At 39.2% G+C, this 72,089-nt stretch overlaps 1 protein-coding gene across 7 annotated transcripts; it reads left to right on the top strand.

Moving 5' to 3' along the window:
* The first annotated feature begins 26,669 nt into the window (after positions 1-26,669).
* SS18 (SS18 subunit of BAF chromatin remodeling complex) lies at positions 26,670-67,537 on the top strand. Of its 7 annotated transcripts, XM_032222418.1 has the most exons (12): positions 26,671-26,897; positions 32,196-32,272; positions 34,504-34,588; positions 38,003-38,156; positions 41,836-42,051; positions 42,557-42,724; positions 43,214-43,318; positions 46,164-46,256; positions 46,937-47,053; positions 51,089-51,222; positions 53,753-53,878; positions 55,069-56,573. In XM_032222418.1, the coding sequence occupies exons 1-11, from the start codon at positions 26,829-26,831 to the stop codon at positions 53,864-53,866; spliced, it is 1,332 nt and encodes a 443-aa protein (XP_032078309.1). In that variant the 5' UTR covers positions 26,671-26,828; the 3' UTR covers positions 53,867-53,878; positions 55,069-56,573. The 7 variants fall into 7 exon arrangements, with proteins under 7 accessions (XP_032078314.1, XP_032078309.1, XP_032078310.1 ...); XM_032222423.1 differs by lacking the exon at positions 43,214-43,318 and having other exon boundaries at positions 26,670-26,897; XM_032222419.1 differs by lacking the exons at positions 53,753-53,878; positions 55,069-56,573 and adding an exon at positions 67,332-67,537 and having other exon boundaries at positions 26,672-26,897.
* Positions 67,538-72,089: the final 4,552 nt, after the last annotated feature.

Here is a 72,089-nt window from a genome sequence, read left to right as displayed (position 1 = left end):
AAAGACTGAAGATTTATGATATCCATTCAACTCTGAAGATGTAGAGGTTTCATCTGGTCCATCAGCTGTTAGCCAAACCTCACTTTGGACCCAAATGTTTTTGCTCTGGCTTTCTGTCTTTGGCATAAAGCAGCCAGGGAATTTGCTGCCTATGAATCTCAAAATCAGAGAAGGGATAACTGGGTGACTGGGTAACAAAACACAATTAGCTGGGTTCAGGCAACCCAATAAGAATGCTTTGCTCATTCATGTGGGGTACATTCGTTGGATGAAGGTGAGTGCCTTGCCCAGAATTAAGATTAATTTATTTGTAAGTTATAATATAACTATGATCTTACATAGTTTAGGGGCTGGTTACTTGAGGGGCCACCTATCTCCTGTAGAATCTGCCTGGCTGATCTGATCTAGCAAGGTAGGCAAACTTCAAGGTCCATCAATTAAAAAACAACACCTATCAGGACTCTTGAAGTACACCTTATAGCGAACCTACATTCTGGAATAAGGTTTCCCCAAGATTCAAATAACCCACTGGTGTTTTGAAGGGTCTTGAAGATGTAGATGTTCACCTTTGGGAAGGATGATTTCTTTGTCCCCATCCAGTTTTGTTATTTCTGCCATTTTTATTCATTTGGCGGGGTGTGTGTGTGTCTTGCTTTGAAATGGTTTTAACAATATGTAAATTGCCCCAAATCTCTAGGAATCAGGCAACAAGTACATGTAATACATCATCATCATCATTATATCATTTGTAAGTTATGATAGCAATGCAGTACTCGTGTTGTCAATCCTCATATCTTAAGGTCAGATGCCACATTAACACATTGTGACCAAACCTAATGATGTTTTTTTCGTTTTAGCCAAAAATATGAATCAGAATAGCCTATACGTACGGTATATATCATATGCCATACTAAACCAAGGGTTGTTAAAGATTATTGAATCATCATCAGCAGGCATGACTGCATATAATGGTAAATTATAAGTTATGATTTACAAACCAATGATTAGTTCTATCAAGAATGTAAACCAAAACAACATTATGATTTTAGTACAGTGTATTAAGCCAGCAAGCAAGTAGCTGTAATTATCAATAATAAACTGACAGGGTCTGTCTGAAAAGAGTCTCTTGTATATTTCCAACAACTTGATGACAAAAAAAAATTGTTTCAAGAAGACAAAGTATAGGAAAAACGTGACCTTAAATTCTCAGTGGCATGTATTTATTAGAAATTCACAAGATACTCCTAAAAAAAGGGGTAACCTAGACATAGAACTTTTACAGTTTGCTACCAGACTGTGAGAGAAATAATATAGCACAATAAAGAGCTGAAGGCACAATGTATTATTGTGATGTGAAGGTTTGCCAATTTGTCTGTGATGCTTTATCTTTACAAATTCAATATACTTCAATATACTAGTTTAACATTATATTGTATGAAAATTACATAAAGCTGATTCTGAAGCATCAATACTTTTCAATATATTACTTTGGGTCTGTCCTGGATTTTTCATAGGATAATATAGTGGGTTGATGGAAAAATAGTGGGTTGGATTTTCTTCTTTTTTTCCATGTACATATGTATCCCTTTTAAAAATACATAGATCCAAAATAAGAAAAAAAAGACAATTTGTGGAAAACCCAACCAATGAAACAAAACATTTAGAGGTGATATATCTGGTTTATGAAAAATTGCCAAAAGGTTTCCCTCTTATTTTTACTCCTTGGTACAATATTAAAATAATGGGAAACAAATGCTTTCTAAAATTCACTAAATGGAAATATGAGCCAAATCTTGTGATACTGAAAATTTCTGTTACTGATATTATACATCATATGGCTTGCTTCATTTCCATTTGGCAAAACATTGTGAGATCATATTTCAGATGTCAATTCTGGTTTTTTGTTTGTTTGTTGGTTGGTTGGTTTGATGGGAATGCATATACTCCATATTTCTATCCTACCAGGCATGACTCTTTAAATAAATTGATATTTTTGCAAAGTTTTAATATGTTGTCTCATACCAGAGCAGTTCTAAATTCCAGTTAAAACCAATAGAAATTTAAATTCTGGTTTCATTTCCATTACCGATATCTGAAAAGATTGTTCTTCCAGACTATGTCATACATACAAGTATATAAAAAAAGAATGTAATAGAGAAGCTAAGCAGAACAACCACTTATGAGCCAGAATATTTTCATATTGCTTGTTTATGACATAGTTACATCAATAGACCATGGTTAAATATTAAAACTCTGGCTTCATTAATTGGGCAGAGGACTATTGGTTATTGGCTGATTTGAATGTGCAGTGGAAAAATATTTTAAGTTACCTTTGGAATTATTGATTCAGAAGAATGACATAAATGTTTTAAATATCTTAAATAATAGCAATAGGAAACCAGCCATCAAAAGTAAATCATTAAATAGGAATAGAAATAAACAAACATCACCTGTATGGAATTGATATAAATTATTCTAACTAGCAACAGTGATTTTCAACTGAAAATTCATGAAGTGCACAAGGTGTCCCCTAACATCTGGTGGTACAACATTATGTGACTTCTGTTATCATTGTCTCTAGACTGACAATGCTGTGAGCTGTAGTAATTGATGCTAATTTATAATATACTGTAAGAAGCCCCATATTGAGAACATTACGGGTATGAAAGAGTTCTGGGAAAGCATATGAAAACATAATTTTGTGCATTATTTAGGGAGAAATTATCATTATAATTTCCACAGTGTGACAATCAGTTTTGTTAACATACAATTCTGCAGAATAAATTTTACAATTAATATTTTAGGGAAAACATACCACAGCTATCATGATTGCTTCTGTGCATCTGCCACAGTGGGAAAGATGTATTCATGGCATTAAAAAAAGTAGAAAAATATGATCCATACATGCATTTTTAGAGAGGGGGGGGGCATTCCTTCACTTGAAGCATGTTAAGAATGCTGGATGCCATCAGGTTCTATGCAAATATACTTTCTTTTTAACACTGCATTTTTTCTTCTTTATAACTTGAAACCAAGTCAGTTATTGATATAAGAAACTATAGCTTCTGCTCTATATGTTGTTCTGAAATCATTTTGGTAACAAAGATGGCATGCTTTAGACTTATTTATTAAATAATATAATCTTGTGAGGCATTCCTGTACCTTCTTTCTGAAATAGTAATCCACCTCTGTCTCATCTCTGTGATCCATATCCCCTCAACCTGTTTGCTCCGAAGACCTGACTCTTTCCAAAATAACAAGACTAAAAGGACATATATACCTGTTGCTATCCTATTACTCTGAGAATGCCTTTCCTTTCATGCCTTCACTGTATCTTGCTGTTAGCAGGCCTTTGCTAGGCCGCATCTGGCAGCAAAACTTCTAGAGGATATGGCAGGTAGCTAGGTAGGACTTGCAAAGTCTGCACATCTAGCCACACAGGACGGATATAGCCGACCACAAAATGTTCTTGATACCTGTAGAATTTGCTTGTTTTGTACTTGCTTGGAAAACAGCTAAAGTAGGGCACACACGTGAAACTTAGGAAGCACGCAGTTATTAATTCTGTTATTGGTCTAGATGCATAATTTGTAACCAATGACATTTGCAAGGTTTGCAAACCTCATTTGCGTATGAAAGTTTATATATTCAGCTTTGCTACATAATAAAGTTGTCATTTCACCCAGAGAGATCTCGTGTCCTCAAGTTCTTTCTAGGATTGGCTTCGTGGGTGACCCCCCTTGATTGTTGTGCCCAGGTGCTGCCCTGGAGAAGCCGTTTCCTCCAGGGACGGACTGGTGAACAACAAGTGGTGACCCCGACGTGATTTTTTCTGCCGGACCGACGCAGCCTCGCCGCCGCGTGCCTGAGACCCCATCGCTTACCCGCGCACTCGTCGTCGTTCGTGGAAACGACTGATCTTTCGTAAGTATGGGGGCGGGTCTGTCTAAGGAGCAGATTGCTCATGTAAAAGAACTTGGCCAGATTCTCAGAGCTTCTAAAAGTCAATTAACAAAGAAATTTGTCTTTCCTACCAAATCTGAATTACGCCAACTGTTAATACACATTTGGCAAAACTGCCCCTCCTATCCTCACCATGGCTCCCTTAAACCTGGACCATGGGTGAAAATAGGCACATATCTCCATCAGGAACCTCGTGCTCCTACTCCGATGCTCCTGACTTGGAAGGTCATACTTGCTGCTCTTAGACTCCATTATTCTGATCCTTCTCCTGTTTTTCCCATAGAACCCCCTGATCTTGCTCCCCCGCCTCCTTATTTAGATCGCCCTTCAAATTTTGCCCCGTCTGTCTCCTCTCCCTCTGCTTCCCCCCCTCCCTCTCCTTCTGTTTCTGACATTTCGCTCACATCATCCCCCCCTCCTTCTTCTGGTCCTGCCAGCGTTTATTTTGCATCCTCTCTCGTTCTCCCTACTATGGCTGGCAGTGCTGTGGCCCGTGGTTTGGCTTCTGCCCGAGCCGATCCTTCTCTTACCCCAGATGATCTGGAACTTCTTTCTGCTTTTCCCGTTGACATAACGGGCGCTGCTCCCGTCTATGAAGCCCTCCCTTTTAGAGTGCTGAAAAATCTCAGATGTGCCGTGTCTCAAAGTGGCATTACGTCCTCTTATTTCCAATCTGTCCTTGAGAACCTTAGTCAGACTTATCACCTTCTCCCCTGTGATTGGGTTACCATCGCCAAATGTATCTTAACATCCACTCAATTTGTTGTTTGGCGCTCCTTGTACGACCAACAATGCGTACTAAAAAGTGCACAATTTCCTCAATATACAGCCGCCCAATTAAAAGGGGTAGACGCCTTTGCCACACAGGCACGGCAACTTACCACTCCTGTGGCTGGTCTTGACCTGATTAGTGAATGTGCTCTTTATGCCTTTTCTAAGCTTGATGAGCCATCCTCCAAATCAGCCTCCTCTTTTACTACCATTCGCCAAGGCCCCACTGAGCCCTACGATGCCTTCATCGAACGTCTCCAGAAGGCCCTCAAACGTGACATTAATAACTCTGAGGCGCTTCAGGAGATTTTGATGCGCTTGGCGTTTGAGAATGCCAATGAGGACTGTCGCAAGATTCTTGAACCCCTCCATGGCGACTCCTCTAAGACCTTGGCTGATTTCCTCCAAAAGGCTGCCCGCGTAGGGTCTCTCACCTATCAAGCCGAACTCATGGCCACCGCCCTCTCCACCTTACATGCGGGGGGTGCCAAGCCCCGTTCTGGCAATTGTTTCAATTGCGGCAAGTCTGGCCACTTTCGCAACCAGTGCCGCGCCCCCGGCGGGGGTGCTGCCACACAGACCGCGGGCGCTCGCCCCAAAACACCCTGTCCAAGGTGCGGTCATATGGGTCATTGGGCTCGGGAGTGCCGCTCCGGCCGCAACCCCAACCCCAACCCGGCCCCTGCCATGCCCTATTCTCACTCCCAGTCGGGAAACTAGAACTGGGGCGGGTGGCTAGCCCCGCTTTCAAGGCCACCTCCCATTTTGCCCTTTCCTTACCTCCTGAGAATGACCCTATTCACCCGGGTGTGGATCGTCCAGGGGACGGCCAGCCTATTGGCATTTTTACATCTCCGATAGGGGTGATTGACCCTTGTGCCGCGAAGTCCACCACCATTTTGCAATCCCTCATTGTGCAGGCTTCTGAAACTGTTCCCATGTTAACACCCGGTCTTGTTTATTTTCTCCCTCTCAATGTTACAAGTCTTAAGCTGCCTCCTTTGGCACCCTTAATGTTGTACCCCCACCGAGATCTTATCTCGCAAGGGGTGCTTGCCTCACCTTTTCTTTTATCTGCCCATGAAATGGACTCCTTGGCTCTTGTTTGCATCCCCGACAATCCTTTCACCATACAACAGGGATGTGATGCTGCTATTGTAATTCCCGTTCCATTGGAAATAGATATCCCTAAGTATGATGAACTTTCCCCCCATGCGGAGATTCCGTGGAAAGATGTGCTCTACTCTTCTCCTGTCTCTTCTGCGAAGCCCTTTTTGGTTTTCCATTTAAATGGTGTTCCCTTTTCTGGTATTTTAGATACCGGGGCTGACATCACTGTCATTCAACTTTCTCATTGGCCCGCCAAGTGGCCACTGCAATCTTCACCTGCTGTTAAAGGGGTTGGAGGTGTTCAGACCGCTCAGACCAGTACTGCTTGGATTGAGGTCACTACCCCTTCCTCAAAGATCAAGGCACGTATTCGCCCTGCTGTGTTGCCCTTGCATGTTAATCTTTGGGGACGTGACCTCCTCTCCCAGTTTAACGCCTTCCTCTCCTTTGACTAGCTATGCCGGACCCTCTTCTCTCTTTGCAATTGCTTGACCCCACCCCTGTTTGGGCTGATCAATGGCCGCTTCCAACGGAGAAATTAGCCGCCCTTAGGGAATTAATCAAGGAACAACTTACCTTGGGGCGGTTGGAACCCTCTAATAGTCCCTATAACACCCCTGTATTTGTAATTAAAAAGAAAAGTGGCCGCTGGCGATTCCTACAAGATCTTAGAATCGTGAACAAGGTCATTCGGCCCATGGGCTCCTTACAGTGTGGGCTACCAAATCCTAACCTTGTACCGAGGAATTTTAAATTGGCTGTCATTGATCTCAAGGATGCTTTCTTTTCCATTCCCCTCTCTCAAACTGATCGCTTGCTTTTTGCATTTACGCTCCCTGTGGCTAACCACTCTCACCCCACGTCACGCTATCAATGGAAGGTTTTACCTCAAGGTATGCTTAATAGCCCCACCATGTGTCAATATGTTGTGCATTCCTTGCTGGAACCCTTTCGCCTTGATCATCCCCGTGTCTTGCTATACCACTATATGGATGATATTTTGCTTGCAGCTGACATGCCCCTTCCAACCTTTCAACACATCCTGCATTTACTTATTGAGCATCTAACACTCCATGGCATGGTTATCGCCCCAGAAAAGGTTCAGCAAACAGAACCTTTTCTGTATTTGGGCCACAAAATTTTCCGATCCCATTCTTTACCAGTTACTCCTTCTCTAGCCTTGCCTTCTTCTGCCACTCTTGTTCAGCTCCAACAATATTTAGGCTCTCTCAATTGGGCCCGTCCTTATCTGGGCTTTACTACATCTCAACTAACCCCTCTCTTCTCTGCCTTGTCTGGCGTTTCTTCACCTTCGGATGTTATTCATCTCTCCCCTGAGCAGCTGGACATTGTAACTCAGGTAAACGATGCCCTACGCACTAAATGGGTGGATAGATGCCATGAGAATATCCCGTTATCCCTCTTGTTGTTAAATACCCCTTTTATCCCCACCGCTTGCCTCGTTCAAGTCCTTCCCTCTTCCTTGTTGATCATTGAATGGATCCACCTTCCGCATACTCCCAGGAAGACTATTTCTTCTCGCTTTTCGTTACTTTCCTTGCTAATTATTCGCGGCCGTCGCCACTGTTTGACTGTTGTGGGTCTTGAACCCATTTCCATATATGTTCCCTTCCCTCTTCCTACCTGGGAAAACTTATACTCTCAATCTTTGGAATTTCAGATGGCCTTGATCGACTGGCCTGGCCAGATTTTGTATCATTTTCCCCAGGATGTTCGCATTCAGCTCCTGCACCTCATTCCGGTGCAGTTTAATACATGCCTGCGATCTCAGCCCATTCCCCAAGCTCTCACGGTTTTTGCTGATGGCACCAAGACCCGTGGAGCATGTGCTTTCCAAATTAATGGCCAATGGGTGATTCACCATACGCCAACCCAATCCTCTGCTCAACGATCTGAATTGGCCGCTTCCATTTTGGCCTTTCAAAAATTGCCCACTAAGCCTTTCAATCTTATTGTGGACTCATTGTATGTCTCCCAAATTATTACGAATATTTTTGATGCTTATTTATCCCCGGCCATTGATGCCCCGCTCATGGCCTTGTTTTTAACCCTCCAACAGCTTGTCATGTCTCGGGACGTTCCATTTTTTGTTGCTCATATTCGCAGTCACCAGCCTTTCCCAGGCATGCTAACTGAAGGCAATGACATCGCCGATCAAGCTGCCAGGCTCCCTGCGGTTTTAACCCTGACTTCTCCCTCCCCATGGGAGAGTCACTCTTATTTTCATCAAAATGCTAAGGCTCTTGTTAAACAATTTGGCATTTCCAAAACCGAAGCCTCGGCCATTATTCAGCAGTGTCCTACTTGCAGTCAGCAGGCTAACTCCATTCCCATGGGGGTTAACCCGCGCGGTCTTGAGGCTTCACAAATTTGGCAAATGGATGTTACTCAGCATTCTCCTTTTGCGCCCTGGAAATATCTACATGTTTCCGTTGACACTTATTCGGGCTTCATTATGGCCTCCCCACAGAGGGGAGAGGCCACTAAACATGTCATTAACCATTGTATTCGTACCTTTGCAGTGATGGGACGCCCCAAAGAATTAAAAACTGATAATGGACCTGCTTATACTAGCTCTGCCTTTGTGCAATTCTGCAATACCTGGGGTATTGTCCATAAATTCGGAATTCCTTGGAACTCCCAAGGTCAGGCGATTGTGGAACGAGCTAACTTAACCGTCAAACGGGCGCTTGAAAAAATCCAAAAGGAGAAATTCCCTCCTGGACTCCCATCCTTGCAAAACCAACTCAATCGGGTGCTTTTCACCCTTAATTTTTTGAATATCACCGGATCTTCTCCACCTACTACTGCTGCACAGCGCCACTTCGCTGCGCGTGATTCTTTGCCTCCCCGCCCCCCCCCCCCCGTTTATTACAGGTTGCTTCCGGATCTGACCTGGTGAGGCCCTGCCGATTTGGTCACCTGGGGCCGAGGTTACGCCGCTATTCAGCTCGAGGATCGTGTCCTGTGGGTACCTGGCCGCCACGTCCGTCCGTACCTTCCTCGCACATCCAAGTCTCAGGATGTTGCCAACCCCCCCCCGATACCTCCGCTGCCAACGCTGCGAACCCTTGCAATGGATGATTCTGACGAACTCGATGACCTAGACGACGTCCATTCCCTTTCTCCTTCTCTCCCTCCCAGCACGTCTCCTCCCCCTTCCTATAGACCCCCTGCCCTTTGCCCTATCATGCGCACCTTGCTTCCTGGAATTCATTCCCCTCCTTTTGATGGTACTCTGTATCCCGCGTCCTGTATGCACTTTACCCTCTTTTTTCTCCTTTGCCTCTCTCTATTCTTCATTGCTTGGATTGGATTCTGTGAATCCAAACCACCAGCCCCTGCAGCCTTTGCTCCAATTTCTGTTAGTCCCTTGATTACCCATCTGCCTCGCTCTTCTCCAACTTACACGTTGCCTTCACTCCGTCCTCGAATCCGGCGCTCTTCTCTGCCACCTACTTGTGCACAGTGTGTCACTAAGGTACGAGAAGGCACAAAGGAAAGGGAAACCCTTGTGTATCAATCCTATCATTCTTGTACTGTCAAACCTATTACCTGTGCTTTTTATAACCTCACCTACTCTTACTGCCCCTCTTCTAAAAAATGTTTTAATCCAAAGCCCAGCCCCGTTCAGACTTGGATCCGTCTGCGCTCAGGAGGCATCTCAGGAAAAACCGTGATCCAGGAGGTTCGTTACTGGCCCGGTCGACCAGTTACGCTGACCGCTGATTTTTGCCAACACTCTTCATGGGGGCTGGGATGTGGTGACACGGCCCAGCAACACCGCGCCTACGCTAGGGACGACCTGTACGCCTGCCCAGAGCGCCAGCAGACCTCGTCTATAGGCACCACCTGCCGGGCCGGAGATGCCTACTGTACTCAATGGAATTGTGTCCAATGGGCCTCCAACTCAAACTGGGGCTATTCTAACACCGACCTTCGACTTTGCAGACTTCCAGTCCCCACCAACTGCCCCCTGAACAAATGTGCTCTCTTCAATATCACTATCAGTGACTGGCCTCAATTCCGCAAAAAATGGGCAGAGACCAAGAGAACCATGCATGTAACCATCGGGGTTCGCGCCTACGCCGGAGGCACCGACCCTGGAATTGTCCTCACCTTGCAAGAATATCAGTTCCGAGAAGCAGCACACACATATCATATGTCCTATTATCAAGGGTTCTGGCAAGAAATGTCCAAGCCCTTTGAGATCCCGCAGTTAGCCCGCAACCTGTTTATTCAGCTTGCTGAGGTTATTGCTGGATCTTTGGATGTTACTAATTGTTTTGTCTGTGGGGGAACTGACATGGGTGATCAATGGCCCTGGCAAGCCTCTGCTTGGAACATGTCTACCTTTTATAATGCCACCGACAAACCACAACACGTTAACAACAGTGTATGGGAACTCAGGGACTTGCCAATATTTGAATTTTGCATTTTTCGCTGGCAGCTGAATTCCCCTTCTGTGGGCAATAGTCTATGTCAACGACAGTTAATCCTCAATATCTCTTTCCCTCCTACCACCCCGCACACTTTCTCCCATGGAACCACACTCCCTGGTGGGTGGCCTGACAAAGCCTTGGGAGCCCAACTGGGGTGGCCTAAGGGAATTCCATCCGCCGTGAACATCAGTAGCAGATACGCAGGCACTTGGCCCGCCCCCCCCCCAGTCTTTATTGGATATGTGGCAGACGAGCATACTCTGCCTTGCCAGCTAAGTGGACTGGTTCTTGTGCCCTGGGTGATGTCAGGCCATCCTTCTTCTTGATCCCCCTGACTGATGGCCAGAGACTGTCCTACCCCTTGTATGCAAAAAGAACTCGTCGACAGGCCCCCTCCCTTCCAGACAGTGGGACCTTCAAGATTGGGGATTGGGGCGGGCAGTATGGGGGTGAGGACTGGCCCCCAGAACGTATCATTCAATATTATGGTCCTGCGGTTTGGGCAAATGATGGGATGTGGGGGTACCAGACCCCTATTTACATGCTTAATCGCATCATCCGTTTGCAGGCAGTGGTTGAGCTGCTAACCAGGGAGAATCGAGCCGCCTTGCTTGTTCTCTCTGCCACGCAGACAAAGCTCCGGAATGCTGTCTATCAAAACCGTCTGGCTCTTGACTATCTGTTGGCAGCAGAGGGCGGGGTCTGTGGGAAATTTAACCTGTCTGATTGTTGTCTGCAGATCGATGACAATGGAAAGGTCATAGAAAGCATAACCGACCGGATGATGAAATTGGCCCATGTCCCGGTTCAAAAGTGGACAGGAATAATGGATGAAGGAGGGTTTCTGGGTGGACTCTTCAGAAATTGGAAACAAGCTTTGCTTATGCTTGGTGTTGTATTGCTAGGTCTCATGATGTTACCATGTATTATACCTCTATTACGCTCTATGATTCAAAATGTTGTGGAAGCTTCTATGAGAAAACAAGCATTAAACTTGCAGGTGTTTGATCAAACGGACATTGAGGAGGGGGTCTCGAGCTCCTTAGATATCCCAGAGTTTCCCATGAAACTTCCACCGCAGTTTCTGGACAGTGACCCCGCCTAATAAAAAGGAAAGGAGGAGATGTTGCTATCCTATTACTCTGAGAATGCCTTTCCTTTCATGCCTTCACTGTATCTTGCTGTTAGCAGGCCTTTGCTAGGCCGCATCTGGCAGCAAAACTTCTAGAGGATATGGCAGGTAGCTAGGTAGGACTTGCAAAGTCTGCACATCTAGCCACACAGGACGGATATAGCCGACCACAAAATGTTCTTGATACCTGTAGAATTTGCTTGTTTTGTACTTGCTTGGAAAACAGCTAAAGTAGGGCACACACGTGAAACTTAGGAAGCACGCAGTTATTAATTCTGTTATTGGTCTAGATGCATAATTTGTAACCAATGACATTTGCAAGGTTTGCAAACCTCATTTGCGTATGAAAGTTTATATATTCAGCTTTGCTACATAATAAAGTTGTCATTTCACCCAGAGAGATCTCGTGTCCTCAAGTTCTTTCTAGGATTGGCTTCGTGGGTGACCCCCCTTGATTGTTGTGCCCAGGTGCCGCCCTGGAGAAGCCGTTTCCTCCAGGGACGGACTGGTGAACAACATATACCTATCAGTAAGACCGAGCTGGGTTGTAGATTGTGATGATTTTCTTCCTTGATATGGCCACCCTATTCCAACTTACAAAATTTCTAATATTGCTTTTAACCTTTATTAACTACCCAGAGTTGCACAAGAGCAGGCAGCCACAAAAAATTGATACCATTGGCATTTATTGCTGGGATATTGTGACTTTGTTTGTATTGTTGTATGTATCCAGAGTTGGAAAAGGGACGTGGTGGATCAGTCGCTAAGATGCTGAACTTGTCGATCAGAAAGGTTGGCAGTTCGGAGATTTGGCGGTTCGAATCCCTAGTGGCGAATAATGGGGTGAGTTCCCGTTACTTGTTCCAACTTCTGCCAACCTAACAGTTGAAAAGCATGTAAAAATGCAAATAGAAAAATAGGGACTACCTTGGTGGGAAGGTAACTGCATTCTGTGCGCCTTCGACGTTTAGTCATCCCAGCCACATGCCACAGAGACATCTTTGGACAGCGCTAGTTCTTCCACTTTGAAATGGAGATTAGCATTGCCCCTAGAGTCAGGAACGACTACCACATATATGCGAGGGGAACCTTCACCTTTACCTTTATCCAGAGTTGAATTTCAGTGTGGTGGGCACCAATAGAAATAGTTACGATAAATAAATAAATAAATAAATAAATAAATAAATAAATAAATAAATAAATAAATGAAGTGGTCACTCAATCCTGTTGTATTTTGATCGTTCCTGTTTATTCTGTAAATTTGAACTGTTGAAGTCTTATCCTGACAGTATACTGATAGCAAAAATGTAAAAAAGAACAATGTATATCTGTATGATGCTCACAGAAGAATGCAAATGTGATTAATAAATAAGACTGTTTAGAAAAAGGCAACCTAGTCTTAGTAGCCTTTCAGTCTTGAGGGGTTAGGAAAGAAAGATAATTTTATTTATCAGTACATTTGTTCATATGAGATTCCTTTCAAAAAATAAAATCAGATTCTTGACTAGGGCTGTGCCACTTGCTCCCATTAGTGTGGGCTGCTTAACATGACATGTATTTTTTATTCCAAAAATATCTATTTGTAAACTAACATGACACAGAGCAGAATCAAAATTTAATATTGCTGTGACTGCCTTTTGCTTCATCATTACCTTCTCAGAAAATCTCTGAGGCATGAATATCTTTGCAAATGGGCACTGTTGCTTGGTAGTTTATTTTTTATATTAGGATATTGAGGCTCATATTTCAAGAGCTGCTCTTTAAATATTCCACCCAATATCCAGTGCAAATCATAAATATCAAATCTGAGAAATCCAGCCATGACAAAACAAACCCATAAATGGAATAAAGTCATGGCAACTTTCCTTGTTGATATCCCTTATATGCAATAAAATATAGTAAAAAGGAAAGCTGTAGTGCATGCCCCCTCAACTGTTTCCATGAATAAGAAGACATTCATAACCTCTTATGCCAGCGACAATACAATCTAAGCAAAGTTGGGCAGGTTTGATCACATTAAAAACCTTTGTATTGTACATAAACTCCAAATCTTATACTTCCTTAGAAATAAAGGAAAATTGCAATGATTAGGGCAGTGATGGCTAACCTTTTCCGGACTGAGTGCCCAAAGCGTGCATGTGCGCAAATGCAAACACGCGGTCCCGAACCCCCGAGATGCAATACACGTGCAGTTTCCATGCATGCACGTGTGACCCATGCATGCGTCCCCGTGCATGTGCAACATGCCCCTCCCCTGCGCATGTGTGGCAGAGACCCAAAGACCAGCTGGCCAGTGGGAGGCGCGCACACATGTGCAGCACACCTAAACTGGGGCGATGGCTCATGTGCCCACAGAGAGGGTGCTGCGTGCCAGCTTTGGCACGCATGCCATAGGTTTCCCATCACAGGATTAGGGCGTGTACCCTTCAAGGATTTTAACGGATTTTAAGATTTCTTTCTTTCTTTGGAAGACTCCCAATTTGTGTAATTATTTTAAAAAGTTCAGGTTTTTTTTTAGAGATGGTATGGGGGGTGGTGTGTGTGTATGTGGGGGGGGGGATTGTATTCATTTCAAATTGAAAGTATAGTCAGCACTTAATTTAACATTTAATATATGTGTTGGAGGTGTTCGTTAAAGTCAAATGCCTATTAATGACAGATAGAATTTGCTGAGTCCAAAAATAGGGCTAAAGCTGCAGCTGAGGGCTGGAGGCAGCACAGATTGAGGTATTTGTATATCATGACAGCAATCAAAGGCAACTCAGTGGCAGGGCCATGAGGCTACTCTGCACACACATGGCAAAACTGCCTGCTAAAGGCAACTCTCACAGCTGAGACTCACAGCTTAGGCTCAGACTCTAGAAACACCGGAGCCTTTAAAACTGGCATTTTCTCACTTGAAACTTATAAACAAAATCCAGTTTTTAACAGAGGCTATCCACATAGTATATTCACTCCACCTTCATTCTTAGACAGAGGTGACACATCATTTCCCCACAAACAAAGTATTAAATGATTTCCACCCCCCTTTCATGGAGAGGGAGGGAAATTGAAGGAGGGATAATATCTGATTCTATATATGGCCGTCCTAATATTTCAATATTGAATTGCATCTTCCTGTCCATTTTTGTAATAGATTGGTTTTAATCCATTTTTTATATCGTTCAGTGGTTTGTGCTTGGCCTATATCCACAAAACGATCCAATCTCTTATTTTGCACCTTCTCAGATCCAGGCCTTGCGATTTGCATAGCATTTATGACTTCTATTTCATTCGGTTCCCCTCCACCTTTTGTGTACTAACATTTGTAGTATTTGCATCATTTCTACTCTTCAACATATCACATTCTCTAAAATATTCCTTCTAGGAATATTTTGCTTCAGGTTCCATCCATATCATTTCTCAGTTTTAATTCCACTCACTGGGAGTTTCTTCTTTAGTCTTTGTCACCCTTCTAAAAATATTTATTTCTATTAAAATGACTCTGAATTTTTTTCAGTGTTTTTCCCCCAGTGTGTTTTAATGTTAACTGTTACTTGTTTTCATTGATTCCATTCTTTACATCTATATTTTTCTCTTTATACATATAACAAATCTTCCCATTTTCCTTCTATTTGCAATGTAATTTCTTTTCTATTCATAGATTTTCTTCCACAGTCTTTCCACTCTACCATACCACCAATCATCCTTTTTCATACCCCCAGTTAGCATAACTGCTGCAGTCTGTATTCCTTTCACACTTGTTTGAAGGAGTTTCTATATTCTCTTTTTCATGCCTAACTTCCATTAACCCGATTGGGAGATTATTTCCAAAATACTTTTTATACAGGACTTGTACTCTCTCTTCCTGAAATTCCTTTAACTTTTTTCCTTTCCTTCCATTACCATTTTCCCCCAAGACCCACTTAATTTCCATTTTTTTCTAAGACTCATGACTTAATCATAGATGTGGGTAAAATCCTTCCCCATGTTGTCAGTTTAGGATGGCAGTTCCACCTCAAACCAAGATTCCACCGCCATTACAAGGGTTGTGTGCACATGATAATATCTCTATGCAAACATGGATTGGTGGCAACTTCAGGCTCAGAACAAAGAAATAAATTATACCATTAATTATAGTTAGAGATATGGAGAGAGAGAGAGAGAAATGAAACCTGAAATAAACCATTGCATTCTAGAGGTTTTGCCAAACTGTTTCCAGTTAGGCATGGCTAATTAAAGCACAGAACACTCTGGTTTTCTGAAATAACATAGTTAATAGCAGTGGGCAATTAGGGCAACGCTGGTGCAGATCACCTTCTCTCTTCTTGTTAAAATTCCAAAGATGCATTAACACTAAGGTGACCAGATTTTCAGATTGGTAAAGAGGGACACCAATGACTAGGGGGTGGGGGGGTGGGGGGGCAGGATTGATTAAAAATTTTATATTTTGTCAAAAGGTCACAAAAGGTGATTACATGACCCCAGGACACTGAAACCATCATAAATACGAATCTGTTGCCAAACATCAAAATTTTGATCACGTGGCCATGAGGATGCTGCAATGGTTGCTAAGTGTGAAAAATGGTCGCAATGGTCGCTAAGTGTGAAAATGGTCATCAGTCACTTTTTTCAATGCCATTGTAACTTTGGTCACTAAACGTTTTCCCCCTCCTTGAGACACCTCACTTGAAGGAACGAGGCGACAGGATTGAACCTTCTGGCCAGCAAGAAAGAACTTTTTGGCTTACCTGCAGAGATGCAATGCGGGAAGGTAGAGGAAGCACGCCGCATCCCGGGAGGGCAATAGTTGTTCTGGGGTCTGGGATGAGGGGGATGTCGTTCAGCGCCTATCCACTCTTCCTCGCCAGCGGAGGTGCTGCAGGAGAGTTGCCAGTTGTACTGACACGTGCGTTACAAGGGAAATGAATATAACAAAAAGGCCAAGGAGTTTGCTTGCATTGGCAGCAAAAGCGAAAGTTGTTCGTAGTGGGAGGAGCTCGCAGCCTGGGGGCTGCTGATATCTTGCGCAGAAGGGGTGGGGGAGACAGGGGAACCCGATCTCTGTCTTTCTGCTCTTTCCATCTCTCTCTTCCCCTTCGCTTCTGTTCCTTCCTCCTTCCATCCTTTCACCTTCCCTCCTTCCTATTTCTTCCTTCTTCCTTCCTTCTGCCTATCTACGTTCAGCTTCTCTGTCTTTCTGCTCTTTCCCTGTCTTCCCCTTTCCTCCCTCCCTCCCTCCCTCCCTTCTTTCCTTTCTAGTTCCATCTTTTCTGGGTTTCCAGACGGTGCTTGCCGTTATGCCTGATACTCTCGCCCGCAGTTCGGCAGAGACCTTAGTTGCTACTTGGAACTCGGTAGCATCTGAGGCTCTCCACCGAATTGCACCTTTACGGCCGATCCGCGGCAGTGGATCCAGGAGGGCCCCTTGGTTTACCGAGGACCTCCGGGAGATGAAGCGCCAAAAGAGACGCCTAGAGCGCCGCTGGAGGGCCAGTAAATCCGAGTCAGACCGAGCACTCCTAAAAGCCTGCATCGGAGCATATCTATCGGCAATACGGACAGCTAAGAATAACGACATTGCCGCTCTGATAGCGTCCGCTGAGTCACGCCCTGCCGCCTTGTTTAGGGTGACCCGCTCCCTCTTAAATACGAGGGTTGCGGAGAACCCCTTACAAGGTAGAGCAGAGGAATATGTCCAGTTCCTCGCGGACAAAGTTGCTCGGCTTCGGATGGACCTGGACTCTAATTGCGCAGAGCCAGCCGAGGTACCGGGGGAAGGTCTTGAATGACATCTCTGGACTGATTTTCAACCTGTTGCTCCTGATGAAGTGGACAAGGCCATGGGAGCGGTGAGTGCTGCCACATGTGTACTGGACCCGTGCCCCTCCTGGCTGGTCGCGAACAGCAGGGAGGTGACGCGGGGCTGGATCCAGGCGATGGTGAATGCTTCTCTTCGGGAGGCCTTCTTCCCACCGGCATTGAAGGTAGCGGTGCTGAGACCCCTCCTGAAGAAGCCATCACTGGACCCAGCCAGTTTGAACAACTACCGTCCAGTCTCCAACCTCCCCTTCATTGGGAAGGTTGTTGAGAAAGTGGTGGCCTCGCAACTCCGGTGGTCCTTGGATGAAGCCGATTATCTAGACTCCTTTCAGTCTGGATTCAGGCCTGGCTACAGCACGGAAACCGCTTTGGTCGCACTGACCGATGATCTCTGGAGAGCCAGGGATGGAGGTCATTCCTCCATCCTAGTGCTCCTTGACCTCTCAGCGGCCTTCGATACCATCGACCATGGTATCCTTCTGCGACGGTTGCGAGAGGTGGGGGTGTGAGGCACCGTTTTTCGGTGGTTCTCCTCCTACCTCTCGGACAGGTCGCAGTCGGTGTTAGTTGGGGGGGAGAGGTCGACCCCTAGGCCCCTGAAATATGGGGTTCCTCAGGGTTCGGTCCTGTCCCCCCTTCTGTTTAATATCTACATGAAGCCACTGGGTGAGATCATTCGACGGCACGGGATAAAGTACCATCAATATGCAGACGATACACAGCTGTATCTGTCGCCCCGTTCCAACTCAGTGAAGCGGTTGACATGATGTGCCAGTGCCTGGATGGGGTTAACAAGCTTGTACTCAATCCAGACAAGACTGAATGGCTGTTGTGTTTCCCTCCCAAGAATTTGGTCAATATTCCATCACTCAGGCTGGGGGGTGAAAACTTACGCCCTTCAGACAGGGCTCGCAAATTGGGGGTCCTCCTGGACCCACAGCTGACCTTAGAACAACATTTGTCGGCTGTGACCAGGGGAGCATTTGCCCAGGTTTGCCTGGTGCACCAGTTGCATCCCTACCTGGACCGGGAGGCGCTCGCAACAGTCACTCATGCCCTCGTGACCTCAAGACTGGACTACTGCAATGCGCTCTACATGGGGCAGCCCTTGAAGAGTATTCGGAGACTTCAACTCGTCCAGAATGCAGCCGCGCAAGCGATTGTGGGTGCACCTCGGTACACCCACGTAACACCTATCCTCCGCGAGCTGCACTGGCTACCGATTAGTCTCCGGATACGCTTCAAAGTGCTAGTCATAACTTATAAAGCCCTTCATGGTATTGGATCTGAGTACTTGAGAGACCGCCTGCTGCCAATTACCTCCCAAAGACCCATTAGATCACACAGGGTTGGCCTCCTCCAGGTTCCGTCTACTAGCCAATGCTACCTGGCTACTACCCGGGGGAGGGCCTTCTCTGTGGCAGCTCCGGCCCTCTGAAACGAACTCCCCACAGGGATTCGGACCCTCACCTCTCTCCAGGCCTTCCGAAAAGCCGTCAAAACCTGGCTTTGCCGGCAGGCCTGGGGTTGCTGAGTTCCCTCCCCTCTCGACTTGTATGGTTGCGTGATTCTTGCTCATTTTAATTATTTGTATTCTGTTTTATGTTCCCCCTTTTCCCTTTTTGAATTGTTTGCCGCCCTGAGTCCTTCTCGGAGAAGAGCGGCATACAAATAATAAAATTCAATTCAATTCAATTCTTTCCTCTCTCCTTCCCTTTTTCTTTCTTCCCTCCTTCCTCTTACCTATCAACTTCATCCTCTTTGTCTTTCTGCTCTTTCCCTCTCTTCCCCATCTCTTCCTACCTCCTTCCCTCTTTTCTCCCTCCCTTCTTCTTTTTCTTCCTTTCTTCTTCCATCTTCCTCCTTCTCCTTCCTCCTTCTTCCTTCTATTCTTTCTCCTTCCTTCCATCTTTTCTCCTTCCATTTTCTCCCCCCCTTCTTCTTTTCCTTCCCCCTCCCTCCTTCCTTCCTCTCCTTCCCACTCACAAACCCAAGGGCTAATGGGGTTGGGGGTGGGGGGACAGCAGAGACCAAATAAAGTCAGAAGATCTTATTAAAACTTTCCTATTTGTTGGATCACATTGCTGCGAACTTATAAACCAAATCAGGGGAACATTTTGCAACTGAGGGTGCTGCAAGGAAAGGGGGGAGGGAGGCAGCTCTGCCGTTTTCCCAGTTTTGCAAGGAATGAGAAACGGTGCTTTAATCCGAAGCAAAGGATGACTGCAATCGGAACCGCAGACAGGGAAAGAAAGAAAGATCCTTGTAGCACAAAACCCACCTTTGCATCGTTGTGAGAACATAGGTAAAACAAAACCAAAAAAAAGCACAGCGTCCCTCCGCACTCTGAATGGGACTCAGCGTGACTCCGATTTGAATACAAGGACACGGAGCCGGAAGGGGAGATAAGCACCTTCATTTGCATTCTCTGCAACCATGATGCTTTGTGAGGAACATTCCCCAGGCTCCCTGTGACTTTTTGCAGATTTTTCCTTTTGTGCTTAAAAAAAAAATTGGGACTTTTTAAAAACACCACAGAATGAGCTGTCAGCCTGACAAAATGCAACCCCTTCCTTCGTCCTCCTCTGTCACTAACAGCTGGAGGCTCAGAAATCGGAACGAAAAGCCAGTCCTCCATCTCTTCCCTCTTCCTGGATTTACTCCTAAGTTTTTTAAATCCCCCTTCTCCTATCTATCTGTCTGTCTGTGTGTCTGTCTGTCTGTCTGTATCTGTTTGTCTCTCACTCTCTGTGTGGCTCTTTGCCTCTATCTCCCTCCCTCCCTCTGTCTCTCTCTCTCTCTCTGTCATTCTCTCTGTGTGTCTGTCTCTCTCTGTCTGTCTCTCTCTGTCTCTCCTCTCTCCCTCTGCGTGTGTGTGTGTGTGTGTCTGTCTCTGTAAGCCGCTGTCGCACCTGTCATCCTGGATCAGGCTGAACTGCCTGTCCTTCTTCAAGACCTCCTGGGGGTGCATATCCATCGGGTCGTCCAAAGTAGCAGGGCTCAGCAGGACCTTGGCTGAATGCGTGCAAACGCTCAAGTCCGCTGCTCGCTGCTCCTCAACTAGTTGCAAAGTTCTCTCCAGAGATTCTGGCAGGCGGAGACAGCGCTTGCCTCTCGAGCTTCGGCGAAGGGGATTTTTTCTGCAGGACGGAGCCTGGGCAGCAGGGAATTTCCCCGCCGAAGTAGAAGGCGAGGCTTTCAAACTAGTCTGATCCTGCTCGAAAAGGTTGCTGTGGTGGAGCAAAGGGTGCCCTGGCTGAGGATTCCCTCCTTGAGTCGGTCTCTGGAATTCCCCTTCCTTTTTTTTTCTACAGAAGGAAAAGGTTTTTTGACTGGGCAACTCGACATGATTAAGGCTGTTCTGCTCTTCCTTTGCGCTTCTTGCGCTGCCCTCTTCTCTCTGATAGCCGCCTGGTTAAAAAGGAGGAGGAGCCCATCCAGGAAGACGAGGAACACGAGGGGGATCCCTGCCCCCGCGGATGGGGTCCAGACTAGCAGAGCCTCCTCTTCCTCCTTTGTAACCAGGCAATCTTTTTAACCAGGCGATCTTCGGCTGCTGCACAATCCCAAGGGCACGCGCTGCCCGGTTTGCTGAATCCAGCGCAGCTTCAGAGAAAGAAGGAATGCGAGAAAGCCCCCCCCAACCCCACTGCCTGAACGTTTGAATGAAGGAGGGTGCAGGGTCTTTGTCCTCGGCTATGCGATTTTCTTTCATTCTCTGCTGCCCGAACGAGTGAATGAGGCAGAGGGAGAATGAAAGGAGATTGCGTCCCTTCTGTCTCCCCGTTGCTCAGAAAAGCAACTCCGGGAAGGTCCTTTGGTGATGGCAGGCGTCCTAGAACCTGCCTGCTAGCAAAGGACCTTCCCAAAGTTGCTTTTCTGAGCAACGGGGAGACAGAAGGGACAAAATACCAGCCGGCCTGGACGGGTGTACAGGGCTAGGGGCGGGGCAAGCTTAGTTCCGGGTCCGGTCACAAAAATCGGGACTTTTTAAGAACGCCCCGGGATGCGGGACAAATTGTGTGAAATCATGACTGTCCCGCCAAAATCGGGACGTCTGGTCACCTTAATTAACACACTGGCTAGCCACCCACTAATCCTCCCAATGTCTTCCTTCTTCCTTATCTTCTCTTGGTTGGTTATGTTTTTAGCCTTTTTCTCCATTTCACATGCCACAACCACTACCGGATTTAAAAGAAAGGTCCTGTTTTATTCCATGTGTGAAGCAAAACAACCCCACTATATAAATCATAACATGTAAAATAGGTGTTAGGCGCACATATGTGTGAGGGGAACCTCTATCTTTACTTTTATCCCACTTAAAGTCAGCCAGTTTGGTACAGTATAGTGGTTAAGACACCAGATTAGAAACTGGGACATTGTGAGTTCTAGTCCTGACAGTCTCTCTCTCTAAATTATAGGAAGGAGGCAAAGGCAAACCATTTATGAAATCTGGCAGGGACTAGTTCAGCGGTCATCAAGAATCGACACCAATTCAAAGGCATCCAAAGCAGCAGCAACAACACCCACATAAAACGTAAAGATTTATCACCCGTCGATTTATTATAGATCTGATCAGAGGAATTTCTGGAGGCACACTTCCTGTTTGTCACCATCCGCTGCAGCCATTACTCTTCCAGCATTCATCTCTCCATTATTATTCTGAATTTCTTTCATATTCAACATCACCTCCTCCCTTATAACTCCAGCCTACCCACCCCATTGAGGAGAGGAGACCTCTGCTAATTAATTTAGAAAGAAGGGGAGCATGCTCATACAATTATGCTGTAACAGTGTTATGAAATGACCGGGCTAGTCCTCTCTTATTGCATATGAACAATAAAAAGGGCTGCTTTAGCACAACTCTGCTTTAATAATATTCTGAATTGGTATCAGCGGATATCTTTATCTTAAGATGCAACTGCCTCTCTTTTCCTCATTGCAACGTCCAGAAAATAATGAGGATTTTTGTGGCTTGGAATCATAAAGTTGAAAGGGGCCTTTAAGGCCATTGAGCCCAATTCCCTGCTCAGTGCAGGAATCCAAATTAAAGCATCCCAGGCAGATGGTTATATCCTTCATTTAAAGACATGCAACAAAGGGAAGTCTACTCCCTTTCTGATCAGAGTTCTTAGGGTAGGAAGTTTCAGACTCTGCTTGCTGTAATTTATATTCATTTCCTTGCATCCTGCCTTGTAGAATGAAGAAACAGGTGTTGACCTATTTATATGCAACAACCTTCCAGAGTTTTAAAGAGTGTTTTTTAAATCTTTCTTTAGTTATTTTTTCTCAAATATTCTGTGCCTTTGTTCTCTATATACAGTTTAGTTTCTAGTCTTCTGATCATTTGCATTATCTTTCTCCTAATCCCATGATGGCGAACCTATGCCACACGTGACAGAGATGGCACACAGAGCCCTCTCTGTGGGCATACGTGCTGTTGGCAGCTGCTCTTCTGATTTAAAAAACAGGCTGGTTTTGGGACCTTTTTGGGCTGTTTTTTGGACTGTTTTCAGGTCATTTTGGGGGCTGTTTTCAGGCCTAAAAATGGCCCCAAAATGGCTTGAAAACCGCCTGAAAAACCGCCTGAAAACAGCCAAAAATCCGCCCAAAAAACAGGCATGCACACCGGCCAGCTGGTCTTTGGGTTTTCGGTGCTCCAGCGTATGCACAGGCACGCACAGGCACACTTGGTGCCGAAAAGGTTCGCCATCACTGTCCTAATCTATTACAAGTTACTATGAAGCCTTCAAATGTGGGGCCAAATACTAGTAAGTACACACACTGATAAGACAACCTCAGATACAGCAATCATAAATCAAGCCAGTTTCCAAGCACCTGAATTTTGGTCATGGTACTGGGGGGGATACTGAGATGGTTGCAAGCGTCAGGACTGGTTGTAATTCTGTGTAGCAAAATTAAAAAAGGGGATGTTTCATATCTTTCTACCCAAAGGCTGGAAATAGAGAATAACCTTTGTGGCTTTGATGAAAAGATACCTTTTGAAACCAACTAATTTGGCATTCATTTAATCATAGGCCATTCTCTATTAGGCAGATTATTATAACTGAGTTATTAGATTTACCCATTTCTTATCCTTTACTGATAGTTCTACCTTTAATACAGAGGACCATTATCAAAATACTAACAGTACAATGCTTGTATTTATTTGATATATTTGCCCATTATTAATTATATCATGTCTTTCTCAACCCAACTTTCTGAGATCCCATAATACTTTATATAATACATAATACTGTAATTTAGTGCATTTAATTTCTGTGTTCATTGTATTATTTGTTTAGTTTATAATAATTTAAAAAACCCACCATACTATTTTGTATGTATTATACAGTATGGTAATGATAAACGTGTTATTGCCAAGGTTTATAAATTCTTAGCTTAATTGAATTTGTAAAATAAATACAGAAGAATTGTATGAGTCAATGGACAAAAATTTGGGGTATAATATACTGTTGGAACAATGGGAAAATATATGGATGAAGGGTTTAAAATTGAAATTGAATTATATATATTTCTTAAAAAATTATAAAATGATGTAGCATTGGTATTTAACAACTGTTAAATTGTCAAAGATGTATAAACAAATTTCAAATGTATGTTGGAAATGTAAATGCAAAAAAGAAACGTTTTACCATTTTTGGGGCGGATTTGTAATAAAGCAAAAACAATACAGGTAATCCTCAATTTATGACCATAATTGAGCCCAAAATTTATGTTGCTAAGTAAGAAATTTGTTTTGAGCTTTTCCACATTTTACGACTTTTCTTGCCACATTTAAGTAAATCACTGCAGTTGTTGTTAGTAACACGGTTAAGTGAATCTGCCTTCCCCATTGACTTTGCCTGTCAGAAGGTCACAAAAGATGATCACATGACCCCAGGACACGGCAACCGTCATAAATATGAACCAGTTGTCAAACATCCAAATGTAAATCACATGACCACAAGATGCTGCAATGGTCATCAGTGTGAAAAATGGTCTTAAGTCACTTTTTTTCAGTGCCATTGTAACTTTGAATAGTCACTGAAGAGTCTCAAAATGAATACAGAAATCAGACCAGAGACTTTTAAAAGAGTTTATGGTAAAAAAAAACTTGGAAAAAAACCCCTGAAACTTTGTTGTTATACCTGTTGACAAGCAGCAGGAATGCTGTACAAGAAATGGAAAGATATTCTAATTCCCACAATGGAAGAATGGAAAAACTGATAGACGTAGCAGAGATGGCCAAATTAAGTCCTATAATCAAAGAAATGAATATATCCAACTTTATCTGTACGCTGAATTTTGTGCTTGAGATAGAAAAAAAATGAATGTTGATTTTGGTTTTGACTAGTTGTTAGTTGTTATAGAAATGGCTAGTACATATTAAGCATGTAAAAGTAAAAAGTTAAGGCTGTAATATTATTTTATTCTATTGTGCTGAAGAGTTGGAAGAATGCATTTTCCCATTTATCCTACAGTTCTCTCTTTCCCCTGTGGGAAGCCACCCACCCCACCCCAGAAGAATGAAATGTTTTGAGAAATATAAAAAAGTCAGAATGTTATATTTCCCCAGAGGGAGAAATGGAGAACCATGTTCAGTCTTTCTTAATAGCCCACCCCCAGAAGATATGTTGTGCCCATAAAGAAAAATTGGGCCACCCTATCTACAAAACAAAAGCCTTTAGCTTCAGGGTGATGCGATTAAGGACAGGAAATGACCCTTAAGGACATACGGTAATAAGATTAACCCACTACTATTTAGCAGAAGATACAAAGCTCACCACATTTCACAATCTCCTAAAGCAGTGATGGTGAACCTTTTTGTAAACGTGTGTGCCCTACACCCACAATGCAATGTGCCCTGTCCACCTGCACATGCACATACAACCCCCACATGTGGAGGGGAACTTTTGCTCTCCCTAGGCTTCAGGAAAGCCTCTAGAGCCTGGGGAGGGTGAAAACGGGCCCAATGGGCCAACTGGAAGTTTGGAACTGGGCCTATTTTTTTTGCCCTCCCCAGGTTCCAGTGGCTTTCCTGAAACTGGGGAGGCCAAAAACGGCCTCACCCGGCCCTCCAGAAACCAGAAATTGTTTCTGAACTTCTGGTGGCCCGTTAAGACCGTTTTTTGCCCTCCCTAGGCTCTGGAGGCTTTCCTGAAGCCTGGGGAAAGCAAAAATGGCCTCCGACGGCCCTCTGGAAACTGGAAATGGATCATTTCTGAACTTCCAGTTGGGCTCATTTTTGCCCTCCCCAGGCTCCTGAGGCTCTTCTGAAGCCTGGGGAGAGTGAAAATGGCCTTTCCCAACCCCCTAGAAGACCCCAAATTAGCTGGCCGGCACGCACATGACACTGGAGTTGACGGCTCACGTGCCAGCAGATATGGCTCCACGTGCCACCTGTGGCACGCATGCCATAGGTCCACCATGATGGTCCTAAAGGCATTTCAGACATTGCACAACCCACCTAGCAGCATCTCCAAAACTTATAAAAATCCATGTACTCTTCAAACTAGCTGCACCAGAACCACAAACCCTGATGGTCGTGTTCATCAATAAACCGTCTTTCCAATCAGCCTTCATGTTTCCAGTGTTTTTCTCCCAGCTTGGAACTAAACAGATGAATATTTCTTCCAACACCCCTTTCCCCTCTCTGGTTCCCCGTTATTTTTATTTGTATTTTATATTCTGATACTAATATACCAGACCAATTTGATAATTCTTATTGTTCAAATTCAGGGTTAACTATTTTTGGTCCACACTGACTGATAATAGAACAAAAGAAAAGCTTTATTTATTCTTTTGGCAACTTGTTATATAAAACTAAGATTTTACCAAGTACCTTAACTAGTTATGATGTTTTACAGGCGCTTTTTTTTTTGGCTAAATCAATCAGTCAAGGATTTCTTCCAACTTTTTAAAGACAAGATTAAATCTCAAACTGCTAAAAGTATGCAGCACAAATATGATTTATCCAAGATTTCAACTTTAAAAAATTGTATTAGCACTTGAGTACGAAACTTTATTTTTTCATTCTGCCCCTCGTGATCTAAAAGGGTAAGAGTGACTCAATCTCTCCCAGCACAGAATGGACTGAACCAACGCTGAGAAGAGCGGGGAACAAACACGACTCTACGAGGAACATCTCTTCTCCCCCCCGCCCTTTTGTTTTTCTGCCAAGCTGTTAATTTGTCGTAGCTCTAGAGCTCGGAGAAAGTCGGGTAGTGGGAATGTACTATTATCGTAGGGGAGTAGCGCGCTCATTGTAACGTTCTCAGAAATGCTTTGGCTCATGAAAAAAAATAGTGACCAAAAAAAAACACCCCACAACGATTTTACAAACCGTTGAATAAAACAGCGCGTTGCCCGGTTCCATCTGGTGAACATAGCAGGCCTTCCCACTCCCATTCCACCCACCCACCCCCCGCTTTTTAAGGCAGGAAATGGCTCGGCCCAACGGGTAACTGCTTCCTCCTTCAAGTGGCCCGTCTTTTCTGGAGATTTTTTTTTGGCCGCCGCTGCGCGAGAGGCGTCGAGGAGTCAGCCACCGCGCGCGCTGAGGCGTCTTCAGGCGGGGACCCAAGATGTCGGTGGCGTTTGCGGCCCCTCGGCAGCGGGGCAAAGGCGAGATAACGCCGGCTGCTATCCAGAAGGTGAACTGTCGGGCCTAGCCCGGGGGAGTGGGGGATCGGGTGCTTCGTCCCATATAGAAAGCGGGGTGGGGAGCGAGAGAGTCGGGGTTCTGCCTCGTCCTTCCTTGCGCGTGGGCTGAGCTGGAGATGGGCCAAGGCCGGCGCTCGTGACCTGGCAATGATGTCGGATGCAAGTCTTCATTTTTGATGCCGAGCTTCTTCTTTCTCTCTCCCTCACTGTCGCTTTCCTGGGCGTTTCAAGGCTTTGGGTGACGACTCTGGGACGAAGGTGCTGAAAACATTAGCATTCAGGCCTGTATTTGCAGGACACTAGAAGTCGTTTATTTTATTTATTTATTTCGTCAAGCATGTATTAGACAACATATATATGTATAAACATGATTTTGGATGCATGAAATGTATAAGAATAAAAGGGAACATTAGGACAGGGACGGTAGGCACGTTGGTGCGCTTAATGGCCCCTTACAGACCTCTTAGGAATGGGGTGAGGTAGACAGTCTAAGGTTAAAGTTTTGGGGGGTTTGGGGAAGAAACCACAGTGTCAGGTAGTGCATTCCAAGCATTGGCGACTCTGACCAGTATACTATCTGACCAGTCTAACCTCTTGTGTGGAGCAAGCTTTGCAGTTCAAACTCTAAAGAGAGATTGGGTAAACCATGGTTTAATAAACTGTGGCCTGTGAGTACAGCAAATAGACTGGGAGGGAATTCACTTGTAAATTCAAATGACCTAGACCAACTCCAAATCAAGAGATAGACTGATTCCTGTAAGGCAGCGGTCACCAACTTGGTGGTCTGCAAGAAAATTTTGGTGGTCTGCAGAAAAATTATTTGCATTTTTTTATATTGCACTAAATACTATTTAACTTTTTAAAAAATGCATATTAATGGTCCGTGGGATTTAAAATTATGAATTTAGTGGTTCCTGAGGTCCGAAAGGTTGGTGACCCGTGCTGTAAGGGACCTCTGAAGGATAGTGAGATGACTGGAACTCTTGTCTATGGAGATTCTCAGTCATACAGATCATGGTTGTCCCAAAGGTGCTTTTTCAAGAGGCAACTGGACTTTCTGGTTTTTCTTTGAAGATGTTCCACTTCTCATCCGAAGAAACGAAATTTCTTCAAAGAAAAACCAGAAAGTCCAGTTGCCTCTTGAAAAAGCTTCTTTGGGACTAGAGCGCTTGTTAATGTTGCAGTAATAATATAGCTTGTTTTGGTGGTCTTATGAATAGGAATAGTCCATTTAACTCCGCACCTTAGTTGAAGAACCCAGACATAAAGTCAATATTCTTAGCGTCTTCTAGTTGTATTGCAGTTTAGTTGTTTTTAATGGCTGGGTGAATTTTGGAAATTTGCATACAACTTTGGATACTACATTAGTGGAAGGCTGATCTGAAGTGTAGAAAAGTGAGACAGGCTGTGGTTTCACAGAATGCTAAACCACATTGCGTGTTTTTAGTTTAGTTCATTTTCAGAATTCAGTGGTTGTGATCTATAAAGCATAAATTTTGGATTGTTGGGAATTAGCTAGTTGGTTACTGAGTAAACCAAGGTTGAGCAAGCCATAATTAGCATACTTTGTAAACATAGCCACATACCTAAAACAAAACGAAGTAAATTAAAAGAGATCAAATGTAATAGAAAAGGTACTCGGGTAATGTTTTGGGCCGTTGATGGGGGCATTCCTGACATATATATGACAGCATGTTATTGTTAACTTGCCAATTATTAGTGAAACAAGTAATAAGAGCCAGCATCATACTAATTCATATATCTTTGGACTTCAAAGAACATGAGAGGGAGCTAGTGCTTATAAGAACGGGATTTTAAGGCTAACCAAGATTAGTGCTACACCTGCTGACACACATTAATAAAGTTTAATTAAATAGGTAAGGTAAGATTAGTTTTAAACCTTTAGGGTTAAAGAGCTACACTACTTTCATCTGAAGATATATTTAAGCATTTTTGTTGCAAGTTAAGCAGCTTAGTCACCATAACATAAGATCAATACACTATATAAAAAGAATAGAAGATAGAGAACAGACAACAATGTGTATATTTTTGTTTCTCTTTGAATATTGTCTATTGGATAAAAAGAAGTATTTAAAAAGTGAGCATATGATTTGTGCTAAGTGCTGTGAAAAATGTTAATGCAGTTTACCCAGTTCTGTGATTTGAAACTGCTGTTGAAAAATGTTTCTGTAGTTGTAGGACTAGAAAAACTGCTCTAGGTATCTGGTTATTACAGCTGCTCATACTGTATGTAGCCTTAAAGAAAAATGTGAAATTCTTGTTGGTGCATGTTACAATATAAAGGAAGGCTTAGATCACTGATATTGTTCATAAACTATAGCAGCTAAAAAATATGAAGTCTTGGACCAGTCATTGATCTCTGCTCAGACTACTTCCTTTGTTTATTTGTTCATTAATCACATTCATATAGCAACCTGTCTCACAAAAAGTGATTCTGGGTGGCACATATCAATCAACAAAACAAATATAAAATATAAACATCCTCACTAAAAGATAAACATCATAAAAACAAATTTACAAAATCTAGGCAAAGAGACAATAAGAATAGCCAGCTCAGCAATGAAGCCATTGAAGAATGGCTCCAGTTTCCTGGGATCTCTGTGCCTGTTAACATAACCAGGTCTTGAGGGACTTCTGGAATATCAAAGGGATGGAGCTAAACTGGTCTTGGATGAGGTGAGAAGAATGTTCATCAGGTTGGTGCCATGGCAGAAAGGGCCTGTTTCCTGGAACCCACCAAAAGATCCCTAGCTGATGGTATACACCGCATGCTTTCTGTACTAGATCTAAAAGAAAAGGCTGATATAACTGAGAAGAGGCGATGTCTCAGTCCAGTCCCATGGCATGAAGGCCTTTAAAGGTTAAAACCAGCATCTTGAATTGGACCTGAAAGTAAACTGGCACCCAGTGCAGCTCACAGAGCTGTAACATGCAGGAGGAGCAGTTACAACTGCCCTGCTGCTGCATTCTGTACCATCTGAAATTTATAGATGCTCTTCAAAGACAACCTCAGGTTGAGCTCATTGGTTCAATCTGGAGTAATTCTAAACAGGCATAAGTGGTGCAAGATACAAAGCTATCCAAAGCTCATCTATCTATGACTGCCACCTTTTGATTGCTTGTGAATTTTGTGTTGACTCTCAGATTGTGTCTGAATCATAGACTGTGTCTATGTGGGACAGTGCAATCCCATCCAGCACCAAAGATGGCATAGTCCTGGAACCAGTCAGACCCAAAATCTGGAGCCACTCAGTCTTGTCAGGATTCAACTGAAGCCTGTTTTTCCTCATCTAGACTCTTTACAGATTCCAAACACCAGGGTAAAACATTCTCAGTATCACTTAATTCGTCAGGAGTAGAAATGTATAATTGGGCATGATCAACATGCTGTCACTAACACATGATAACAGATGGGCTCATCCAGTAGCCTTGTATGAATGCTGAACAGGAAGGAGAAAATACCAAACCCTGTGGCACCCCCATAATAGGGGAGGAGGGCAGCCCTCACCTTCTCATCCACCAGAGAAAATGACCTAAAGAAAAGAGGTGAAACAGCACGACACCATCTGCCCACCCCATCTTCTAAGCTAATTCAGAAGGATACCATATACTTCCTTCCCTACGTATAATAAACTATAATTTTAATCTAAAAGTTGGTTAACTTTTAATTAAAATCAGTGTGAAACTAGTGTTCAAAAAAGAAATATTGATGTAAAATAATTGATTTGATTTCCATTAAAAAAGTAGCTTATATGAACCAAGCAATTTTAATTTACTTGTGAAGTCTTATAGCTACTTACAATTAAAATAAAAATATGCTTTAAATAACTAAAGTAATATAATTTAGTAGCTCTATTAAAATCTGTTTTATCTGTTACAACTGATACCCCTTAGAAAACTTTGGATTTTTCTTCTTGAAACCTAGCCATGAAATGTGATTGATCAAAAGACAGAAAAGTCATTTATTTAAGAGTAGCCAAGGAAGGTAATATAAAATGATTATTGTCGAACACTTACCATATTTAAGTAAATTGTTTTGAGTTCTAATTTTGTATGACAGACTCATCCTATTCTGATATTCTTAGTTTTTCTTCCCAAAGCTAAATATCTACTTTGAAAGAGACTTTGTTGTTTTTCATTCAAAATGATTGATAGATGTGTGAGAGACTGTGCTATGATGAAATAGTTTTTATTGTTAAAAAAATCTAGAAAGGCTATTGTTTGATTTTTGTACTAGAAGTAAAACTATAGTTCTATAACAATGGGAGGGATAACTTATAACTAAGGGAGTCCTTTTTGATGTAGTTTTATTAATGTTAGTTAGATTTAGAATAACTGTTTTGTCACTTTAAATGTACACTTATCGGCATACATTAAAATGAAATTTCATTACCTACAGCTTTCAAAGGGTTACCACCTCCAATATACACCACATAAACATGACAAATAAATAAATAGTTGCATAGTCAGCTGGATATTTAGTCTGAATTTGGCATTTTTAGTGAGACCTATGGAGTCCTTGCCAAGGACCTGGGATAGGCGCTTGTATTATTTGATGGTATTAAAGGTTTGTAAATTGTTCCAATTTAAACTACCTCTTGCAATTGACTGGTGGTAATTTTGTCAATGCCAATGGTTTCTTTTGCCACAGTTGTCCTACTTCTATTTGCAACTTGTAGTATTGTATGAGTTTCTCTAGTTTCTTCTTTTCTGCTCTGCAGTTTCTACTGTCCAAACTCTTGGCTTTATTATCAACAATTGTTAAATCTGTGGTGTTATAATTATTGTTGACTACATTTGTATGTCACCCAACCCCCATCGACTCTGGGTGCACTCTTATGCACCTGAGGGTCTGATTTTATATTTTTGTGTCATAGAAGATCCTGCAGAGGTGTGGTGAAACAACAAAGGAACAGAGCAAGAGTTTATCCCTGTTATTTTTCTCATGCCATTCTGATCACTTGAGGGTTTTTTTAGTAAAAAATAATACTGCAAAACTGAATAGTATGATTTTATAAGAATGGGGGAAATGACAAGCTATAACTTTAGTTATAATCTTGTCACAAGTAACTGTAGGCAAGTAATCAGTCTTTTGCCAAACTTTCAGAAATGGTGTTTAAATACAGTTGTTAAACAAGACATGTTGATAAAGTTCAGCTTTTTTCAGCTTTGTCTTGACATCTGTATTTAAGGTAAAACAGTAAGACCGGTTAGAGCTCAGTCAGTACAAGTTCATCTCATTCTAAAAATCTGTTCTGTTATTTCAGATGTTGGATGAAAATAATCACCTGATTCAGTGTATAATGGACTACCAGAATAAAGGGAAAACTTTGGAATGCTCTCAGTAAGTTAATGTTAACTTAAATATATTAGCCTGGACTCCCAGTAGTTATATGAATGTGTCCACACACTTTTCATGTTACCAGCACATAAGTAGTTTGCCATTATTTTCCTTAAATATCTTTTTTTAATAAAATTTTCTGGTTTATTACATATCACAGCAATTTCCTCCAAGTTTTAGAAAACTTGGGAGAGAGTTTTTTCCTGCTGTATAAGAATGGTTGACTAAGCTATAGGTAGTTCTTGCTTGATGACCACAGTTTGGACTAGAGTCTTGGTTGTTCAATGAAGCTGTCAATTAAGCAAGACATCCCTGTGGCATTTTGCTCATTGACTATGATTCCAACACTCCCTATTGCAGTTGTTATATGATATCACATCTTAAGCAAAGAGAGTCTCTCTCCATGCCTGCAAAGTTATAGGGAGGGAGGGATTTGGGGGTTCTGTTCATGCTTGGATTTCTGCTGCAGAGGTACAAGCAAAATTAAGCCCAAACTTTCTACTGCTAAGTAAGACAGTTAAGTGAGCTTTGCTGCATTTTACTACCTTTCTTGTCACAGTTGTTAAGTGAATCACTGAAGCTGTCTTGTGAATCATTCAGTCATTATGAATTTGGGTTTCTCCCATTGACTTTGCTTGTTGGAAGCCGGCTAGGAAGATTACAAATCACAATCACATTAACCCTGGGATAATGCAGCTGTCATAAATACATGCCCATTGCCAAGTGTTCGAATTTTGACCATGTGACCACTGGGATATAAGTGTGAAAACGGTCATAAGTCACTTTTTCAGTGTCATCGTAGCTTCAAATAGTCACTAAATTAATGGTTGTTAAGTCGAGGACTACCTGTATACAGTTATTGCATCAAGCTGTTGGCCATATTATATTTATGGCAATTTGTTTGTCACTAAATTGGTTTTGTAACATGGAGGTATGGAGAAGACAAATCAGAATAAAAGTATTCCTCTATAAGCTTAGGGGAAAGCAACAGGCTTTGGGGTAAGTATGAAAAGGCTTCATCATATTCCTTCTCAAGTCTGGTTTTTCATAATGTAGCCCACTTCTAAGTGTTGTGAATTCCAACTCTCAGAAGTCTCATCAACATCCATATGTTTGCGATTTTGGGGATTAAAGTTAGGAGGAGCTTACTGAGAAAAAGCTTCCTGATAGGATCTCACTATTCAAAATCAACATTCTACTAAGCCAAAATGTCCTTTGTTTCTGGCTTGGATGGGAAAACCCAAACAGTGTGGTTTCCAAGCCCTGACTTTATGTATGAATCAAGCCACTATGATATACGCACATACTGTATATTCAGTTTATTCCCTCCCAACAGTTATCTTATGGTTTAAGTACACTTGTCAACCATGCTTCTTAGTCTTTTGAACAAAAATAAGGAATCTATTTACACTATATTACCAAAAGTATTCGCTCACCTGCCTTTACTTGCATATGAACTTACTGTAAGTGACATCCCATTCCTAATCCATAGGGTTCAATATGACGTCAGTCCACCCTTTGCAGCTATAACAACTTCAGCTCTTCTGGGAAGGCTGTCCACAAGGTTTAGGAGTGTGTTCGTGGGAATTTTTTTACCATTCTTCCAGAAGCGCATTTGTGAGGTCACACACTGATGTTGGACTAGGTTACGTGGCTGAGTTGCTGTCGTTCCCAAACACTTGCACATTCTTATAATACAGCTGACAGTTGACTGTGGAATATTTAGGAGCGAGGAAATTTCACGACTGGATTTGTTGCACAGGTGGCATCCTATCACAGTTCCACACTGGAATTCACTGAGCTCCTGAGAGCGACCCATTCTTTCACAAATGTTTGTACAAACAGTCTGCATGCCTAGGTACTTGATTTTATATACCTGTGGCCATGAAAGTAATTGGAAGACCTGATTCTGATTATTTGGATGGGTGAGCGAATACTTTTGGCAATATAGTGTATATTGAATAATTTACCCCAAGGTTGGTAGTGAGTCATTTAAATATAAAAGATTCTATTTTGAAATAAGCTTTACCAGTGATAATAGCAAAAATAGTCTGTTATTCTGCAATTTACATTATTGATAGTAATTCTTGAAATATTATTTTATCATTGCTGTACTTTTCTCCAATTATATAGTTGAAAATTATATAAATATACAAATTTTATAACCTATATGTTAGTGGGAAATGATCATATGTGAATTTTTTTTAACTTAAATGTTTTTTGTTTAAAATTAGGTACCAGCAGTTGTTGCATACAAATCTGGTCTACTTAGCCACAATAGCTGACTCCAATCAAAACATGCAATCTATACTGCCACCAGTAAGTACCATGAAAAAACCATTTTATTCTCCAAGGAACAAAGATACATTGCACAGAAAAGTGCTAAAATACATATGGTTATGGTTTAATAACTCTTGAGTATTGTATATTGTGACTATAACTTTGTATAATGTAGAATTATATTATTAAACCTCATGCATATTTAGATATATATTTGAGTATTATATCCATCTTTGTATTAGGTCATAATATTTTTCATTTGGATTTTTTTTAATTCCAGGTTACTTCTTGTACATTCAAGTAGATCTTATCCAATTGTTTTATTAATTCAACCAGATCTTTTTTAAAAATTTAAATATTTAATGGTCATATATTAAGATACTTAATTCATTAGCAAGCATTCCTAAATTCAAATATGTTCAAACATTATTACTTTCTATGAGAAACAATTTATGTGGAAGTCTCTGAACATTATTTTAATAAAATTTATTATTTCTAAAGGTATATAAAAGCAGTTCAGTGTTGAGAAGTTGTTAATCTTGTGTTAGAAAAGCAGAATTATAGAAAATGTCACTCTGCTTATTCAAAAAATTATAATTTGTATTGTAATGCAGTATTTGAACCCAGTTTATAGGAAAGATATCTTTTTAAAATAATATTACATCCGGATAGATTTTGACTATCCACATTTCTGGGCAATATACAGTCCTTTTTGTGAGGAATATAAAGTCCTTTCTTTGAGGTCATTTCAAACAATAATCAGGGATTTTGCAGTTTAAATATCTGTTTTACCATTAAGGCTGCTTTTAGAGCTGAGTAGAATGAATTCATCCTTATTACAGGGTTTCCCCATTTCTGTTTTGGGGCAGTTGCAAAATGCTATGGTTTTGAAGTACATTGTCATTGGTTCTTCAAAATTCATTGCCATGGTCTGATGATTCTCAGGTTGGTGGTGTTACCCTACCTAATGGAAAAAATGGCCTGCCCCATTTGTGTTTCAGAGTTTGCATCTGCTGAGGTCAGATATCATCAATATGCAGATGATACATCTTGATCACAGAGAGTGTTGCTGTTAAAGTCTGTATGGTACAGAGTACTTCCCCCAGTCTTATGCCAGGATATTGCTATTGTACACTCCTTTCTTGTCAATTTCATCTTCAGCAACCAGGAGTGATATCAGCAATCATACATTTTGGTCAATAGAAGATGGACTCCACCGTCAAAGAACTATAATAATAGTAATAATGATAAGAATTCCATGGGGTTTTTTTCCCTGGTGGTTCTTATTTGGCCATGTGGTCTCAATAATTACTTGAAAATGCTTCTTTGTAAAATACTCTCTCTTTTTTGGCAAAGAATGAAGATCTTGATAAGTTAGTTCTTAGCTGAATAAAACACGGGTAACTAGAGGAACTTTTTTCCTGTAAAAGCTGTAAAAGTCTAAACCTTACCTTCTTACTAAAAGAAGAGAAATTAGCCCCTTTCTTCAGGTCCATTTTCCAATTATCAGAATGGTACCTCATGGTAAGTGGTAATCAAAATCAATGTAGGGATGTTTGTTGTGCAAGAGTAGGACCTGCATTCTTGAAAGAGTGTTTAATTGAACTTAAGCATTAAAAAGGTTTGCCAGAGAAAGGTTGAAAACTATTATACTATATAATAATAAAGTGCAAACATAGTATTTTTAACATTAAAAATGGTAATTGGTTCTTACCACTTAGAGAGGAGAGAAAGCACTGTGAAGCGGTATATAAATTTAAGTGCTATTGCTATTTTACCAAGTATCTAGGACAAGTTTCACTACAATTTTTCCTATAAGATCAAATTTAATGTCTTATACTTCTGAAGCCTCAATTCTGAGTTAATTCTTTTTGTAAAACAGGCAGTTATTTCAACTCAAAAACATTTGTTTTTTGATGAAGAAACCTTGAATCTTTTGCAGTACTTTCATATTAAATAAATCAAGATGAATTTTGATTAAACTGTAATATATGAGTATAAAAGGAAGAAGAAGAAAAAGTTTAGGCTTCTTGTTCTAATTGTTCTGTATTTACTGTAATTGTAATTGTTCTAATTGTTTACTGTGATTTAGCAGTAATCTTTAATCCCTAAAATTTATCTCTCTATATTAAACTCGCCTAGAATACAATTAACATATCTGATGGTTTTGTTTGATACTGTAAGATTTTGGAGAGAACCCTGTTGCCAAGTACAGGTAGTCCTCGACTTACACCAGTCCATTTAGTAACAGTTTGAAGTTACAACTTATGACCGTTGGAGCATCCTTGTCAGTGGTGGGGTATGGTCGGTACGCCCTGGTACGAACATACTGGTGCCTGATGGAAGCACCAAGTACCGTTCCGGTACAGTGCTCCAGAGAGCCCACCCGCTGTCCTTACCTGATTTGAGCCAACTGGGTCATTTGCACATGCGCACGGAGTGTACGGAGCCTGCGCAACGCTCCACTGAGCATGCACATGGTGGACGCCCGGCCCCGTCGCAGCATGTCGATTGCGATGGGATCCAGAACCCACCAGTGATCCTCGTGGTCATGTGATTTACATGTGGAAGCTTGCTAACTAACTCACATTTATGACGTTGCAGCGTCCCACCTTTTGCAAACTTCTGACAATCAGTCAATGGGGAAACTGGATTCACTTAACAACTGTGTTACTAATTTAACAACTGCAGTGATTCAGTTAACAAAAGTGGCAAGAAAAGTCATAAAATGAGGCAAAAGTCACCTAACAAATTTCTTACTTAGCAACAAATTTTGAGCTCAGTTGTGGTTGTAAATCGAAGACTACCTGTATTCTTTTCTATGTGTGATTTAATGGCATAGGGCCGGGCTATCCAACAGTCCATCTGTCTCTAGTAGTTTTTGCCTGACCTGCACAAATAGACAAAGTTGGCAAGCAATAGTAACATCTGACAGGAACCAGGAAGTGAATCTTCTTTGTCATAGCACCTGCCTTCTGAAACAGCTCCCACCACAAGATTTGTATAGCCTCTAACCTACCCTTATTCAGTCTTTAAGATCATGGTGTTTTCTTTAGGTCTTGGGCTTAGGGTAGGTGAATGTGTATGCTAAGTAGTATGGTTATTATTCTGTCCAGATGGTGTTCATTCTTCTTTCTTGTATGCAACCAGAGTCATTTATGGAGTCAGGTGGCTCTATAAATTTGATACACAAATACAAAGATCAGTCTTTCATCCCTTGCAGCATATTTAATAAAAAGGAGACACAATGATTGAAGCTATCAGTTAAATAATCATTGAGTGAATTGTGAGGACACAGTCATTCAGAAATATCACTGTTCTTCAGAGCCATGTAAAACAGAATAGAAGTAGATTAAAAAAACAAGGGCCATGTTATAGTTGTAGATACGTATGTGAAGACACGCTGTATATTTGTTGGATTATAACCTGCTTTTTTACTAAATCCCTTTTCAGCCACCCACACAGAATATGCCAATGGGTCCTGGAGGAATGAATCAGAGTGGCCCTCCCCCACCTCCACGTACTCACAATATGAGTTCAGATGGTATGGTAGGTGGGGGCCCTTCTGCTCCACACATGCAGAACCAGATGAACGGACAGATGCCTGGTAGGTTTTTCTTCTAGAGAAATTAACACCAGGTTGCTCAGCAACTGAAACAACATGTATTCTCAAGGGATTGAAGATTGTTGATGACAAAACTACTTTGAATGCTCTTGAGTACAAGTTCTCTTAGAGTTTGTTAGTTACAGAGTTAAGTGACCTGTATTCTATGTTTATCAGACTGCCTCTGGGCATTCCTTTGAACAGAAGCAGCTAAATTTAGTGTGCCTGAAACCATACAGTATAAAGTCATTAGAAGGCTTGCCAAAGAAAGATACTGACTTATGGATGAATGCATTCTCATTGGAATAAATTATTTAAAATAATTACTGTTAAATTAGTTTGATAAAGAGGAAATGAACTTAGTAAAATTTTGATTAACTCTTTCTAAGTTATTTTTCTATTAATCTTCTGCATGACAAAACAGATGGAAATGACAAGCTATTCTTTAGGGAGTTCATGTGAAAAAATATCTTAGAAGAATTATTTCAGACCTTAAAACTGCTTTTTAAAGATAATAAAGAGGTATAAGCTATTGATATTTTTTCATAGTGGTCTACATTTTACTATACCTATAGAAGAAAATTGCTTTTTAAGGATAGGTTTTTCAGACAAGGTAGGATCTTTTCTTGTTGAAAAATCTTTTCTCAGGATGTTTATTATAATGCTCTGGTATTGGATCTTTTTTTAGTTTCTTCTAAAATTGTTCTTTTATCATATTTGTTCAAGTTATTTCATATCACCATGCTCTTAACTCTCTTTTATTTTCTTAAGCGGGAAAAGCTGTCATCAGAATTCCTATAAAATTCCAACAGAAAATTAAATAGTTGGGTTGTAAATCTAAGCATAGTTTTAGAAGAATAAATTCTCAATCATAGTCTTCTGAGTAAATTGACTTAATGTTTCTTGTAATATGGAAAGACTAATTCATATTTATCCAACTAATGGGCCTCAGATTTCTATCGGTTATCGTTCTTTTCAAACCCAAACTGAATATTTTATTCTCAACATCCAGTTTAGAACGCATGCAAAGAAAAATAAAATTCATGTAATTTTAATCTTTGTGTAGCCAAGAAACACATGTAGAAGTAAGAAAGGCTGTATGCTTGTCATGTCAACCAAGCAACTAATTTAAGATATTCTATAAAGTCATTTATATAATTATATATATATTATAATTATCTAATTATAAGTTTTACCAATTATAAGATGACATGTATAGTACAAGACATATAGCTGAAATCATACCTGTGAAACTTTAAAATACTTTTGCACTGCTTTCTGTTATTCATGTTTGCAATATTATTACTTTGTAAAGGGATGCAATCCAAGAAAAAAACTAGCAAATTACTGATTATCATATTTATTTTTCATTAACTTTCTAGTCCTAGGTTTAAACTGTCAGGCAGAAAGACAGATAGTCTTCATTTAGCAATTGCCTCATTTAGCAATCATTGCAGTTAATGATAGTGATGAGAAAATAACAGCATGAATTTACAGGTTTATAAAGCAAAAGAAAACTGAAGTAAAATCATAAATAGACTTAGTGACAGTTTTGCTTAACCAAGTCCCAGGTGCGATTGCTAAATTAGGACTACTTGTAGTAGTTAAGTATAGTTTTAACAGTTTTTCTTCTAATGAGACAATATATGTAACATACTATTTATGCATGATTGATTAGATTATAAAAAAAAGATATACCCCAAAATGTGTTCAGGCAGTATTCTAATTTGGAACTCTATGAAATAAGCAACATATTATTGAACAATGTGCTGATTATTCCCTATCGTTCTTCCTATCACTGTATTAAGATTAACAAGAGGAGCTATGTCACCCAAATCAGTGTTTAAAACATTACTTGGTAGGATATAAGCCTACAAGCTTAATCATGATATGTGGTTTTGGTTTCTGGTGTGTTCTCAGAAAATTAAGGATAGAAACTATGATTTGTTTCTGATTTTTTTGACTTGTTCACTAACTTACCGTAAATCAATTCTGAATTGCCATATTCTCTGAACCGCACTTTGATTTCATTCAAGTTAGCTCTTACAAATTTAGTATAGAAATAAAGGTAGACCTCATTTAATAATCCTAATTGAGACCAGAATTTTCATCACTAAGCTAAATGTTCATTAGGTGAAACATTAGGTGACCACATCACTTAGTAAAAGTAGCTTTGGTAGTCCTGGTTGCATTTTTTAGGCCACAACCATGCTACCGTTAGCTGAGGTCCTTCAGCCTTTCCTTCAATCCCCCACCTGCTTGTGTCCTTCCATTCTATCCTTTTGATTGTCTTGCACTTCTCTGATACCCCTGTTACCCCAGCTGACCTTCTTTGTCTTGTTTCTTCGGCTGCTGCTGATGTGTGCTTGGCAGAAGACCTCATAAACAGCCAGGAGCTACTTTGACTGTATGCACCTTCTCAGCAGCTGGTGACAGCGATGGAGTTGAGAGCAGCCAAACAAGACAGAGATGTTGGCGGGGGTGGGGAGATAGGCTAGTGGAATTGAGGCACATGCTGTGAAAATAAATACAAGCAGGCTTCCACTTTCCAGAAATTTGATCACATAACCATGGGGACACTGAAATAGTCTAACTTTGAAGAACAGTGTCTTCAAAATGAAGAATACTGTTATTGTTCAGTGCCATTGTAACTTCCAATGGTTGCTGAACAAAAGGGTAGGTGAAGACTATCTGTATTATTAATTTGCACTTCAAAATAATAGTCTCGCTAGCATAATCCAATTTATATTTCTTACAGAAACAAACTTTTGTTGTTAGATTTTTCTGACATAAACAGCTCTTTTGAGTTTGATCTCAAAATGGGGTCATTTTGAGCTTGAAATGCTTCCAAAATGGTTAAACTAGTGGTGGGTTCCAGATCCCGTTGTAACCATACCGGTGTCCATCATATGCACGTGTGGAGCGTCGCGCAGGCGCCATGCGCTCTGTAGCCAAAGAGCTCAAATACAGATAAGGAGCTCGGGTGGGTGGGCCCTCCGGAGCACCATACCGGAATGGTATCCAGTGCTCTGGACAAGCACCGGTACGCCCGTACCGGGGCGTATCGCCTGCAACCCACCACTGGGTTAAACATTTTAATTTAACATAGAATGTTTGAACTCAGATCATGTTTGAAACATATGCAGTGCATATATGAGAGCATAGTATTGGACATTAAAGTTTCATGGTAAGTAGCCAAATATTCTTCAGGTATTTTGTCATAATTCTTTGCCAGTTGTCATACTATATGGTGTTGGCAGACCACAAGTTCCAAACTGAATAGGGAGAATGAGATGTTCACATTGTCCCTGGCTAATAGTATAATGCAAGGAATGAAAATGATAACATTCAATATAAAAATTGTTAGATGTATATTTATGACCCATAGTCATAAATTATATGTATATTATTTCAGCTGCAGTGTAGTACACTCTTTTTGCCATTTTCTGAGTTTTAAAACCTCAAAATAGATATACTATCCATTTGTATAAATTTACTACTTTTTAGAATGGACTTATTGTGAAAGGAGAACCTATTGCTATTAAATTACTATATTACTATTGTACATAACAGGTGTTAGATTGAAAATTTATTATGATTATTCATGACATTTTTGAAGTATAAGATATTTTTTAGTTTTTATTATTTATTTTAAAGATATTTTTCATTTTTTTTCCCAAAGGACCTAACCATATGCCCATACAGGGACCTGGACCAAGCCAACTTAGCATGACAAACAACTCCATGAGTATACCTTCAAATAATCATGGGTCAATGGGGGCCTATAATCATTCAGTGCCATCTTCACAAAGTATACCTGGACAGAGTCAGATGACAATAAGCCAAGGACAACCTATGACCAGCTATGGTCCCAGACCAAATATAAATATAAATCAAGGTAATGAAATAGATTGTTGGCCTTCCGCTAAAAGTAGAATTATCACAAGAGGCAATGCTTTAAAATTCTAAAAGTATTAAAATTATTTCTAAAAAGGATGTTTATGTGCACTGATTTTACTCACTCTGTTAATAAGTTAGCCTTTATAGTCAAGTGGGGAGGGGAGGGAAGGTGATTCTTAAACTTTTTCAATGGTTTCTGTCATAAAATATATCAATAAGTTTTACTTATTAGTGCCCTAAAAAGCTAGCATATCCTTTGCAAGAGTTCCTGAATGCTCAGAAAAAGTCTACATCTGTTATTGTTAGAAGCTTTACTGGCTCATTTATTACTAAGAGAAAATATTATAGATTGGTAGATTATGGGCATTTTTCATGCAGGAAATCCTATGGCATATTTTCAGGACTATTTAAAACATAATAAATTGGGTACTATTGAGAGAAATTAATATTACAGAATTGGAAAAAAAAAACCTTAAACATTGCTATATTTCTTCTCATTGTAGGTCCAATGATGCACCAGCAACCTCCATCTCAACAGTACAATATACCCCAGGGAGGGGCACAACATTATCAGGGACAACAGCCACCAATGGGAATGATAAGCCAAGTTAATCAAGGAAACCATATGATGGGACAGAGGCAGATTCCTCCATATAGACCACCACAGCAAGGTAAGGTTTAAAAATTGAACACTTTTTTTACTCTATCCATCCAGTTTCTCTCAGTTGTTTCAGGCATAGAAGCCCCCTTTGTCTCAGCATTTGAGGCAAATTTTGCTTGCTATAAGCATCCTGATATCTAGCCATTGTCAAATGTGTCATATTACATTTCCCTTCAAATAAATTGAGGCTAAACTAATCACCACCTTGCCAATAAATGTTGAAATCTGTATTTCTGTCTCAGAGGGCAGCTTAAATATATATATTATCTATATGCTTTGTGAAATGTAAATTCACATTTAGTATATCATATAGTCAAGGTGCTCTCTACAATACATATATGTATTAAACACAAAGCATTAAGTAAACTTTCTGAAACACAATGCTATGGGTGGGGGAAATCTATAGGTGAGAGGGTTTTCAAATTACACTGAGAAATTAGTGAGCGTGTTAACATAAAAAAATAAATTATTTACGTATTGACTGGTTGTGGTTTTTCAGGCCCACCACAGCAGTACTCAGGCCAGGAAGACTATTATGGGGACCAATACAGTCATGGTGGACAGGGTCCTCCAGAAGGCATGAACCAGCAATATTACCCTGATGGTAATCTCTCATAATGTTAACTTTCCCATTTTATATACCTGCCCATTATTAGTGATACATATATAAAACCACTGGTTGAGCAAAGTGTTAGTTGTTAATCACTAGAATAATTTTATTTATCAACGTTTTCAAGTTCCATAGTTTGGAAACCAAAAGAATAATATTAATTTATTGCTTTATCAAAATATTTGTAGTTTAACTCAAGTACAACAATGCCATTTTTATAACAAGTCCCTCATTTTGCTATTAAAGTTTTTTCCCTCCCACAGATAGTGGTTATGTAATATGTCTGTTTATAATAGTACTTCACTTATAGAAAGAGCTGTTCAAATCTCACCGGCTCAAGGTTGACTCAGCCTTCCATCCTTCCGAGGTGGGTAAAATGAGGACCCGATTGTTGGGGGCAATATGCTGACTCTGTAAACCGCTTAGAGAGGGCTGAAAGCCCTATGAAGCGGTATATGTCTAACTGCTATTGCTATTGCTATTTTAAAGTACGATTTAACAAAAACTTGTCTGCTAAAATAGATTTCATCCTAAAATCCTTAAAGCAGAAATGGTTTTTCAAAAGTATATTTTTTCTGCATTTTTTAAAAAAAGTGGCACAATTGTTTACACCAAATTTATTTATTTATTTATAAGATGTTTAACTCCACTTTTCATTCTGAAGTAGCGTTCAAAGCACTTCCTCCTTTTTTGTTAACTGTAGATAGGACTGAGACAGAATGAATGACCCTAAATTATATAATAAATTTATGTAGCTGAGTCTCGTTCATTATCTAGATTTCACAATCCAAATTCAATACTTTAATCCAGTAAACTACATTGTTTCTGAAAAATATATAAGTTTGTCTCTTAAGATTCTGGAAATTACATAGAGTTTTTGAAATCTATTACCTGAAAAGCATTACAGCACAGCTGATTCGTTGTATATCCTTAAAATATATGAATTTTACTTAAGAATTCAGATTTTTAATTTATATATTTAAATAGTATGATTAATTACAAACTGAATAGATATGGGTTGCAGTTGTAAGAGATAGAATGACACTTTTTATGTATTAAAATTCATGGTGGATAGTAAACTATTTTTTCAATGTAATTCTTATTTATTGCAAATATTTGTTTGAAATTAATTTTACTTTCTGGGGAAAAAAATTCCCGAATTGTTTTTGTTAAGTTTTAAACAATATACTTACTACTGGTGATTCCCCATGCTTACATTTTACTTAATTTGTATATCATGAAATCAGTTTTGAACATCTTTTGTTGGATAAATCTAGACTCTGTTTTGTGCTATGTAAGATTACGGTAAGATAAGTTGCATAGAAAATATCTTTAAATTCTTGTTAATAATTTTTAAAAGTCACAGTGGATTCTGTCTGACTGTACAAAGTAAAATGTAACAACAAAAGTTTAACCATCTATTTAAGATGTTGCTTAAATAATTGTAAAAAGTATCCTAAGCTTTATTTGCAACTAGGTAAGTTGAGGCAAGGTTACACAACTTGTGTCATCTCAAGAGGTCACAACAAACTTTGTCAAGGTCTAATTCCAAAAGGAAGAAGGGACTGGCGTGTTTAAGGCAGGGTTGGGGATTTTAAGAGACAAACTGGCTACTTTAAGGATCTACATCAGTTAAGGCAGCCATTTTTACTCTCGAAGCCCTTGAAATGTAAATTAAGTCCCACATTTAGAGTGCCACTCAATCTGGGAGAGTTTGGGGACTATAAAAGGAATGTTGGCAAGCTTTAGGTACTCTCTGGGGCAGACTTTTTGCACTTGCGAACTGTGTTATATTTGAAATAGGTACAACACATAAATGTATGAGTATAAAATGTTGTTTATAACCTTTGAGAAGCTGTAGAGAAGATACACTGCAAAACAAAGCAAAAATAAATTGCTGTATAGCTGATCCCCATCACAAAAGAATAAAAAACAAACTACTTTAACACAGGCTTTAAAGAAATGTTTTTTATTTCCAAAGCCATTATTGGTTTCAATAGTGCATATGAACTAGATTCTTATAGGCAGGTATCTTGATGTGAGTGAAAATATCAAAGCAGATCCTATTGGTAGAATGTAGCATTTACTGGTAATGTTTGTATGTATAGGAGTGCCTCATTTTTCTTTTTTCTTTTTTAATTAGATTTTAGATAATTTATTAGTACCAGGTTTCCCAGAAAATAAGACAAACACTTGGCCTTACTTTTGGGGAGGTCTTATTATTTTTGAGGTGCAGGAGGTGGGGAGCGTGGTCACCTCATAGCTGCGTTGCAATATTTTTAGGGAGGGCTTATTTTCTAGGAAGGGCTTATTCGATTGGGCTTATTATCCAGGGAGGGCTTATTTTTGAGGAAACAAGGTATTTTAACAAATATGTCATGTAAAATCATATAAAGGTTATTGAAAAGTTTATTGAACATATAGTTCACATTGCTTTTAATAGCATACTTTTTAAAATTGAAGATAAGTAGAACAGGTGTTCAGCAAAGTATGGTAATTTAATTCTTTGTTCATTGTAATTAAATAATTCTTTACATGTGTAAAGCATAAATGATCTCATAAAAAAACAATTTTTTTACCCTTTTACCAGAAGCTGTAAGACCATTGCTGTGATGTTACTAAAACTACTTCATTAGCTGATTTTTTTCCCTCCTGTCACATGTTCATTCAGTAAGAAAGGAAATCCTGTCCTATTGGTGAATCCTTCTAATTTAATTTGAAGGTTTTTTTTTTCATGTATTTCCAGCTGACACTGATTTTTCAGTAAAATGAAATATTCATAGGGTATTCACTCAGAGGCCATTAACGTTTCTTCCTGTCTCTTGTCGAATTGATGTAGGTCATAGTGATTACGGTTATCAGCAACCGTCGTATCCTGAACAAGGCTACGATAGGCCTTATGAGGATTCCTCACAACATTACTACGAAGGAGGTATCTATATACCTTCACACACACATGCGCACATACATTCATTTTCCTCTCTCCTTCCACAAAAGAGCAAACATTTCTTGCACAACATTAACTTGTTTCCTGCCCATGCAAAGCTCTTGTAGTGTTTTAGTTGCTGGCTGTTAAGAATTGCAGGGAACTACTTTCTTGCAAATATCTAAACTTACAATTTTAAGTTTGTCATTCTAACAGCAGTAAAATTATAACACTATTAGTTGTTTTTTCAATAATATTTTTATTTGAACATAAACTCATTGGTCAAGTTTATATTTTGTGTGTATGTACACATACAAATATAGTGCCACTAGGAAACAGCTTGCTGATTTGTGTAGCTAGTTTGTGCTCTGTAGCTGTCTTTAATTTTGTCTTTTTTTGTTTGTTTAGCATAGTCATGGCCTTATCAAGTCATGACATCACGTTCCAGTAAAAGTAATACTCGTTTGGCAGAGATGTGAAAATACTGCAGTTTAGCCTTGCAAATTTGGCTTTAACTGCAGCTTGGCTGAATATCTTCTGTTTTGGTTTGTTTTCTTTGTTTTCTTAGTTTTTGATATAAATCTGCATTTTCATTTTGTTTTTGTGGTGTTTGCTGTGCATCTTTAAAAAAACATGCATGCAGAAGAAACAGCATTTAACTGTTTTTGTTTCATTTCCTATTTCAGGTAACGCTCAGTATGGCCAACAGCAAGATGCATACCAAGCCCCACCTCAACAACCAGGCTATCAACAGCAACAATACCCAGGTCAGCAGGGTTATCCTGGACAACAGCAAGGTTATGGTAAGCAAGAGGATACACTTGTGTAGGGAATCTTAAATATCAAGCACAGCTTTCGTCAACCTTTGTTTAGATTCCATAGTTTTGTTTTGGTCCTTTAAATGTCAATTTACCAATAACATACATACATACATACATACATACATACATACATACATATATATATATATATATGTAAAACATTTTTGCGTGTATGCAAAATAGAGTTCTAATGAGGAATATGAAAAATATAAAAAAGAGTTTCCTTGAATTGAGGATATAAATGTGAAACTCCAGGGGAGAAAATGGGAAGATTGGAATTCCCTCCCCCCCATTCTCTCCTAACTTTTTCATATTTTGATGAAGAGGAATTTAAAAATTTGAAAAGAATTAAAAGCTCTCTGAAATCTTTTCTTTTAGAACAATAAATGCAACAATACAAGATATCCTTATACAATGGTACCTTGGTACTCAACTGTTTTGAAACTAATCAAATTTGGCACTCAGTGCATTTTGATGCAAAAAATTTGTCCAGATTCTCATCATTTGTTTGGTGAACAAATTTATTGATACTCATAAATTTGTTTACTCAACGCAGTTTAGAATGTGTCAATGTTGGCTGTCTTATGACTCACTATTCTAGAATGGAAGCACAAGATTCATTCTTTACCTGGGTGGGGTGGGGTGGGTGTACCACCAAGATAGAAGGGAGGAAGGATTTAGTGCAAAGGACAGAAGTAGAACAAACACTCACTAGAACAAAATTTAGAATCCACTTAAAGTACTCAAAGAGTACATGTAATTATTTTCTAACTAGATTGTATTCTTATTTTTAACAAATACCAAAGAAATATATTGTAAGAATAATAAACCAAGCTAAGCACGTAGTCATACTTACCGACTACTCTTTCAGTGACCGTTCTAAGTTGTGAAGGGTCTGAACAAGTGAACTTACGATTGTTTCTTGAACTGCTGAAGGGCCTGAATCATAAACGCAGTTCCCTGTGGTCATGTGATCATGATTTAGACACTAAAGTGCAACCAGCTTGCACTTTAGGTTGGTTGCAATGTCATGTGATCACCATTTGAAACCTTTCCTGTTGGCTTCCCACAAGAAAAGTCAGCTAAGTTACATCCTTCACATACACACACATCCCAGTTTTCTGCATTCACACTGTTCACCCCATAGCCTTCCTTCATTCACACAGTTCACCCCGGCCTTCTGTGTGTATGCCAACCCCGCCCCCACTCCCCAACCTTGCTGCACTCCCACCATCTATGGCCACCTTTACTTGCAGTGTGCCATCTGTACAGCCAGCCTTCCCGCATTCGTGGTCTGCACTAGGGCTCCCAAAACTTTCCCTATTTTCACACAATTCACACATGACTTGCTTCAGCTTCTTTCCTGACTTCCGCCCTCAGCAGCATCTCACATTTCTTACTTGGGGCTCCTGTCACTTCTCACTTAATTAACTGGGTGTGCATTGGGGTTAAGACAACAACTGGGATTGCCTTCACCAAACAGTATAGTTGTTTCAGTTTTAAATAAAAGGTATGCCTTCCTTCCCTCTTTTATTCCATGGTGGCTACATGGGAAATATTTTTTTTAAAGCTTCAGGAAATCTGTTAAATCTGTACTTGAGACTGTTAACTAAATAATTACTGTGTCAAGTTTGTATCAAAGGGAAATCAGTGGCACGTTCACTAACCATAGATTAAACTAAGCATTGTCCTGGAATGCACGTATAAGAGAGAATTCTGAATAATTTCAATATTTCTGATTTCTTTGTTATTGTTGAAGGGGGGAGGGGGGAACGTGGGAGCCCAAGTTAGTGTTTCATCATCCAATTCTGGCACATTGCTATCACTACTGCCTCCTAATGTCTCAAAATGAATCCCAATAATATACAACATGCAAATCTTAATGATTGCGCTTTTTCTTGGTACAACTTTTAAAATCTTGAAATGCTTTTCTGGAATACAAGTAGTTCTTGGCTTACAACCACAATTGAGGCAAAAATTTCCTTTGCTAAGCAAGAAAGTTAAGTGGCTTTTGCCCCATTTTATGACCTTTCTTGCCACAGTTATTTAGTGAATTTACTGAATTTGTTAAGTTATTAATATGGTTGTTAAGTGTATCTGGTTTACCCATTGATTTTGTTTGCCAAAAGATCACAAAAGGTGATCATATGACCCCAGGACACTGCAGCCATCATAAATATATGCCAGTTGTCAAGCACCCAAACTTTGATCACATGACCACAGGGATATTGCAACAGTTGTAAATGTGAAAAATGGTTATAACTCAACTTTTTTCCATGCCATTGTAACTTCGGTCATTAAAGAAATGGTTTTAAGTATAGGATTATTGATATAGGAAAGGTGTATGCAATATGAAGAAGTTAAGTATGGAATAATCAATGAGAAGTAATTTGTGTAAATCAAACTCTTAGATATTTCTGCCCAAGTTTTCCACTTATCATTCTGTCTCCAGATTTTTGTACTTGGCAACATGCAAGTATTCTGGGCAAGTGCTAGTAGCCTTGGCAATTCAATTCCCATTCTTCCCTAGTTTTATTGTTTCCCTTTCTGCTGTGGAAGATCAATACAGCTATATTTGGCTTAAAATATTGAATATGTGAGTAATATATAATATTTTTGCAAGTATAGTACAAGTAGAATAGTCTGTAACAACAGTGTTATATAAATACACCCCCCTTTTATACCCCTCAGATAGGGTCCGCAACTTAGGAGTCCTCCTGGACCCACAGCTGACTTTTGATCACCAGCTGTCAGCTGTGACCAGGGGGGCATTTGCCCAGGTTCGCCTGGTCCGCCAGTTGCGGCCCTACCTAGACCGGGGGGCTCTCACAACAGTCACTCGAGCCCTTGTGATCTCTAGACTGGAATACTGCAATGGGCTCTACATGGGGTTGCCCTTGAAGTGCATCCGGCGACTGCAGCTAGTCCAGAATGCAGCCGCGCGAGTGATAGTGGGCGCACCGCGGTTCGCCCACGTTACACCTGTCCTCCGCGAGCTGCACTGGCTACCTGTTGGTCTCCGGGTGCGCTTCAGGGTACTTATGACCACCTTTAAAGCACTCCATGGTAGTGGATCTGAGTACTTGAGAGACCGCCTTCTGCCGATTACTTCCCTAAATCGACCAATTAGATCGCACAGACTGGGCCTCCTCTGAATCCCATCTGCCAGTCAATGCCGACTGGCGACCACACGGAGGAGAGCCTTTTCTGTTGCTGCTCCGACCCTGTGGAACGAGCTCCCCATGGAGATCCGTACCCTCACCACTATCCAGACCTTCCGCGCAGCCCTCAAGATCTGGCTCTCCCAGCAGGCCTGGGGATAGGCTTCCAATTCACCCGCCCGAGTGTTTGATTGTTGAATGAAAGTTGTGTTTTACTATCTTTTCTTTGTTCACATATTGTTTTGTTTTTGACCTTGCACCCCCCCCCCCCTGTGGTTGTAAGCCGCCCTGAGTCCCCTCAGGGAAAAGGGCGGCATATAAATCCCAATAAACCTAAACCTAACCTAACCCTTGAATTAAATTGAGGTAAAGTTGCATCTACATAAATAATATTGATTAGACAAGACAGTTTTCTTAATGGTTTTTAGATAATTCATAGGCCTTTTAATTAAGTTGGATCCCACAGAGTCTTAGGGGAGATATCAAAATATTTAATTTCTTTCCATCAATTTTAGAAAAAAACATTTCACTACAATTTTGAAAATAATGTTTTTACATTATTCCACACATTTAAATCCCTATTTTTTCAAAAAAGCAAAAATAAGATTCTTAAAACAAAACTATTTTCTTTGTTCTGATAGTTTAAAGGTATTGATAACTTTGCTGTAAACTTATTTGTGTATAATTTGGCCTCATTAAGGCAAGCCTATTGATTGTATTTGTAAATCAAGAGAGATGAGTACTTTGGACCTCAAGTGGGAAAGTATAAATTATTAAAATTTTGATTGAAATAAAAATATAAAAAGTTGTGTTTTTAATTATTGAATTGCTAGAATTTCTGTACAAAATATTGTAGGTCCTTCCCAAAGTGCTCCAGGACCTCAGTATTCCAATTATCCTCAAGGACAAGGTCAACAATATGGAGGATATAGACCTACGCAGCCTGGCCCTCCCCAGCCTCCTCAACAAAGGCCTTATGGATATGACCAGGTACAGTTTTTAGAATTACCATATTTTTAAGAGTATAAGGTGCGTTCCCCCCCCCCCCCAAAAACAGGTGGATGGAAATGTATGTGTCTTATACAGTGAATATTGTGGCGGGGGAGGAGGAGGTTTGGTGTGGCACCGATCAGATGTTCTAGAATGGGTGGCGGTGAATGGACTGCTGCAGCAAATGGGTCATGCAAACAAGCCAGATGAATACCAGATAGATGCTGGGAGGCAGACGCAGATTTTTTCTTCTTCTTTTCGTCCCCAAAAGCTAGGTGCGTCTTATGGTCCGGAGCGCCTTATAGTCTGAGAAATACAGTACATATTTTTGAATGTGCGTTTAAAATTTTACTGTTCAAATTCAAATGCTACCCTATATGAATATTTAAGCATTTCCTCTGAAACCATTTTAAATAAAAGGTAAAATCAAGCTTTACACATATACCATTGTGCAAGTTCTCTTTACTTTTCAGGTAATTAGCGGAACACTAGAATCAGTCTTCAGAGCTAATAGGCATTACTATTCATCTGCATGGGTTGATGAATTGTAATGGGCCTAAAGGAAAGATACTTGAGTATTAGCAAATATTGTTCATAGTGCTATCTGGCTCCATCACTACTTATATCAGGGTTGTCAAACTCGCGGCATCACAGTAGTGTCATGTGACATATTGGACTTTTTTCCATTTGCTATACCGGGTGTGGCCATGGCCAGAGCATGACTCATCCAGCCCACTTGCCAAGAGTTTGAGAGCCTTATTTATTTACTTGTATTTGCATGCCTTCGAACTGCTAAGTTGGAAGATGCCTGGATGAGGATGGGAGCTCACCCCGTCATGTGGATCTCGGGTCTCAAACCTTTCCAGCCAACAAGTCCAGCATCTTAATCACTGAGCCACTACGTTGCCCTTATGCAGGAGTAAAGCTTTAAACAAACCAGCACAGAGAAATGCATGGGTTACAGGGAGACTCCAACTGGCACAATCAAATTATATTTACAACTCACCATAATATTTTAAAAACTGTTTTAATTGTACTTTCTCTGATTGCTATTGTTTCTTTAAAAATATTTTATCTAATAGTTTATATTGAATATTTCTGACCCATAATACTTTTTATCATTCTTCTTGGCTCCTGAAGGACCAGAGTAATACAAAAACAAAATAATAAAATAAATACAAATGTTTGTTTTATCCAAAAATTATCTTTTGTCTTTCAGTCTTTCCAGATCAGAAAGCAAAAAGATACAAGAGGTGGATTTCAGCTGTTTTCTTTTTCTGCATATCATTTCTAGATAATTGTACCCCTGGCCCAGTGGGTTATCCTTTCAGAGATAATTCCTTATTTAAACAGAGAAACAAAATTACCATGAATGGACAAAAAAACAGTGGGAGCGGAATCAATTTCCAATTTATGATACTTATTAATGTTATTTATGGAAATTTGGTAGAGAGTATCAGAAATCACTCCTCCTTGATTGACCCGTGGACCTGCCTGCCACTTTGTTGAGGGGAGGAGGAACAAAAAGAGTCTGGACTGCAGGGAAAACTGCAATCCTGCTCCTCATCCTGACATGTCCCCAAAGGCCCCCTCTTTCCAGAAAGAAAAAGAGCTTAGTCATCAAATATCACCCACAGCCAGTCTACCTCGCAAGCCAGCATCCGAGTTCCAAAGCAACCAATCATGGGTCACTTGTTGGCCTTGCTGCCAGCTTATTGCAGAAGGCAAGAAAGAAAGCTCCTCCCATCTTCCCCTACACCATGCAACTTATAGTTTTCTCAGAAATGTAGTTGGAAAGTACAGTAGTGTTGAAGTGTCCACAACTTCTCAAGATTTCATTATAGGAGGATCATGGGTCCCAGCATTCTGTAAATTGGTCCATTTGGATTGCTTGGTTCATAGTTACTGCCCTATACCTTCCAGTTTTGCCCAATTTAAGGTTACAAATGGACAGTAAGAATATTAGTAGTATATAAACTGATGCTAAAAATATTCCTGTACCAAGAGAATAGTGTGTTGGTAATAATGGGCTGTATATAATGGTGGCATAATCTAATATTGTTTATGCTATTTATTTTACCTGAAGACAGTTCCAACTTCTTGTATTTTTAAATTACCATGACATTTGTAAATATGTGATTTGGCAGAGGTAAAAATCTATCTTTGAACAAAGTTATACTTACATACTAAAATTAAAAAGCAGACACAAAAAATGTACCGTATTTTTGGAGTATAAGACGCACCAAGATTTTGAAGAGATTTTTTTTTTTTTTTTTTTAAATTGACTTCCCCGGCCCCCCGGAGCACTCTGCAGGCCTCCGAAACCCGCTGAAAACAGGCATGCAGAGAGTTTGGGAGGCCTGCAAAGTGCTTCTGGGGGTCGGGGAGGGCAAAAACGCGATGTGTAGGGGTTTGATCATCCTAAAGGGTAAGGCTTTCATCGATCTTAAATCCACTTTTCTTTGCCCCTCAGGGCACGGCAGGACTAAACATATCTCTCTGCACTTTATTTTTTTCCCCTCTGACACAGAGCTGCTTGGCCCAAGAGCGGCAGTCGGCTTGCTTCTTCTCTTCAGTGAAGAGAGAAAGACATGTGGAGGCTGATGAACCGCCACTGCTGCACTCAACTGGGAACAGCCCATAGGGCAAGAAGGGGGTGGGGATCCCTTTCATATGGATTAATGATTCATGGTTGTCCCTGAGCCACAAAAGGGAAGCCCAAAGAAGACGACCTGGCAAGGCTCTGCCTCTTTGAACAACCATGCTTGTTCACAGCCCTCTTTGCAACCCCGTGTCCTTAGTCTCAGTGCAAAAGCAGGTGCCAGGCTCCCCAGCTACCATATCTTTCTGCTGCATGACAGATCCGGGCAGATTGGAGGTGGGGGTGGAGGAAGAGAGGAGGAACAGATTGGGAAGTTAAAAACCTGGAATGGGAATACAATCAAGCTCCTGAGATTGCTTCGCTGCCACCCCAAAATGCTGTTACTGTGATCTCTTGCCGCCTGGAACTGCCCGAGAAGGGGCAGGTGAAGTGGGCGCTGCAGAGATCGTTGTAACAGGATTTTCGGGTAGAAGTACAGTGATTCAAAGTCTTCTTTGAACTCCTGAGCTAAGTCTCCTGAGTTGAGCCTCCTGAGCTGCGGGAAGTGACTGCAAGCGATGCCCTCAGGGTGATGACGTTGCAAGCAGAGAAGGCTCAACCCCCCCTCAGGAGCCGCCAAGCCCTTACTGCCCTTCCGACACCCGTGAGGATCGTGGAAGAAAGCATTTTCAGGCGGCGGATCCCCCCGATTCCAAAAACGGTGCGTGCGGAAGGCGCTGCCATCTGAAAGCTCTTTCCTCCATGATCCTCACATTTCAGGTGGCAGATCTGGCCAGGGGAAAAGAGATGGTACATCTGCTGTGAGAGGAGGCTCAGCGGATGTCAGAGGGGCGGCAAGCATGTGGCAGCTCCTGAGGGTGCCTTCAAAAGGCTTTTAATAGAATTACCTGGGCCACTTCAGGAGTCAGGCTCCATGTGGAAACGAGGATCCCCGCTGTCTGGAACCACCCAAATATCCGACACGCAGACCAGTGGGGTGGGACTACATTTGGAGTATAAGATGCACCCAGTTTTTCACTGGGTGAAAAAGGTAAAAAGGTGCGTCTTATACTCCAAAACACGGTATTTTGTAAATTGTTTTTGAATAGTTGTCACTGAAATCAAATACCAATATATTGCTGAATTCTTTCTTCACACTTGAAATAAGAAATAATCCTACTTTAAAAGAAATCAGTGCTAAGAATGTATGTGTTTTAGTTTTTTGCCCTTTACTTAACTATCCTCCTTTTTCAATTTATTTATAGGGGCAGTATGGAAATTACCAGCAGTGAAAACATAATTTTAATAAGCAGTATCTGTTAGCAGCCTCATCGTCTCTTTGGCATTGTCAACATCTTTTGAAGAAAATCTTCAATTGCTTCTAATTTTAGAAAGAAAATGACAACCTCGCCTTGTTAATAAATGGCTGTATTGGAGTATATTGCCTATCTAGGTTAGCTTTTCTCAGCTAATTATAAACAAATGTAATTATCCTTATGGAAAAATATACATCTGTACTCTAGATGGCAATATTGGACAGAAAATACACTCACAAACAATTTGCAATGAGCATAGAACTGTATATCAAACAGTTGCAGACTGAAGTATGTGAGCAGTACTGTATGTTTATGAAGGTTAAGGGAATTTAGTATTTTTCCAGAGATTTTTTTGTAAGAGTAAAGGGAAAATTTTTACAGCAGCAATATTTTATATATTATGTTTTTTTCATGTGGAATATGCAAGGTAGTACACTACAAACTGGTAAGGTCGGAAACCCAAGTAGAGGAGAAATACAAACTGCGATATGAGGAATTTGTGGGTGTGTATGCTGGCCTCAGTGTCGGATGAGAAGCCAACCATGTTTTTGACAGATCCTGATATGAAGACTCTGTATCCCAACTACTGAAATGATGGAATTATCATGGAACATATTACCCGTCATATAAAGTAATTTTAATTTACTTGGTGGAAACCTGTAAAATGGTTGTACCATGGCAGTTCATTTTACCTTTTCTTCCAGTAAGACAAAACAATATGAATTTTTAATGGCCTTGTAATGGTTTCAAATAAATAAGAACTGTGATCTTTTTTTGATTGCAGTAGCAATGACTTTGAAAAAGTATTCATTTAGCCTGACTTAAATTTACAAAGTATTTATAAAATTATAGATAGGTTAACATGTATTTTATTTCACAAGTATATTTAACTTGTAGTACAATAATTACTATGTAACAAAGATAGTATAGCAGCTTTTGTAAAACTTGTCTAAACTTTCTCATTCAAGAGTTGAATATCTTTAAGAGAGAATACAATTGTGTATATGTCCATGTTTGTATTGGTTATTATGAGACCAAAAGTAAAATTTAATTTTTTTTAAAATGTCAGTTTCCTGATAAACTATAAATTCTGAACAATCCCACATTAGAGAAATTTGCCATCCAGAGCAAACAGATTCATCAGGGAAACCCTCCTATTCTATTTGAGGCGCATTACTGAATTTTGTGTTGCAGAAGCATACCTATATTCAGACAGATATTTGAAAATTTGCTAATAAAATCAGTTGTGTATTGGTATATTTTGATAGGAAAATAGCAGGAAGTACCTGAATTAAGACATAAAAATACATTCCTCCATAATCCTAAATAGAATAGAATAACATGCTTATAGATTCAGTGCCAATTTCCCACCACTGTGTACTTCATTGCTGTTTAAAATTGTATTGCATCAATTCTTAACAGAAGAATAAATTATTTGTGATTTAATATCCTAATTTCTCTTTTAAATTTACTATTTAAATTTATAATGGATTTATATTTTATTTTTAGTTTTGTATAGGATAACGAAATTATATTTTTATTTTAGAAGTTTTATTACAATTATCTCTGAGAATCATGATCTGTGACGCTATAATCAAGGTGACTGAATTAGATAAATGAGTTGAGAAAAGTGTGTTGAATTCAATCTGTTATAGATATGGCTTTTTGTTTAGAATATACTTAATTGATATTAGGAAATAATTTTTCTTTCTAGACCATCTTTTGTTGTCTTAAAATTGCAGTTTTAATAAGCAGAATTTCCTCTGGGTTTTCTCTCCTAGGGAATAATGCATTTTCAAGATTTAATTGTTTTATAACAGTCCTGTTGTTATAAAAGTGTTTAATTGGTTACAAACATTACCTTATTTTGCTAGGTTAAAATAACTTAAGAGGTAGCTGCATTTTATTTTCTGTTTTAATTTAATTTGTAACCTAAACAAAGTGTAATATAAAGTTTGTGTGATACAAGTGGCTATCCCCCTATAAATGGGAATTCAGCATCAACATCTTACCTAAATTAAGTCATTCTAGTTAGATGCAATCAGAAATAAGAAACAACGCAAAAGAAAAAAAATGAAAGAGACTAATCGTTTTCCCAGCCAAAAAGAAATATTCTTATTTGTTAAGAATAAGAAAGGAAAATGTATGGTTAGGATTCAGGGCATTATAGCAATTAATGCCATGCATATATGCCCATATGTATGTTCTTGGACAAAATACTCTTGAAGATTTAAATCACTTGACCATTATTACAAAACTAATTCTTGGAATTAATTCAAAATTACTACATTAGTATATTAATAAATAATTTTCATTTCAAACAACTTCAGATTTTGGTACCAAGAAAATAACAAATTCCAATCGTAAAAAATAGACATTTTTTTTTAACCACATAAAAGGCTGATAAGTATCATCTAAACTGTCTTGAATGAAATTAATATGTTCAGTAACCAATAATGACAGATCCTTCAAAATATTTTGCTGTGCTAATTTCCTTGTAAATTCTTTTAAACAATTTCCAACATTTCCTTGATTATTAGGCTATGGACATTTTAATCTTAAGCCCAAATTCTTTTATGAATTCAGTATATTCATGATATATATCCAATTCACATTCTTTAGTTTATAATATAAAGCATTTGACTTATTCCTTTGTTCTGGATTCAGAAATCCAGACAATGTCTTTTTACTATTAACTTTGGTGAAAATTAGAAGAAAGGACTTATTAGAGTTTGAGTTTAAATTTATTTATAGGCCGCCCTTTTCCCTAGGGGGACTCAGGGCGGCTTACAACATATAGGGAGGGAATACACACAATGACAGTTAAAAGAGAACAAGACATAATTAAAAATAAAAAGCAACATTCATTCATCATTCGGGTGGGGACAGATTATGATCTTTAACCCCAGGCCTGACGGGATAGCCAGATCTTGAGGGCTGTGCGGAAGGTCTGGAGGGTGGTGAGGGTACGAATCTCCACGGGGAGATCGTTCCAAAGGGTCGGAGCTACTACTGAAAAGGCTCTCCTCCGCGTAGTTGCCAGTCGGCACTGACTGGCGGATGGAACTCGGAGGAGGCCTAATCTGTGAGATCTGATAGGTCGCAGGGAGGTAATTGGCAGGAGGCGGTCTCTCAAGTAAGAGCATTTAATATTTAATGGAAAAGAAAAATAATTGGAGGGAGATGCATTTGTTTCTAAAGATTTATGCAGTTGATGTGGCTCTTGGCCTGTTTTTATTTTTACAATTACAATGTAATATTTGTTTTCATGAACAGAGATCCAAATATACTAGAATATTGGAAGTGTCCATTTTTGTGCATTACATTTTGGGCCAGCAGTCTATCTCAAACAGTATATATCCAGTCTGGTTTTCTCATTCCCTACATACACTCTACAATTTCTTAGCCTGGTGTTTTGCATAACAAAATTCTTAATATGAATAGAAGCACTTGTACTGATAGCATTGAGCCAGGGTGATGCAGTGGTTAGAATGCCGTACTATAGGCTACTTCTGCTGATTGCCAGCTGCTAGCAGTTTGAGTCGCACTGGCTCAAGGTTGACTCTGAAGACCCAGATTATTGGGGCAATGTGCTTACTCTGTAAACCACTTAGAGAGGACTGTAAAGCACTGTGAAGCAGTATATAAGTCTAAGTGCTATTGCTATTTTTTTTGTACGGGGGGGGTGTGTAGTATGGGGGAATTGTCATTTTAAATGAAGGACCAAAGCAACTGGAGATATGATAGATTCATTTTCATTAGCACACAAATTACAATGATTAAGTATTAAAGACTGGAAAGAGTGAAGAGCAACAGATGATTTGGAGCTGGAGGTTGAAACTTGATGAATGGTTGCAGGAACAGGATATATCTAATAAAATGAGAAGGACTAGGGATGACATGATAGCAGTCTTCCAATATTTAACAGGCTGTCATTAAGAAGAGGGGGATAACTATTCTCCAAAGCATGTGATGGCAAAACATGTAGCAAATGGAAATTTATGAAAGAGAGATCCAACCTAGAATTAGGGAAAATTTATTGACAGAACAATTAATTAGCTTGCCTTTGGGAAATGTGGCTGGTCCAATATTTGAGGTTTTTAAGGACAGTCGTTTGTCCAGAATGATGTAGGGCAGGGGTGTCAAACTGGATTACTTTCAGGGCTGGATCAGCATTGTAGTTTTCTGCAGGCCAGTGGGAGGAGATGGGACGGATGACTCCTACAGCACCCTGCCGGCCAAAATGGGTTTTTGGCTGGCAGAGTACTGCTGGGGGCCAGGGAAACCAAAAATGGGCCGTCCTGTGGCCCAATTTGGCCGGCAAAGGCACCACAGGCTGGTCCTTTGATATTTCCAAACTGGCCTCAAGGACCAGATTTAAGCACCCCATGGGCCAGACCCTTGAGTTTGACACCTCTGTTGTAGGGATTCCCACTTGGGCAGAGACTGGACTTTCAAGATCTGTTCCAACTGGTATTCTATATATTGATCAACTGAGCCTGCCATCATAACTATGCTCTATAAACAATAGAACTTATTGTATCTGAATACTTAATCCTTTTACACCATTTCCTTCACATGCTAAAGAATAATAGCTGTCTGGTTTCCATTATTTGTCTCCATGCATGTTCACAGTGCTAGCTTTTATTTCAATGAACAATTTTACTGCAGCTCTGCTTTCAATCATGAATGGGCTATTTCTAAAATAAGAATAAAATGAATATAGCCACCACAGTGTGGAAGTCTCTTGCAGATGAAGAAAAAAACAGAATAAATGTTTTGGTGTCAGAAGGGCTTATTGTCACATTAATTTCCTTGCTTTTAAAGTAGTAGATATGTGTACACCGATTGAATAGGATTCTAAGAAATTGTTCCAATAGGATTTAATATGCTGTGCAAGCATGAAAGCAGTAACGTCATGTCTGAGTTGACACACAACATCTTAATTCATGAATTATTTTACATTTTTTTAGCTTGACCTTTGTCAGAATTTAGCCTTTAGGGTTAGGATTCCTTGAAGTCACAGCAGAATTTAGATTTTGCAGGCTTCAGAATATTTGAGGTTGGAAAACTTGTAACTATCTAAATTTCAGATAGGATGTGTCTCTTTCCTAATAAGAGAATGGTTTGGTATTCTATACAAAACAATTTTGCATTATATATAATGATAAATAATTGCTGCTTTATTAGATTACGGAGTTCTTTTTGTTTTATTTATGTTGTACTATCAGTCTGTTTAATATTTCAAAGTATTAAGCAAGAATGATCCACAGCCCTAACACGTGCATTCTGTATTTTAACTGGTGTGAGACTATGAAAGGCAGGGAAGGCATAACAAAGGACCAAATACAAAAATCACATATGGACAGTGTAGATAATTAATGATCATTTCAAAGGCTATCAATGTAATTCACAAAATCATAATTTAAAGCATCCTCCTTTCTTGGTTTGCCTTGAAAAAACAAAACTGTAACCTAGATGTATGATCACTACACTTACACATTGTTCTCTTTAATGTAATGAGATTCACTTCTGATGAAACAAAGTCTTATAAGTTTTTTTATAGCAAGGGAAAAAAGAAAGAAAAGCATCGACTTCCTACTTTTTTAGTTATTTTGGAATAAAATAACATTGCAACCTCAACTACTTTCCTTTTACATTTTCCCAGTATTTTCATTTTTATTTGTATTTTATACTTAGATAAGTTTAATTTTTTAAAAAAGTTTTCTATGGCGCATGTGTTCAGCTGTAAACCTGCTGAGATTGCTTATATACCTCTTCTCCACATAAAATAAAACAGTATATTTATATTGCTAAAAGCTTTTCAATGTGCAGATTGACATTTTTTGCAGATTTTTTTTGAAGAAAAAAAGTAGTGCTGAAACTTTATGAAGTGGATTCTGTAAAATACATTTTCATGAAAAGCACTGAAGGTAAGTTCAAATTTCAGAGCATACTATGACTACCTTTTGAAATAAATAAAAAATCTTTCAATAATCTACATTTTTTTCTATATTTCCTTTGTCACCACCTACACAACAGGTGCCTGTTTTAATCTATACAAGCTGGTACTTAGTCTTCACTCCTACATAAACGCAATCATTTTGCAAACATATTCTAATATTAATTACCCCCTTGGCACCAAAAGTTAGGATTTCTTGATGCAGCCCACTAATGTAAAATGCATTAGTGCAGTTGTTAGTTTCAAGTATTCAGATTCAGATTCTCTTTAATAAATAGTGATGGGTGGAGTAATCTGTACTACTAACTACTGTTATGTACATGCTTTTTCATCGGCGGGGGAGATTTCAACCCCTCATATTTTGATACAATTAACATTAGTTTTGGAATTAAATAAATATCCATCAAATTATATTTCAAGAATATTCATATAATAATTTCATATAGTTTTGGTTTGTTACTACATGAAACTACTATTGGAGAACTGATAGGTGCAGAATCTAAAAACTTAAAGCAGAAATTCTGTTTTGCAGACGGTACTACCCCCTCCCTGCCTCCATTCCAACTATCTCATCCTACCATTTAAAACCAATTTTTAATGGATATTTATTGACTTGGACTAGATTGATTGTATCTTATTTCTTTAAGAGATTATTTTTATTCTCACAGCAGTGCAACAAATAGGCCAGGCTAAGAGTAATTAGTCCAAAATCATCCCAGGGATTTCATGGCTGAGTGGGAATTTGATCTGAGATCTCCCTAGGTTTTCTCTGTAACCACTATATTACATTTTTGAGTCAGGTGAGAAATGTAATTATAGCATCTTTGTAATATTTAATCATAATTTCTGGTATGTGTTAAATAAATAATAGAAATGGATTCTATGGAAAGTGAGACAGCATATAACAATTTCAAAAGAATGTATAAAATCAATGAGAAGAATTTTCAAGAATTATTAGGACATCTTTTCCTGCAAAAGACAATGATAACCATATTGTTAAGTTACTTAACTGATAATTAGATAATAAAAATACTTGTTTACTATAATATTATTACTTACTCTTGTCAGTTTCATAATATTTTGTTTATGGTTAATACTCTATTCAACTTCCATTTAAAGAATTACTCTTTCTTTGCCATTCTCATTAAGAAATTGTTTAGAGATTCTTTATAACCTAATTGATCTATCAGTCAATATTAAGGATATGACCAAAGGATCAGATAAGTAGTGATGCTTTGTTTTGTTTTTTGAGATCTAGATCAAGTAATACATATTCAAAGATTCTCAAAAGAGTAAAAGAAATTGGCAATTTTGCCAGCAATGTAACAAACTAAATCATGTTTTTTTTCTTTTCCTAGACAGTCATTTTAAAGTAAGGATATGGTGTTTTGATGCCTTAATGTGAGAGTCAAATACGACATTAAGAAATTTTTTTTAAAATGGTCTAAGAATTTTTCTTGACAGATTTTATGGAGAATGAGAGTTGAACAATATTCAGTTGATAGGTAGAAAAAAACTTCTACATATATATAATTAATCTAAAGAGTTGAAATATTTTTTCTCAATCTAACCTGTATATTTTATTTTTAGGCTGATCAGGCACAGAAGAGAGAGCAGAAAGTGCCAAAGCTCAGATTAGAAATGAAAGCAAACCCAGAAAAGCTTTGAAAACCTAGGTGCTCAGTTACTACTGTGCTGAGTATCATAGAAATAACTATTAAGGCACTATCTTCAAGATTGGAAGAGCAGAATGAAGCAGTTAAAACTTTGGGCTCTGTCTAACCCCTCCTCCCTCTTTCATTTTTGTAGGAAGATAATATTTGAGTTGAGTTCCATCGTTTCTTCCTTTATTTTTTTTGTATAAGCAATGTCAATGTTGGCAACACTTTGCTACTGATCTGATGGACAGAACAGAGTAACCAGCTCTACAGATGTGACAACTGTGTTTGAAGACAGAAAACCCAATGACAGATAAAGATTTATTTATTTATTTATTTCAAAGTTTTATATAGCCATTCTTCTTATGTGCCATAACTCTGAATGCTTACAAACAGTGATTCAACCTGGTAGGAAAAAGGTTCAGCCTTCTCTTTTAGTCTTTAGAAAAAACCTTAAAACCTGGTTAAGCTGACTGTATGGGGTTCTGAAAGAGAAGCTGCTGGCTGGAGGTGGTTGGTACTAACAGAAGGCACCCTTTGTCTCCCCTCCAATTCCTCCCTTTTTAGCTTGTTTTAATTTTTTTCAATTTGAATCTATTTTTATATTTAAAAGTGTTGAATGTTTATTTTATCTTTATGTATGCCATTCAGAATCACCTGATCCAGAAGAAGGACAGCAAATAGAAATAAAAAACAATAAAATAAAATAAAATCTCAGTGTTGCTTAGGTTATGTGTTCTTCCTTATAAGAAGTGTGCACAAACCAAATACCTGCTGATGACTAGCCGGTCAAGAACAGATACTTTACTGGATTATAAGCAGCAGTCAAGTTACTTGAACATAAATCTAATTAACTGTATATGGTTATAAAATTAACCCTGATTCAATTTGGATCGGAGGTTCCAGAGTCAAAGAAATCAGTTTATGATTCAAAATTTGATGGCAACCTGATCCAATTCAGACCTCTGAGTTTCAAGATTCAATCTGGAAAGAAAAATTGAGTAGGGACCTTGATTAAACCTTGATTGCTTTTCATGAAATAGTAGACTTTGCTGTCTCTGATCACGAGTATCTTGAAGTCATATAGCTGGTTGACAAGTATGGCTGTTCTGGGAAACTCAGATGCTAAACTGTTGTGGCCCAGCAGGAGCCGTTGGAGCTGCAAACAGACTCCGACAGCGAGGGGCCCTATGAGTTGGCTCTGGAAGATGTGGAGGACCCTGGACAGGGTTCCGACTCCGAGCAGGGATCAGAGAGGCTGGTTGGCCACCAGGAGGCACCTGAGGCATGGAGCAGCGGTGAAAGCCAAAGGGAGTGTGCTCCTGATGTCAGGCCTTGGAGCAGTGGGGAGGAGACAAGGGAGTTGGTCCTGGACGCCCGGCAACGGTGGGCAGATAGATGTAGAGAACAACTATGCAGATACAGAAGATAATTGGACCGAGGTGGTTGTAATTAGGCTCCTCTCAAGATAGTATATAAGGAGAGACTTTGTGAGGAGGCTGGTTGCAGGATTCAACTTAATTATCAATGCTGGAGAAGCTGTTATCTGTATCTGTCGGAGTCTGGGTTGCTGCCAATGTTCTTTATCTGTTCGTTTGTGTTTGGGCTTTCAGCCACCAAGATTTATAGTTCTGCTAATAAAGTGTTGAGGCATTCCAGCTAAACTTGTTTTGGCATTCGTTACTGGACGGAGGAGGGAGTCAGAACACTAAACTATGAGGAGCTAAGTTTGGACTCTTCTCAGCTTGCATAGAAAGAATGATCCCTTGAGAGATGGCATGGTTTAGTGGTAGCCATGTGTTGAAATACATTGATTTGACAATGGAATAACTCGCAAAAAGTGCAGTATACCGCCCTCCTCTCTGGAACATACCACGTTCTAGAATTTACTAAATTGGTCTTCCATGGCAAATTGTTTCTGATTGACATACTTTAGTTCCCTTAACCAAGCTATGCATAGAACAGCATGATCTAAATATATATATATATATGGTGGGAGCTCCAGAATCTATTCCTGAATTGACAAATTGTTCACCCCTCTATTTTGTTCCCTGATTAAAGAGATTTCTAGATCAGTGATGTGACTTGTTGACTATAATTTGCATTGATTGAAAGACCAGAAGCAGAATGGCACAGTGAGATATAATGTCACAGAGATAGGAAATCTATAGAGAACTTTTACCAGTAATCCATATTTTTAAAGTAGTAAAAATTTGAGTCAATACCTGGCTTCCACTCATTTCCAAAGCCTTAAATGTGCCTCAAACCTACAGAATTTTAAAGTAAGAGCAACTTTTGAACCCATATTTAAAATGTTGATAATTGCATTGAAATTGTTAGTTGTGTTAACAGGAGTATCATAGAAACGTTACATATATATATTAACATGAGAGTTAGCAAAATTGGGGCTTATGAATTGGCAGATAAATTAATTTGAGAACTAAAAATGAATTGATCCTCAAACAATGTTAGCCTTGCCATTCCCCAAAAGCTTGGATAAGCAAGAGTTTATTCAGGTGAAAATTTTCATTGACTATTTGACTGAAGTCAATATCAGAAAACACATCTTGCCATTCAACCTACTCTCACAGAATTTTTCATATAAAGAACCAAAGTTGCATTATTTCTATCATCTGTAAGTATTCCAAAGCTAAAATACTTTGGAAGGAAGTGAAATGCTTGGAGCTGTTCAATTGTTTTAAGGCATGCCTCTATTTTGATATATAAATCTACCTCAGTGAGGTAATCATTGGAGGTGTGAATTTAGTGGCATTGACTATTCAGCGTTTCATGAAAAACAGGCCACAAGGGTGCAGTGAGGTGCAGAGAGAGTTAGGATTTTATCTATGTCCTTTCTACCAGCTTTTTTGTCTAAAACATTGCATATTTCAGGTCATTTCCTTCTGCCTTTGTTCCGAGGTGCCCAGATAAAGCCCATGCTGTTTGACTGTATTCCTGGTAGGATGTAGTTAGCTAGATTCTAGACTTCTATACTGTAGAAGTAGGTAATATTTTAAATAAATATCCCATTATAGTAATAAAATTGGCTTTATTACTCATTGTTCACATTCTCGGGAATGTTCAAATGTTCACACAGAGAGAGAGAATGTCTGCTTCCAACAATTCAATCAAAGCTTCATCAAACTAAAAAATTCATCACAAGCTCTGCAGAGCCCTAAAATTTATGTTTTGCTTGTAAGAAGGAAGTAGGTTGTGCAAATCCTTTGAAACTTCTGGAATGTATGGGAATATAAGCAAGACACTTCTACCTGAATCACTGAACCTGCTGCATCTTTTTACAGGCACTCATAGCTACTTTAGGATGTATTTCCACCTGACGTCTACGTGCATCTACAGTGACTTTGCTTTGCATTTTTAATAAATTGAGAAAGACCTCTTTCAAATGATATGTATAACCCTAAAAGCCAAAAGACCAAACTTATTTCCATTTCAAAAGAATACATGACATGCAATAACAATTGCTGTGCATAATGGTGGCAGGGACAAATGCTAAACCACTGTTTCTTTAGGTACGGTTGCTAATAAGCCATAAGTACCTAGATTCTTATTTAGCCATGAACTATATTTTATGAACTACAATGGCTCTTTTCACAGAACATATTAAACCCTAATATAAATTGTTTGGTTAGACTTAAGGCTTTTGGGATGATTTGTAAACCAATGTTTATGGCTTAGTGTGTTATGAAAACAAAATGAATTGGAATTATTTGATGAGCCATGATTAAACAAATCATAGAACAGTGATGTACCAACTAGGTTTATATATAAGAAAGATATTGACAAAACCTGAGGGATGACCAAGCCAACAAAAGCCAGACTCCATATTCAGCTGAGCTAGCAGGGAAGATCTGACCTTGCAAAAACTGGCGTTGTATTTCTGACTAGATAACTAGATAACCTCCACATGCAATTTAAGTGCCCTTGGTAGTTTTAAGTGCCCTTGGTATGATAGGATGGAGATCAAAGATGTAAGTGTAGATTTAAGATTTACTTTGTTCCTGTAAATGTCTTGTAAAAACTTTGTACCTTAAAATCTACTTGGACTTGTTAAATATTTTATATGTTCTGCTTGTAATTATTATAATGATTTATATTTTGTCTCTTCTGGAGAAGCTCAGGGCAATCTCCCTTCATCTTATGCACACAACGACTTATTGGGATACAGTGGGCAGACAGAAATTCATCCAAGAATTTTCATGGCTAAAGGTGGATTCAGAGCATCAGTATTTTTACTGCAACATTTAGCTATTTAATCATTTAATACTGGTTCACTAAATTTGGCCTTTTATTCTTATTAATACTGAATAATATCCTGAAATCTAATGGAATGAAGACATACAGTATCATTGAGGTAAACATGACAGCCAAATGACACATATATTGTATATATGTTTAAGACAATTCTTGTTTAGAGTCTAACGATCAAAGCACATTTTTCAATGCTGCAAATGTCATATTATACTAACACAAAATGTAGAATGCATGATGAGGATTATCTTTTCTGTTCTTACAAGCATGTGATATTTTGAAACCTTTAACTTCTTTTGAATTAAATGAAATCTGTTTTTCAGAGAAACTGGCTAAAAGAAGCAAAGCAGAGGAAAAGTTGGATGAGCACCGAGTCTGTCCTTGTCGTCTCTGCCAGAGAGTAGACTCAGAAGCTTTAAAAATCTTGATGATGTTATCCAAACAATACTAAGCTTCAGCCTGATTTTAAGGATTAGAAACATCATTCTTTGAAAGGCCTTTGATGCAAATGGAAGTTGATGTGGAACCTGGTTAAAATAAGACAGACAATCTTGTGCATTAAATGCTATGGAATCTCTTATATTCATGTCCTCTCATATCCTGGTAATACTCATGCTCAGAATCAGCAGAAGAAAATGTTTCCTTTATTTGTAAAATAAAGCAAAGATTTCTATAAATGAAACTGAATTGCTGTTAGCCACAGTGGGGCTGAAGTCATTTCTCTATTGTGAATGCAAAACCTTCAATATTTTTAAAAGATCATTAGTGTAGACAAAATTTATTCAGGCAAATAAATTTATTAGTCATTTTAATAATGTTTTTTTTTAAAAAAAACCACATTCTTAAGGTCTTCTGTTATATACCTCTTTCCTTCCTAATGCTGAGTAGTGTGATGTGATTTCATTCTAAAGGGTTACATTGACTTGTTTTTAAATGCTATGGGCAAATCCCCTATGCTTAGATATATTTTATTCTAAAAAAGTCCTGAGACTTGGCTTGTATAACAATGCTTCTTAAGTATAAAATATCAAGGTTCCAGTCAATGAGAAAATTTCTGACCGATACAGAATTATCTTGATGGATAAATTGAAACATATCAAATATATGATGAATGTATACTATAGTGCAACCTCTAGCCCTTAAGATGCCACAAGACTCTGTTTGTCTGCATCAGATAAACAATTGATTATCAACTTGAAAATCAACAGTCAATACAGAAGTTTACTTCCAAAATCCTTATTCATATGCAGACAAATATACAGGATTTTTTTCAATAACTTGTTTATATAATAGATACTGGAGAGTGAAATTACTACCATTAGTAAAACTGTGCTGTATAAAAATAGTTAAACTGGTTGCTGACATTAATAATCTCTTACTTGAATCTATGTCTAAATGACATGAACAGTACATATAATTTTCACCATCCAATATATGTAGGACTATTTTTTTCTATACTTACGTGAATACATCTTTCTCTGTAATTCCATGTACTTTTATGTTGTGAACATTGATGCTTATAGTTCAGCTCTGCACCCAGCCTTCTAGTGCTCAGTGATAGATCTCAAGTATTTTGAAGAAATACAGTGTCTTATTTTCTTGTTGAAAATCATGGTAAAACATGTACTTTAGGTTTGCTGATTTTCATTTGAAATTATTTGTCTCATACTGAAGTTTCTGCAGCAGCTCCAGAATTACTACATTTTGTAGCTTCGTTCAGAGCTTTTTATTTCTAGCTGACTCAGTTTGGCTTTGACTTTTTCGGGTGATTCTAGAGACATGAGCTGTCTTATGTGAGTCATTGTGTTTTCTCAATACACTGATCTCTAATCATCTCATCTGCCATATTTCCAAATTCACATGTAACGATTAGTTCCCTCAGAGCAGCAATATAGTATAATGATGATTCCCTTGGTTTCTGCTCATGCTGGCAAAATGTGTAGCAATTAGCTATCACTTTGGGCACCAAAAATCATTTAATGCAGTGAGTGTCAACTCATATTTAGCATATCTTAAGAACAGAGTAGAATATTCTTGTCCCTTTTGCACAATGGCATTGAAAACTCATTATAAGATTGGATTTTAGAAACATTTCCATTGCTTACTTATTTTAATTATTGCACTTAAACACTACATTTTCAACAGAAGCAACAACAAAAAGTCAAAGTAGCATATATAATTCTTCACCCTTTTACCTTCAAGCATCCCTTTGACGAACATTATGCTGAGACCTAGTCATTAACTCAAATTATCATAGTCACGTGTGTGGATTGGAAATTATACTTAAATCCCTTTTTAAAAATATAGTCTTTATTGAAAGTTTTTTAAAAAGAAAATAAAAACTAATATAAAGTAAGAAAGAAGAGAAAAGAAAGAAAAAAGATAGCAAAAGGTGCAAGAATGAAAAAAGCTGAAGAAAAACAGAAAAGAAAGAAAAAAGAATTGGCTTCTGATGGCCTTTACAACAGTTAAAAGTACCATTATATTTTAATCTCTCTCTAAAGTTACATCATAATATTCTTCTCACTTTCATCTATCCTTTCAAAATATCAAAGCTATATATCCCCTTTTTTCATTTTAATGCAAAAAATCTATTAGAGGTTTCCAGTCACCAATAAATGTAGTGTATTTTCTCTAATCAAAGAAGTTAATTTATCCATCTCAGCAAGATCTGTCCACTACTCTCACTGTTCCTCCATAGTGGGAAGTGTCAAATCTTTCCTTCTCTGTGCATATCAGATGAGTCCTCAGATGACAATTAAGATGATACTTAGAGCTACCAGCTACCAGGGCCAAGAATAGTAAAAGATGCTGAGAATTGTGTTTTAGCAGCATCTGAAAAATTCCATGGGAAAATAATTTAACTGAAATGCCGTATCTATTTCTCTCACATAATCAGAGAAGGCCAGGTTTATATATCACACTATATTATAATGTGGTTTGCCTGTTTATGACTTAGTGCATTATGTGAATCTAACAATTGAAATTTGTAAACTATATTTTAAGGGCTACTTTAACATTGGAAATGGCAAAATTGTTGGCGCTACAAAGTTTAGTGGAGTAGATTTGGAGGGAATTTGGGATATGTTTTTTTTACCATTTTATGCTACATTTTTGATTTTCAAACTGCTTATAAGCTGGCTGTTCTGCAAAATGTGCCTAATGGTGTGTAGCTTGCATGTTAGACTGCTGTGTGTTGGGTTTCCCAATTTTTATTTTCTGTATTTTCTATTTCTATAAACTCTCTTGAGTTTTATGGAAATGGATGGTATATAAAATTGTGTGTGTGTGTGTGTGTATGTATGTATGTATGTATATCAAAATAACCTATATGATTGATTACATGGCATCAAGTTCTTGTCAACTGTTAGTGACCACATAGATATATTTTCTCCATGATGATCTATCCCAATCTATATATTTAGGTGTATGTAAATGTCTAGGTCTCAAAATGTATGTATGACTACAGAAAGTTGTCTTAGCATATTGTTCCTCAGAGAGATGTTTAGCATCTATATAAAAGGCAGACAGAAGATTTAACTTCTAAGTTTGTTTTTTGGTAGGACCTGACCACATTTCAGCCATATCTATAACCAGTGTACTTTTTTAAAAAAATGTTGAGACACTGTATAATTTTATTCCCTTTCTCCTTTTCCTCTTGTTTTTGTCACCCTGGGAAGACAGATCATTGTTACTTATGGGCTATTGCAGAGTGGAAGTTGCTGCAAAATACGTATCTCTGTTGCCCATTTTCACCGTTGTCTGTGTTTAGATGCATAGCAAACAGATTAAACAAGGCAATGTGGCTTCTGCCCATATTTATTTCAGATTAAAATGCCATGTTACAAAAATTATGAACTTAAAATAAAAGTTTTCCTACCTTTCATATGCTGAATAAAGATCTCAGTTCAATGTCTTTCTTTCCTTGGCACAGAGCTGTAGTTTAGATCTTAATTCCCTCTCAAGTGACTTAATGGTACTGTATTGCTTAATTATAGCAGTTGCTAACTCCATCCGCTAAGATGTAACACTGGGACCCAAACATCTGCAAGATTTAGAAAGAACAGAGGATGCTGCATAATAAGATATCATTTTTGCTTTTATTTTGTTTTTTACTTAATGTGTCAGATACTGAGCAACTAAGTATTGCTGGAGTTATGCAACTTTGTGTGGGGGTGTTGTATGATATTATATGACATTGACAACATGCTTATTTGTAGGTATACTTTTCTGTGTGTGGGGGGAGTACTGTCAGCAATGTATTACGTAATACAATGTCTATTCTTGTTTATTAATGCAACAGTTCCAGAAAAGGTTTCCATATAGTCAGGTCTAGCCCATAAACAGAGCACTAGTAATGAAAAGACAATGACTTCCATTGGGTCAGAATACAGTTAATATTTTAATTTTTATTATTCAAATAAGAACTGAATAACAATTTTGGACTAGAAACTCAAAAGGTGGTGTGTTTTTTTAATGCTATGAAAAAGCATTAGTTAGCTTTTTTTAGTTTACTTTATTGTCATTGCACCTCATATAACAAAATTAAATGCCATCTTCAGTGTACATCATACATATTGTTTATCTAATTAATTAAATGAAATATCTATCATCTATCTAGCTATATTTCTATCTGTCTGTCCATCCCTCCCTCCATCCATCCATCTCATATATCTATCTGTCTGTCCATCCATCCATCCATCCATCTATATATCCTTCCTATCTATCTATCGATCTATCGATCTATCTCTTTCTATCTATAAGTTTATGTACACACACACACACACACACACACACACACACTTCTCAGATGTACTGGCTGAATTCTGAAAATTGTAGTCCAAACACATTTGAAGGGAAAAATTGGAAAAACTGGTTTAGAATGTCTGCTTTGGGTTTATACCACTGTTGCAAATCCTTTGTGTGCAACCCTTGATTCAGCCAGCTTTATTTAAGAATATTCTTTTTAATAATACTCTAGGATTTGACAGTACATAATTCAACCCAAACTTTATGGCTTAGATCCAAAGAAACAGGAATGGGACTTGGCTTGCTTTTTCTCTCTGTAATCTAGCCTCCTG

Source organism: Thamnophis elegans, chromosome 8, assembly GCF_009769535.1.
Source record: "Thamnophis elegans isolate rThaEle1 chromosome 8, rThaEle1.pri, whole genome shotgun sequence".
Classification (NCBI taxonomy): Eukaryota; Metazoa; Chordata; class Lepidosauria; order Squamata; family Colubridae; genus Thamnophis; species Thamnophis elegans.
The sequence above is the reverse complement of the archived record's forward strand: the minus strand, read 5'-3'. Positions and strand labels throughout refer to the sequence as shown.

Excerpts from the sequence above, each read along its gene's own strand:
- SS18 (XM_032222418.1), top strand. The coding sequence starts at position 26,829 with ATGTCGGTGGCGTTTGCGGCCCCTCGGCAGCGGGGCAAAGGCGAGATA. Across the intron at positions 34,589-38,002 it reads TGCAATCTATACTGCCACCA|CCACCCACACAGAATATGCC; the intron begins GTAAGTACCATG and ends ATCCCTTTTCAG. Across the intron at positions 43,319-46,163 it reads CCAGCAATATTACCCTGATG|GTCATAGTGATTACGGTTAT; the intron begins GTAATCTCTCAT and ends GAATTGATGTAG.